We start from the raw sequence: 72,089 nt of genomic DNA, 5'->3' as shown, positions 1-72,089 counted from the left end.
CAGGCCTCTATTTAGTATATTGCTCTAAATACTTGAACAGCACAGCAAAGTGAAGGGAGATCTCCTGAAAAATAAAATCTGAAACTGGGACTGAAAAGCAAACAGCACCATTCAGAGATCTAAAACTAAATTTAAAAACCAACTCCTCATCACATTGTCAAAATATTGGAAACTAGTAATGAAGAGAGTCTAACTGAAGTTTAAATTCAAATTTCAGTACCAGCAACCTGATGATAAGGAGAGTTTTATTTCTGGTAGTAAAGGCTATTATTATATTTTTAAGACTTGTTTTATATGGAATTCCATGTTTGCAATGAAATGTTAAGAGAAAAATTAAAAAGCTACAATAAGCAGTCCATGAACAAGGGCTAAAATAGTCAATACAAGCAAACAGAAATGACCCAGATGACGGAATAGCCAGAGAAGAAACATTGCAATGACTATAATATGATGTCAAAGGATCTAAGGTGACAACATGCTTGAAGAGATAGGGACTATCAGCAGATAGAAACTATGGAAAAAATTTGAATAATAATGATAGAAAAAAAATTATTCAATAGGCTTGAAAGCAGAAAAGATTCAATAGAAGCAAAATTGAGTGAACTTGAACAAAGATCATTAAAAATTATACAATAAAACACCAAGAAAAAGATAAATGCTCAGTATGGCCTTATAACAAATAGCCTAACATAGATGTCATTGGAGCCCTAGAAAGTGAAGATAAAAAGAATAGAACATATTAAATAATTGAAGGGAATATGGAGGAGAGTTTCTAAAAATGGTTGAAGACATCAAGCTAAAAAAAAAAAAAATTAAGGAACCCAGTGAAATTCAGGTAGAAACAAAAAATAAAACACTAGGAATGTTATAGTCAAACGGCTGAAAGCAAAGATATAAAGCACTAAATGTTGACAGGGAGGATAAAAACCTTACACAGAGGAAGAAATGATGGCTAACTTCTCCTCAAGGATGTTTTTAAATGCTGGAGGGAAAGGGCAGTTTAGATTTGATATTCATGGAAAATACCCTTTAAAAATGAAGGAAAACCCTCTAATAAAAGATTAATATCCAAAATATGCAAAGAATTCTTAGAAGTCAAAAATAAGCAGATAATACACTTAAGAAGTGGGCAAATGATTTGAACAGATATCTCTCCAAAGAAGGTATACACATGACAAGTGAGCATATGAAAACATGTTCAGTGTCACATTTCCTTAAGGAATTGCAAATTAAGACAACAGTGAGATGCCAATACACATGTACCTATTGGAATGACTAAAATCCAAAATATTGACAATACCAAATACTGGTGATGTTATGGAGCAATACGAACTCTCAATCTTTGCTGGTACAGATGCAAAATAGTACACCCACTTTATAGGAGAGTTTGGCTGTTTCTTGAAAACCTAAACATACTCTTAACATATGATTCTTCAATTGTACTCCTTAGTTCTTACTCAAATGAGTTGAAAACTTAGGTCCATACAAAAGCCTACACACTTTTGTTCATGGAAGCTTTATTGATAATTGCCAAAACTTGGAAGCAACCAAGATATCCTTCAGTACTTGAAAGGATAAATAAACAGTTGTACATCCATACAATGAGATATTGTTTGGTGATAAAAAGCCATGAGCTATTAAGTCACAAAAAGATACGGAGGAACGTTAAATGCCTAAGTGAAAGAAGACAATCTGGAAAGACTACATGTTATATAATTTCAACTGTATGACCTTCTAGAAAAGGAAAATCATGGAGAAAGTATAATAATATCAGTGGTTTCCACGAGTGGAAAGAGGGAGGTGAGAATAAATAGTTTGGCACAGGGGATTTTTAGAACACTGACAAATATTGTCCATGATACTGTAATAGTGGACCCATGTCATTATACCTTTGTCAAAACCTATAGTATGTACAACACAAAGAATGAACTCTAACGCAAACCATGGACTTTAAATAACAGTGTATTGGCACTGGCTCATCAGTTGTAACAAATGTATAACACTAAAGCAATATGTTACTAATGTGGGAATTGTGTGTATTGTGGGCATTCTGGGGATAGTTTATGGTCATTATTTCTGCAACACTAAAACTGCTTTATTAATTTTAAAAATTTAAAAAAGGGAAATTAAAACATTTTCATACAAAAAAAAAAGGTATAAGTTAGTCTCCAGTAGATCAGCCCAAAAAGATATGCTAAAAGAATTCTTGAAGTTGATTGGGAATGATACTGCATGAAAGTTGAGATCTGCAAGAAGAAATGAAGTGCACTAGAAAAGTAAATATATTTGTGTATGTGAGTGTACATGAGTGTGCGTGTGTATGAAGCAGATGAAATAAGAGCATGAAAAAGATATGCAAATAGTGAACATAAAAACATGAAATATTAATATCAGATAAAATAAATTTCAAAACAGTATTATCAGAGATAAATATGGATATATCATAGTGATATATTAGGAAATATTATCCAGTTTGTCAAGAAAACAATCATATTATATCATTGCTGCTATTTATAGATGTTCAAAACCTGTGAATTAAAAAATTGGCAAAAAAAAAAAGTAGGGAAATCCAGAATCGTGGATATTCTTACCTTGGTATATTTAAAACAGGTAGACACAAACTTAGAATGCAGAACACTTGAACGACCCTATCTACCAATGTGGTCTTGTGATATGAAGAGAGTGCTGCCCCCAAATGTAGAATATTCTAGTTATATCTGGAAATATTTCCCAAAATAGTCAATAGACAGGACCACGAAAAAAGGCTCAATCAATATCAAATAACTAAAAACATAAAACATGTTTTGTAGTGATGATGTTATTAAATTAGAAGTTACCAATTAAGGTATTGGTAAGTTTCATAAATTCCTAAAAATTTAAAAACATGTTTGTAACAAACCACTGAAAAAAATGAGAGAATTCAGAAAATATTTTCAACTGAATGAAAAGGGAAACATAACATTTATTTCTGGGTTAAGGTAAGCTTTAATTAATGGAAGTTTATAGTATTAATAACAATTTTTAATATAAATACCTTATATTAGAAAAGAATTACCTAGACTTCCAAAATAAGAAGGTAGGGACAGAAAAGCACATTAAACTAAAGGGAGGTTGTCATAAAAATAGGGGTGAAAATCAGTGACATAAAGAAAACAATTTTTTATTTTTATTTATTTATTTTTTAATGTTTATTTATTTATTTTGAGAGAAAGAAAGAGCATGAGCAGGGGAGGAATAGAGAGAGAATCCTGAGCAGGCTCCATGCTGTTGGTACAGAGCCAGATTCCAGGAATCATGATATCATGACCCGAGCCAAAATCAAGAGTCAGACAACCAACTGAACCACCCAGGCTCCCCTAGAGGAACATTTTTTTAAAATTAGTTTAAACATTGATATTGACAAAATTAACAAAATGAATAAACTCATGGTAAGACTGTTAATGATGGCAAGATTAAAAAAATACAGATATCACAATCAAAAAACCCCATAGACATTAAAAGGAAGATAAAGGGATATTATCAGTGCTAGGCTTATTATTGATATAGCCACAACATACAGTGAATCTCAAACACATTTTTTTTTTTTTGGGTGAAAGAAATCAGACACACACAAATACTTGCTATGTAATTTCATCTATACAGATTCTAAGAATAAACAGAGCTAATTCATGGTGATAGTAATCAGAAAGTAGTCACTTTTGAGTTAGGTATTTACCAGAAATTGGCACAACAGAATTTTTTGCAATGACAGGAATGTGTTTATCACATTTTGGGTGGAAGATACATATGTTTGTTCAAGTATTAAAATTCATTGGCTGGAGTGCTAAGATTTTTATTTTATGTAAATTACATCTAGAGAAAAGAAAGGATGGTTTTAGTCAATTTCACGTCACCTTCTACCACTATATCCCATGCCTTATTAGTGTCATATTTATTAATATTCTTATGCTTTATATTTAATTACTATTTCTGAATATGAGTTTTTTGTGTTTGTGTACATGTGTGTGTTCAGTAGAATTGATGTTGAGGCAATGGAAGTAAAAATACTTCTAGTATAAGAGACTTAAAGCTGTGATCGATTCTTGCTATGGCCAGAATGTATTCTCCCAAATTCTGATGTTGAAATCCTAAATCTTCATAAGTCACGGTATTAGGAGGTAGTAGCCAACTCTGTTTACTTTGCTCAGTTTGCTTTGATATAGTATTTGTTAGACACTTGATATAAATTTTCTAGATACAGATTGGTATATATTAGAAAAGGAATGTCTGTAAGATATCTAGGTATTGGAATTCATGCCTGGTTGAGATTTTTTTTTTCCCCTTTAAAGTTGCCCTCAGTGCTATAATAATATTAGTTGATTCTATTAAATAAATTAGTTTTAATTAATTATATATGCACATAAACAGCTAAGTCTCCAGTTGGTCATGGCTTTTTATTACATAAGTATGGAGAAAAAGGAGAAGAAATATACCTAGCCCTATTTTTAACAGTCCTGTTTTCCTATATGAATGACAATGATCCTGCTGAACTGAATAACTATTGTTCTCATTCTCTTCACAGCTGGCAGATGATATAGTAGAGACAGTTCTAATTACCTGATGGTCTATGAATAAACAAGGGGAAGATCAGTAGTTTGGTGATTTAATCACTGAAGAAAATTAGTGTGGGACCCATTAATTTCCTTTTATATACAAGCTACCATAAAAAGGCTCTTTAAACTGATTTCAGCATTATTACTACTATTTAGAAATTTTAAATAATATTATCTCATAGCATTTTCCTCCAATAACAAAACTGTTGAATACTTTCTCTGCTGGAAACGTTATTGAGAAGCTGTTTAAATTACTGAGGCATTTAAAAACTCAACTTAATTGAGGTATAAGGCACTACTTTTAAGTACATATTTTGATGAGTTTTGATGAATTTATACATCGGTGTCAGTCAAGATATAGAACATTTCTGTTACCCCCGTGCCCATTCCTAGCTAATCCTAGCCTCCCCGGCCCAGGCAACCACTGATGTACTTTCTGTTCTTATAGGTTCTGTCTCTATGGATATTTTCACATTTTTTCATCCTGTCTTCTCTCACCTAGTAAGACCCTCTTTCAGTGATAAAGAAATTAGCGTAAATTATATCCGAGATTCAAATAAACTACCTATTTTTTCTTTTTATTAGAAATTACCGAACACTTGCTTCTTGTGTTCTCTAGAAGCTTCGTGTGGTCCTGTTATATAACATTGTGATTTAATTAATAAATATTCAGCTAGAGATTGGTTTTACCAAATAGTACACACAAAGTCATTTGACAGTTATATATTCACTGTGTGCCATGTTTTAGGCTCCCTGCCAGATGCTGGTGTACAGAGTTAGGAAAGGTACAATATCTACTAAGGGACATAAAACATAGCTGGCAGTTATAATTTCAGGTGATGAGTGAGTATGGGGACTTGTGAACATGGATGAAGGAGTGTGTAGTACAGTCTTGGGGCTCATAGATGAATTTTGAAGGAAGTGACATCTCACCTGAGGCCTGATGAAAGTATAAGAATTTTCAGGTGACACATACACACATACACACACACAAATTTCTTATTTTGGTATAGTAAATCGGTGTGGTAACATTTTTGCCTCTATGCACCAACACTTGTACTTTTCAAATTTGTATAAGGTCCATAATTTTCTTCAGAAAACAAACTGACTCCACTTTTAGATGTGAGGGTGAGGGTAAGTAATTTGGAGATAATAAAAACAAAGTGAACGAAACCAAAATAATCCTCATAAAATATTAAATATCTTAAAGTCTGTATGTACTATTTTATCAATTTCCTTATATTTAGACTGTTTTTCCATATATTAGCACGGTGTCTTCATATCTTACATTTGGGATGACTATAGCTCTTTTTATGGTTTCTGCCTCCACGATTCTTTTAGCTTTAAGAAGAATTGTAATTCATACACTAGAGTTTTTCAGTCGTTTTTGTTTTGTTAAAGGAGCCTTTCCAAAGTTGTGTAATATTTTATGGGGTTATCACACATACGTGCGCGCGCACACACACACACACACACACACACACACACACACACACTCTTTAGGATTTAGGAGTTGGAAGGAAATTCCCTGAATGAAAACACAAAACTTGACCCAAAAAACCCACATTTAATTTTGTATGAGAATTGCAGTTTTTGATACAATGATTATTTTTCCCACGAGTGGCTTACTATGATGGATGAACATTAGCAGGACGTGGATGGAATCTAGCTTTCAATTAACTTACCCAAATTGAAAGTTGTTTCCAGAATTAGAATTGGTAATGGTTATTGGAATATGGTTATTCCTAACGACTTTGAGGGTTTTTTTCTTTTTTAATTAGATTTAAAGAGTCACAAACTAGAAGGGGCACTGGTATAGAAGAGGAAGATCAGATCCTAGTCCAGAACTTGACACTGTGCTGCTCGTGTTTTGTGATTTTTTTTTTCTTGTTAAATTAGGACCTTGGAGTAGAAAATTTCTAAGTCTCCTTCCAATTTTGTAAAAGTTTGAAGGCAAGATACATTTTGTGCTGCTGTATCTTAATTTGTTTCTTTCATGCAGATTCAACAGAGTCAAATGAACTCTTACGGTTGTGATGCTGCAAAGCTGGAAGGGTATGGTGGTGCTCAGGTCCCTTTCCTGAATTAAATTTAAGCATGCATTTTCATATTCCATTTTGCAAAGGCATTGAAATCTCACACTGTGGCAATTCCGCTGCTTTTGATCTTGCTTATGTAGCTGTTTCTTATAATCATAATTGACAAAGTGAAAAATAAATGGAAATGGCTTCCAGCAACATGGATGGCTGACCCGATCAAAAATTCCTTGCTTAAAATATATAGAAATGCTGGGTAAAATAGAATCACCATTTAAAGTTGAGCTCAAGAGACAAAAAAATAAAAATTAAAATTAAAAAAAAAGGAAACCATAGATGATGCTGGATTGAAGGGTGAACTCAAACTGGGAATGGAAAACTCATGATATGACTAGGAAATGACCTGGATCCTGGAATAAAATTGGGATTACCCTACCGGCAAGCAACTGTGTTTTAAATAAGGAAATCTGCATGCAGTCTTATCCCTTCAGAGCTGAAACTGAAACCCCTATATAGTGAGGAATTTCCCTTTATAAGAAAATGACTAAGGAAACCTCACTCAGTACACTGAAGGAGTTACAAAGTGGATAGTCTTCCACAGACTTTGAGAGGAGAGATTTGGGGACTAGGTATGGGAGGTTAGGATCCAATAAGATTAAATTAAACTCTTACTTAAAGCCACATGATGATGTGGGATCCAAAAGTCCAAATTTATTTCATCCAAGATGTGTAGTAATCTATGACTGTAAGTTAATGTTAAAGTAAAACCAGTTTCAATATTAGCTCTGGTCCCAGTAGAAGGAAACAAACCGTTCTGTAGAATCATGTCCACAAAACAGTTCGCATAGGACCCAGAGAGGGAAACAAACCCAAACTAAACCTTGTTAGAAGAGCACACATTTAAAACTTTGCAGTCAGAAGACTTAAAAAGTCACACTAAGGAGGAGTCAATAGAAATTACAGATAGAATAATTAATACCCCCAAAATGTATATAATGAAATAATTTATAAGAAATGATAAAATAAGTGTGTATGAAAAAGGAATGAATAGAGGAATAGAATTATAGTTGACATTATAGCAGAAACAAAGATATTATACTAAAATTAATAGAAATTATAGGAACGAAAAGGACAAAAGCATTTAATAAGAACTACCTAAGTCATCTAGAAAAATATCAATGTCTACATCTATATTTATATCTATATATATATACACCCATATTTTCAGGTCTATAGCTGTGTATCACTGATATTCAATGAGTGGACAGTTGGACATGTGAAAGCATAAAATTAAACAGCCAAAACGAAAAGACAGTTTAAAGTTAAAGTTTAATATGAATCAACATAAACTAGAAAAATAGAAGGAAAATGTGAAAGAGCTGCTACAGACCAAATTATTTGCAATAGGAATGTAGAAGATAAAATTAGAGAGAAAAGGTAGAGGTAATATTCACAGATATAAGAAATGCAAATTTTTCAGAATTGGAAAGAAAACAGAAATATTTAGTTTTAAGAAGCATAATAAATGTTTAAGATTAGTAAAAATGATTTCATCCCTACAAGTACCAGAGTGAATACTGAAAAGATAGAAATTTCAAAATCAACTAGAAAGTAAAGGAATATATCTACATAGGGATGAAACACTTAACAGCAAGACTTCTCATCAGAAAAATATATAGGATAGGAGACAGAAATAATATATGTCAAATGCTGAGGGAGAAGTAATTGACTTAGAATATATTGCTAACTGGTCAGAATGAGGATAAAGATAGCTTAATGCATAGAAGAAAATGACCACTTAGGGATCTATACTGAAGAGGTAGTTTTAAATATATATATTAAAAAGAAAACTTACCACATGAGGAAGAAAAAGGAGTGGCTGATGCACGGGTAATAAATATGTTGATAATTCTAAATGATAAATGTGGGATTTCAAAACATTATAATTAAAATATTATATTGCAAAAATATGAAAAAAGGATATAATCCAAGGTAAAAACTTTAAGCTTCTTGTAATTTTATGAAGGATACAAGAGTAACAGTTGTAAATAGGGAGGAATTTTTAAGAAATGTGATCTGATTCTCGGATAACTAAAACCAAAAAGCCATATTAATATTCCAGAGAAGGCATACTTAAGTTTTGGCTAAATTTTGCTTAAGAAAAAAGAAAATGATATGCCATTTCCAATCTATTAGTTGAGGAAAAAATAAAATTAAACAAAAAATATATGTGGAGCAAGAAACAAAATCTTTAAAAATCCAATGGAATATCTGAAAAGAGGAAAAAAAAAAAAAAACAAGAGGCACTAGAAAACCAAAAACAACAAATGGACATAATTCAAACATGTTAGCAACCAGTGTATTTATACAGAATAAAGTCACATATTAAGAAATATTTTAAGATTAGATTTGAGATAGAGACAAACGGAAAATGTCACAGACAAGCTGAAAGCAAAAGCAAGCAATAGATATTCTGAGATAATAGTAATAACAACAACTATAACATCAATAACAATCAAATAAGCTATCATAGTAATTTTAATAGCAGACAAGCTTATGGTAATTGGATATCAGGATCATTACTTGATTCTAAGGTAAATAATATATGAGACAAATAATCCTTGATCTTTGTGCACTTAATAAGGGAGGCTGAAAATGTTTCAAATAAAACTTTACCAAATATAAGGAATAATAAACAAAAATTCAGAAATCCTTTGGGAAATTATAACACAATAATGCAGAAGTTGATAAACAGTTTGCAAATATCAGTGTGGGTATAAAAATATTTGAATAACAAGAGAATAACTTGGATGCTGCCTGCAGCATGTATTTTAAGGACATGTTCTTTTCAAGCACATCCTTGAAACTCCTTTTCTAGGATTATTTCCCAAAATTGATCATTCATTAGATTATAATGAACATCTTAAAAATCCCCCCAACATGATCTTAATTTTCAGAAACCTAGTATAACACTTCCATGTTTGGTGATAATCATAATTATACTTACAATACCTGGAAATTAAAATCACTTATTTAGATTAGCATTTAGACGCTTATTTAGACTACTAGATTTATCAGTATCTGTAAATATGTGTAACAAATTAGTAAGTGATGTATAAAATAATGTCATTTATGAATCTTTAAAACTATATTAAATGACATACATTATCTGTGTAATAAATGGACAGGAAACATACATGCCAGTTTTAAAGTAGTGCTTATCTCTGTGTAGGTTCATACTGGGTAGTTTCTGAGTGTCTATAGCATTATATTTAAGGCAAAAAAAGAAAAAGCTTAAATAGATATGTCAAGATGCTAATATTGGCTAAGTCTACATAATAATATATGGGTATGTGTTACATGTTTCTGATTTTGGAATGTTTTATAGTATAAATTTCATGAAGTGAATTTAAAAGAATCCTCAAATAAGGTAAAAACATATTGTAATAATTATCATCTCCATTTTATGGCTAAGGGGACATGATAGTGCAGATAGTTAAATAATTTCATGTAAATTTACATAGCAAACAAGTAACATCACTAAGAAACACAACTAGTATTCACATACAAAATGATGGATTTTCAATTTTGCGATATTTTCACTATACCTAATAGCTATTTAACCTGTTACCAATCTTTAACCACTGAAGAATATTTAATATTGATGATATCAAATCAATATCATCAGATGATATTAAAGCAATATCATCTAATAATAAGGATAGCTTTTAAATAACTCTACATTTTGGGAACTGTTGTGTGCACTTTATTGCTTTTTCTCCTTTAGTTTCCTCATTCAGTCTTCACAACAGTCCTGTAAAATAGGCATTATGGTTATCATTTCCACTTTATAAATGAAGAAGCTTATTAGCTGATCTGTTACACATTGAGATTAAATTCTCTTAGGGATTGGGGTTCCTGGGTGGTTCAGTTGGTTGAGCGTTGGACTCTTGATTTCAGCTCAGGTCATGATCTTGTGGTTCGTGAGACCCCATGTGGGACTCTGCTGACATTGTGGAGCCTGCTTGGGATTTCTCTCTCCCTCTTTCTCTCTGCCCCTCCTCCACTCACTGGCACATTCTCTCTCTCTAAATAAATAAACTTAAAAAAATTCTTATCTGTTTTTCACTGTGCCATGGGACCATTGCTTTGTTAACCTGTCATCATTTATTAGTAAAGAGATAAAACTTAACTTATTTAACCAACTATAACTGTGAACTTTATAGTACATTTTTTTGGAATTTTAAAGAAATAGACTCTAGATAGAAACAGTTTCTAGATCCATCCATCTTATTGCAAATGGCAAGATTTCATTCTTTTTTATGGCTGGGTAATATTCTGGTGTGTGTGTGTGTGTGTGTGTGTGTGTGTGTGTGTACCACATCTTCTTTATTCATCACTTGATGGGCATTTGGGCTTTTCAATAATTTGGTTATTGTTGATAATTCTGCTATAAACATTAGGGTAAGTGTATCCCTTAGAATCAGTATTTTTGGTATACTTTAGGTAAATAATCATGCAGTTGCTGGGTGGTAGTGTGGTTCTATTTTAACATTTTGAGGAATCTACATACTGTTTTCCAGAGTAGCTACACCAGTTTGCATTCCCATGAACAGTCTACAAGAGTTCCCTTTTCTCTGCATTCTGGCCAACATCTGTTGTTTCCTGTGTTGTTAATTTTAGCCATTCTGACAGGTGTGGGATGATACCTCATTGTAGTTTTAATTTGTATTTCCCTGATGATGAGTGATGTTGAGCGTCTTTTCATTTGTCTGTTAGCCATCTGTATGTCTTCTGCCAATTTAACTGGGAAAGGTTATTTTGGAAGCATTGTATGCACATTTAGAAGGTAATGTGAAAAAAAAATTCCATATTATTTACTTTCATGACCATCTTAGAATTATTTTTCTTGTTTGGTCTATAAATTCTGTAAGTTGAATGATATAAATATTTCTAAGAACAAAAAGTCCAAATTAAAACTGAATGGGAATTGTGGAAAGTAATGAGATAATCTTTTTGAATGTGTGCATTTCCATATAATGCAGATAATAGGTAGAGAGATAGATCAATATCTGTCAATACATGTAGAAGAGAAATCTCTCCCTCAGGGTAGAAGTTATTAAATGTTCTACAAAGAATGGAGTTAGAAAATCTACATTTTGCAACTATTATGTTAATTAATTTAGCCAAAATAAACAATAAACAATGGTGCTAGAAGTAGTTTGTGAAAGTTTGATGAGGCACAGTCTTTTACAGGGTTATAAAGTTTCCTCCCACAAAATACTTATTGACAACAAATGGAAAAATAATGTATTTAATTATAGTGGATAAGCCAAGTTATCTTATGTTAGTTATACATCATTGAAATTGATTAAAAAATAATTTTTTGAAAAATGATTCAGGAGGCACCTGGGTGGCTCAGTCAGTTGAGTGTCCGACTTTGGCTCAGGTCATGATCTCGCGGTTTGTGGGTTCGAGCCCCGCGTCGGGCTCTGTGCTGACAGCTCAGAACCTGGAGCCTGCTTCGGATTTTGTGTCTCCCCCTATCTCTGCCTCTCCTCCACTTATGCTCTGTCTATCTCTCTGTCAAAAATAAATAAGACATTGAAAAAATTTAAAAAAAAATGATTCAGTAAAATAAAGGATCAGGAGGAGATTTTTTTAGGGGGGGTAATGGGAATATTTCTGTTATTTTGAAGGTAAAGGTGGTTATATGGGTGTATGTCTTTGCCATAATTCATCTAAGTGTATTTAAAATGAGCGCATTTTATTGTATGAAAATTACAATTCAATAACATTGATTGTAAACATTCCACCTAAGCTTAGATTCCTTAATTAGATTCCTTAATCTCTGTCTCTATCTCTATCTTGATTTCCATTCCTGTATCTACTTCTTACTGTATATGCAGTTGCAAAAATGCAGCTATACCATTTCTCTTTTGATTTTTTTCATGAGGCAATATTTCAAAAACACTTGAAGATATTTCAAAAACATACCTCAAAAATATTTCAGAGAGTCACTTGGGTTAAGCATCTAACTCTTGATTTCAGCTGAGGTCATGATCCCCCAGTTCATGAGATTGAACCCTGTGTAGGGCTCTGTGCTGACAGCATGGACCTGCTTGGGATTCTCTCTCTCACTCTGTCTCTGCCCCTCACCCACTTGTTCTCTCTCTCTCTCTCTCTCTCTCTCTCTCTCTCTCTCAAAATAAATAAACATTAAAAAAATAGTTCCAAACACTTGTCTTGGGACACCTGGGTGGCTCAGTCATTTGAGGGTTTGACTGTTGAATTTGGCTCATGTCATGATCCCAGGATTGTGAGATTGAGCCCCCAATCGGGCCCCATGCTGTGCATGGTTCCAGTTTAGGATTTTCTCTTCCTCCCTCTCTCTCTGCCCCTCCCCCCTCTGCTAGCATCCATGTGAATGTGCACGTTCTCAAAAAAATAAAAAATAAAAAAATAATGCTTGTCTTGACAACTATATATTATGCTGAAATTGATAAAGATTGCAATTTATTTACTATATCCTTCGTTATTTGTTATTCATATTGTTTCCAAATTGTGGTTGTTATAAATAATAGCAATTGATATTTTAATAGACTTCTTTTTCATATATTGCTGGTAATCTCCTTTAATACATTTATTAATTAGTGAGCATTTATTATTAATAAAGTGAGCATTCAGTTTAGTGAGAATACATAGTACACTCAAAAGGTACTGTGACTATATATAAGTATATATATATATGCATATATGCACACACACATATATATATGTATCTGATAGGATACTAGGTACCATATATATATAATATATATATATATATATACATATTATATATATACACACATGACTGATAAGATATGTCATATATATATATGACTCACGTATATATATACATATATCTATATATCTATATCTATATCTATATCTATATCTATATCTATATCTATATCTATATCTATATATGACAGGATACTAGGTATTTGTGACCCGAATGGATAGACCCATTTTTTTAAAGCATTCATTAGTTAAGGACAAAAAGCTTAAAATATAATAATAATTTTAATTTCCATTCTGCTAATACTTATGAGGTTGAATATGCTTTTGTATTTTCCTTGCAGTTTATATTTATTTAACTGCAAATTTATTTATTCATTGGTTTGTATTGTACATTTTATAATTAAGATGTTTACTTGTATTTTTTAAGGAACTCCTCACATATTAAATAATCTGATATTTTTGACATACTCTGTAAATCTTGTAGTAATTCATATATTTCTTTTATCTATGTTTTTCTTTTTAATAGAGAATGTTTTACATTTGACTTTTTATTTCATATGCCATTTCTTCTGATACTGAGTGTATACATTGTTTTTTTCCAGTTAACCACTTTTCTCCAAATTGTTTATTTATAAGCCATTCATACTAATTTAATTCTGACCCAACAGTAATGGACCTGAAAGACATTATGCTAAGTGAAAGAAGTAAGTCACAGAAGGACAAATACTGTATGATTTCCCCTTCTAAGATATCTAAAATAGTGAATCTTACAGAAGCAGATAATAGATTGGTGGTTTCTAGAGGATGGGGTGGAAGTGGAGAAAGGGACTTGTTCAGTGGCTATAATGTTATGCAAGATGAATAGGTTTTTGAGATATGTACAACATAATGCCTTTAGATAACAATATGGGATTGTACACATAAACTGTCATTCATAGGGTAGAACTCATGTTAAGTGTTTTTGCCAAAACAAAACAAAAAAGCCAAAGGGCACAAGGAAAGTTTGGAAGTGATGGATATGTTTATTTACCTTGATCATAGTGATGGTATCACGGATGTATATATATGTTCAAACTCATCAAATTGTACACATTAACTATGTGCAATATTTTTTTGTATCAATTTTTTTGTATCAATGATACCTCCATAAAGTTGTAGAATATATCTTAGTACCTGACAGGGGTGTGTGTGTGTGTGTGTGTGTGTGTGTGTGTATGTTTCATTGGCCTACATGAACATAATATTGAAGAGAGGCTGTTTACCTCCCGTCTCTATCTCATTTTGAGAGTATTTGGTTTACTGCAGGTATTAGAGATGAGAAAAAAGGTGTATTTTCCAACCTGGCAAATTCTGGATTGTGTATGCCCTCAAAATAATGCTTACCAAACTATTGTTGAGCCCATCTCTTACTTTTAGTTTTTATTTTTTGTACCTAAAGAGCAAAGCCCAAGCTGTCAACATTCTATTTTCCCCACATTTCTTCTTGTACAATTCCAAAAATTCATTAGGTACATTTTCAATCTTCTAAGTCACTTCACGTGAGAGTTTTACCAAATATTTCATCACTACAAAACACATGTCTCCAATTTCTAATCCTCTTAAAACAGTTGCTCTGACATTTGCCTAGCCCTTTCTGTCTCCTCAGGGCCTGCTACTTGTAGCAGAGACAATGCCAGATAATTTAGATTTTTATAGTGGCTGTACCCCTTTTTTTGTGCTAATTTCTGAATTAATAGACTCTCACTACAAACCACAACAGCTAAGTATTATGACTTAGCTCATGAGTTTGCAAATATGCTGAGTGGTAGGCTGAGATGAGCCAGCACACTAGCCAAACCATGTACTTCATGGACTTTATCTCATGGTGAAAGCACAGATATTGCAAAACTGCTTTTCCAGCCTTTGGTCAAATTACTACCAGTAATACTCCCATTGACGAAAGCATATCACACAGGTCTAAGAGACATGGAAACATATTCCATCTCTGTAATGGGAGGAGCTGCAAAATCACATGACAAAAGGCATGAATATATAAACTAATGCAATATAAGACAACTTGCAACCTTCCTGCTTCACTGATACAGGTTTAGCGAAGGTATATAGGCCTTTGGCATTTTTGTCTTTATGGATCCAGATTCTCTGGAAAGGGCCGAGAATGTACTAGGAAATAAATAAATACAGTGATTTCAGAGTTTGTGCTTTCTAAAAGATTGTCAGTAATGATTAACAAGTACTTAGGCAGCATTCATTGGTTGTTGAGTGCATGTACTAAGACACAGATGCCTTGGTTCAAATCTCATTTTTCTCTACTTACTAAGTTGACCACTTTTTAGCACTTACTAAAATTTTCCTATACTTTCTTTGTCTTCATTTTTTCTTAAAATGTAATTATGATAGTCTTTAGATCATAGGCTATTCATTAGGCTTGGATGAGTTAATATATGTAAAATTCTTTAAATGGGTCTTGCATATAATGGTGCTTTGCATATAGGAAGTCATACTAAGTTTAGCAAAGGCCACTCTGAGAAGATGATATTTTGGTTGAGAGCTGAATGATAAAATCAGCTAGAAGATGTGTGCAAGACAATTCTAGGCAGAAGATGTAACAGTATGAAGGCCCAAAGATAAGAGATCTTGACATCCTTGAGGAACAGAAAGCAAGTCAGTGTATTATTAATTCATTCACTTGAGGACATCAAGGATTTCTTCAATGTATATGAAGATCAATGTTTCATTAGCAGACTCACCATTTCAACTTAAAAAAAAATTGTGCTTTTAAACTAATTCCTACAAGACATGTTTATTTTGGTATCTTCACTTTCTTCAAAACATGGAATTTGGAAACTTGGAATCATCATATTTTCCAAAATGTGTCACTTTTTTCCTCTTTAATCAAAATGAAGATATCATTCTCCAGATCCCCTATCAAAAATTATTGGAGGCTCTTTTGATTTCTAGCACTCTTATCTAATTTATCCTTTTAATGTTTTTTATTTTTATTTTTGAGACAGAGAGAGAGACAGAGCGTGAGCTGGAGAGGGGCAGAGAGAGAGGGAGACACAGAATCCAAAGCAGGTTCCGGGCTTTGAGCTGTCAGCACAGAGCCTGATGTGGGGCTTGAACCCATGAACCATGAGATCATGACCTGGGCTGAAGTCGGATGCTCAACCAACTGAGCCATCCAGGTGCCCCCATTTAGAGGTCAGGTTTTATAGATTTCTCTTATGAGGTATCTAAAACACTATTTTCTTTCCCCTGATATCTCCAGATATCAAAATTATCTAGCTTCTGTTTACTTCATTCATGATCTGCCCGTCTCCTCATTCATTTTAGTCAGTGTCTAAGCAGGTGTTAGGATACTATTTAAACCATCTTGTCTTTCTATAGCATTGCCACCTCCTCAGAGTGCTACCCCTATTTTTGCTTATGTAGTATTTCTACTAATACTAAGAGAAGAGTGTTACAGTGACAATTCCTCAGCTTGGTAGCAGGGTCTTTAGTGTTTCCATTAATAATTCCTTAAGCAAGTTACTTAACATTTCTAAGACTGAATATTTTCATCTTTCAAATGACCGAGGATGTGATTTTTTTATTCATCCATTCATTTTTCAAACTATTTAGCCATTCAAACATACATATATTCAATCAATATTTACTGTTCACTAAGTTCCAGTGACCCAACTATAAGCGAGGAATACACAAATGAAAAAATGAATACAAAAAAAATACGCCTGTGAGAAGTACAAGTCTCACCTTTCATATTTTTGTTTCTATTTAAATGCAAATCAAACAGAAGACAAATGAATGCATATATAGTAGTTCAAGAGAATTTTATTAATAAATGAAACCTAAACAGAATTGTGGAAAATAGGGCTTTCTTAGGTATTCATTTTGAGCTTTATTCTTTATCCATCTAAAAATAGTATTTTTCTGAAATGACAATTTAAAATGGCTATTTATTGGATAAAAAAAATAAAATGCACTAATTATGTTTTTTCCCAAATTTATTTCCATGGAATAGTTTTGTAGAAAACATTAAAGAAAGTGTCATTTGGGAGTGTTTAATTTTTAGGTTTGGCAATGACTAAGAAAAGGTTTGTTTTAAACAATTAAGTCATTTTGGTCCTTGCCAATGCACACTTTAATTAAATTGATATCAATGAAGGTAATACAACATAAAAATAACATTGCCATGGATTTAATGTTCACTACCTTCTATACTATTTAGTTTGGGATAATTAAACCTGGCATATTTATTAAAGAAAAAAACACATTATTTTAAGATTACTCTTTAATGAATTTATTTGGTAGTAAAACCTTTAGCATTAAATATTTAAAACAGTTTATGAATATATTTTATTCCCTCAAATATACTAATGAATTTTTAATACTAAACAAATGTTCTATTTTATTTCTTTTTTCAATGTGTGTTGTGTGTGTTTTAGTCCATCCTGCCAAGACTCTGTGCTAATGTTTAAAATTGATTTCAATTGAGTCTATTTATAACTCAAAAAACCTTAAGGTGGACACATGTTTTTTTTCCAGAGAAGTGAAATAGTAAATCCCAGCTTCACAGACTTAAGACTAAGTGAAAGGAGGATTTAAAAGAGGATCTAATATATTTTAGGCCAAAGTCTGGGAAAGTCATGTCCTTAAACGCTCTTCCTTCTTCAGTGGAAAGCTTTCTTGCTTTTAAGGATTAAGATACTCATGTGAAATCTTCATTTCCCTTTACTAGACTCAAATTCATGCTCTAAAACAGAGTTAACTTAAAGTAAAAGTCTATAAAGTATTTGGCTAAAATCTAAATGATATTTCACAATAAGATCATGAAATAATCTGTTTCTAGGCAACTTGTTTGAACTACCAATGGGGTTCTTCCATAACAGCATGCTTTGGGGGACAGATGCAGATACCATGGCCTGCTTTTTAGTAAGTTGGCTTTCTGTGATTTAATTGACCATTTCTGTTTTTCATCTTTTGGCCTCAATACTTTAGGCCATGCAAATTTAATACAGGATTTGTGCTTTTATTATTTATGTTTATATTTTGTGATTGCTTCTAAAATTGCATATTCATTTTCCCTCCATAACATTTTCCTCTTCTCAGTTAGGAATTGTGTTCTATTCTGTTAAGTATAGGTTCTGAAGACAAGAACCTTTCTAAGGATACTAATCCCTGATAAGTGGTAAATCACAGTCTAAATTTCTTTTTTTTTTTTTTTTGCATGTTATCTTTTGACATGTAAATTTTATTTTATCTCTACCAGTTTGTCAAATGAAAGAAAAATAAGCCATTTGTATTAACTTGTTTGGGGAAATCAGTTGTTTTTCTTTAAAAGGAATATGTGCATTATATATTTTTTCTCATTTTCATACTAATTACCTTGCAAGTTACAAGACATTTTTTTATATATGGTTTATTCAGTGGTGATTCTTGTACAGAAGGTCATCTGTGAAAATCTCTAACTCAGCTGTATCTAAGTTTGCAGTTGGAAGAATATAAAGAACACAGAACATAAAGAATATAAAGAGTACTTACTGCTAATAACAGCAACAACAAAACAAGTGTTTTCTTAGGTGGACATTTTTGCATCTCTCTGATTCTGTTAATTTATTATCTGCTTAATTTTGAAGAGGCACAGTGATTAATTATGCTCTTTCTTGAGGTTCATAGTAATCATGACTGATTTGTTAAATGCTTGCAACTATACTGTTATATTTGTTTATACCATATATTTACTTTCTTCATTTCCTCTCCTTCTCTTGTTCTCTCTTGAATCCTCTCCTGTCATGCTGTCATTCTCATACTCTACCAGTACTGATCTCGTCAAGGTAATGATCTCCAGGTTGATAAATCTAATGGTCAATTCTCAGCATTAACCTTATTTGACCTATAAGCTATACTGACGTGCTGATTGCTCCTTCCTCTTATAAGGAACTTGTCACTGGACTTCCAAAACAAAACCATTTTGGTTTTTTACTATCTTGGGTTGCCATACCTTTTAATCTTCTTGTAGGTTTGTGCTTTTCTTCTTGATTTATTAATGATGGGATACTTGAGAGTTGTGGATGTCTTTAATATTCTGTTTTTGCTACTTATTTCTTTGTAGTCTCTGATGGTGACCTCATACAATCCATGGCTTAAAATACTATTTGTAATCTGAAAAGTCCAAGTTTATCTCCAGATCTCTTACTCTATATTATAGCTGCACATATACAACTGCCAACTCATCTTCGTTTGCATTTCAGACATCTCAAACTTAATGTGTACTGATCTTTTCCCAGTACTTGTTTCTCCCTCATTTTTCCTGTTTACTATTAATGGCAACTCCTTTTTTTCCAGTTTTAAATATCAAACCACAGAGGTCACGCCCTTCACTTTTGACTTCTTCCTATATTCCAAACATGTTTCTTCAGGAAATACCGATGGATCATTAGATATATCTAGAATCCAACTACTCCTCATGTCACAGCAGTCCAAGGCATTATTATACCCTATCTGAATTTCCCCAGTAGTATACAATTTTTGTTCACAAAAAGTAAATTCTCAACACAGTAATCTCCAAGATCTTGTTTATCAGGATGATGTCACTTCCCTGATCTAAATTTTCTAAAGGCACTGTAATTCCCTGAGAATATGTCGGTGTTTTTATAAAAGCCAACAAGACCTTACATGATCTGAAGCATGTTAATTCTCTTGCCTCAACTTCTACATTCTTTTTCAATCTCATCCAGCTTCGCAGGCCTTAGAGCAAAGGAGGTCCAATCTCAAGGCCAGCAATGGTAGTTCCTATGTCTGGAGTGCCCTTCTCCAGATATATACAACTCTCATTCCCTTAATTAATGCAGATTATGAGGAAGGTATTTCTCTTAGTCTTTTTAGGTTGCTAATACAAAGTATCATAGACTAGGTGGCTTATAAATTACAAAATATATATATTATTCATAATGTTAGATGCTAGAAGTCCAAAATCAGGATCTCAGCATGCACAGATACCGGTGAGAGCCCTCTTCTAGGTTACAGATGGTCTAGATTACTGTGTCCTCACGTGGCAGAAAGGGTGAGCGAGCTCTCTGAGGTCTCCTTAACAGGGTGCTAATCCCATTCATGAGGGCTCCACCCTCATGATTTAATCATACCCCCCACATCCCACCAACCAATACCATCACACTGTGGGGTTAGGATTTCAACATATGCATTTGTGGGGCACACAAACAGGAAATGAACATAGGCAGGCCTGTTAGGAAGCCATTGAAATAATTGAGGCTAAAAGTAAAGAAGGTTGACTTAAGAAAGGACAACAGAATTGAAAAGACTAGGTTGATTTTTAGATAATGTACAAAACACTGTACATTTCTTATTTTAGTCTACAGGGTGCATAGTAGACAAAAAGTTGAACTATTCCCCATGAAAACCTTGGCCATGTTATTATCTGCCTATAATGTATAAACCTATGTCTCTTACAGGGACTGGCTTATAGTTTTGTCTCAGTAAACATTTGATGAATTAATGACCATATCGATTTCAGTACACTCGGAGTTTTCATAAAATAAAACAGGTCTGGTTAAGTCCTAAATCATGTAGATACTCTCTTGTATCACCACTACCCTAAACCAAATCTCAAAGGCAGTACATACTTAACAGTCCTTGTGATGAATAATGACAATTCTTTACTAATTTTCTCCTTAGATTTAATCTGACAAGCATTCTGGACCCACAGTGTTGAAGAGCATCCTAATATACTTAAACGCTAAAAATTATCACACCACTTTGAAGGCTTTGTGGAAAAGAGTGTAAATGTGAGCCTGACCATTACTTACCCTAATGATTCCAGAATTGATTGCTCACTCTGTACACAGACATTTCCTTCATTTTTCTCCACAGGGACTTTTGCGTGGGGGCATTTCCCTGCTCTGTGATACAGGCAGGAATGCCAGGCTGAGCTCGTGGCCGCTGCTTTAACGCTTTGGTGGAAGAGATCAGCTGGCCTGAGATTTGGGCATTGTAAGTACATTTCATGTTCCTTCCTTTCCTTGGTTTTAATTAGCATTGGAGATTTAAGGCCACTACATTTTTCATCCAAGTTTTTCTTTCAAGTCACTGATCAATAGCTGTTAATGAAGCCAGAAAAAAGAACGAAGCATTCTTAAATGTCCACTACCACTCTCAAAAGCAAACAAATAAGCCAGTTGTGGTGCTGAAGAAATCATTCAGCTAGCTAAAACATGCGGTTGCTACAAGGAAGGATAATTGATTTAGTGGGGAGGGTGCTAACTTCCTAAATAGTACATTCAATGCATCACACTTAAAAGATTGCTTTAATGATTATTAATATTTGCATTATAATTTTCAATTTAACTTTCATGAACTGGCATACGTTTTGATAATGTAGTTCCAAGCTATAGGTCATCTTAAGAGCCATTAATTCAACCTTTTCTAAATAGAGTTCTTTAGAAGACCATTACATTGTGAATCTCCAAAGGAAAAGAGCTTTGTGTGATGCATATCCTCGGTATCCATGCAAAGACTAGGGAAGGTCATTTGCACTTATGTGCCAGACATTTCAAAAATAAAGCAAAAACGTGGGGGTCTCAGTGCACAGTGCAGGACACTGACCACTAGGTGGCAGAAGCGCTCCTTCAGCTCCTTCGCCTCTCCTGGTGTGGGCTGTAATTAGGTCAGTGTAAGTTAAAGTAGGGCTGAGAGATGAATAAAGTAGATTTTCTCCTCTGGAACACACTGCAGTTTAATTTTACTTCTTTCTACATTGTGCGATGAAGGTGGATTTAACTTTTAAAGGCAAAGAGACAAACCTCTGCCAGGATAAATGAAAAGACTCAGGGCAACTGACAAAAAAATGTAAAAGAAAGGAAATGCTTTCTGGCTGTTGCCTAATTTTGATATTCGGGTCATCATCAGAAATGTTTTTCAGAGGTAAAGTGCTGTACGTGTCCTATAAGGAAGGGGTTGACTGATGAAACCTAACGGGATATGTATGCTTGTTGGGTGTTGATGTTCAAAATTTGTCCCTCCTGGTAGCATTAAATAAAACAAAGTGACTTCATCCTTGAAGCTGGTTTTCTAATTTTGTCAACAGCCAGAAGCATTTCAATCTAAGGGGCAAAGTCCTTACCCCAACAGAGATTTCCCCTGCCTGCTTGAATAAGTCACTAAGGGAGGATGTTGTCCTGAGGATTAAAGTTGAAACTGGATGTCCTTTTGAATGATCTGTGTAGGACAGGAACACCTCAAAAATGGAAAGGCTGTGTTTGTTAAGCAGCTATGGTAGGTAACAGGCCACAGTTGAGTAGGTTCATTATCAAAGAGCATCAAGGGTCACTGTGGTCACTTAGGTGAGAAATGGTGGGGAAAAGAGAAGAACAACCCCAGGAAAATTTCTCCTTTCCTGCATTGCTGCTCATGGCCTTGAATGTGCAAGAGTTAGAATTTTTTTAAGAAAATAAAGGCAAACAAGATATAATATCAGACATAAGCAGTAATGTATCCTGATTCTAAGTTTTGTAGTGGTTAAGAACATTCAGCTAGTTTAGGTTGTGTTTTGTTTCTTTTTTTTTTTTTAATTTTTTAACGTTAATTTATTTTTGAGACAGAGAGAGACGGAGCATGAGCGGGGGAGGGGCAGAGACAGAGGGAGACACAGAATCAGAAGCAGGCTCCAGGCTCTGAGCCATCAGCCCACAGCCTGATGCAGGGCTCGAACTCACAGGCCGTGAGATCGTGACCTGAGCTGAAGTTGGACACTCAACCGACTGAGCCACCCAGGCGCCCCTGTTTTGTTTCTTTGAATTGCTGGTCATCTCACAGTCCATGCCAAACTCAAAGAGAAAGGAAGGGTGATTGACAACATGTGTGCTGCTACAGTGATAATTAAGGAAATAAGCTAAGTACATAGGCAGGTGACTCAAATATACTAAGATTCTTCAAATAATTCTTGGATGTTATGGAAAATGTTTAGGATTGGACTTGAGAGTACTTTCTTCTGACACCTCTTCAACATAGCCCAGTTGCTAATATCTTTGTGTTTGTTACCCAAAGATTTGCTCAAACATATTGAAACTGGAAATCCACTGGTTAGCAATACCTCCTGTTTGTGCAGGCTGTTTTCCATCTGTAGCCACAGATGATAGGACTACAGACTTTGTGTGCAATTCAGTGTTCTTATGTTTGCCTACGGAATCATAGACAATCACATTAAAGCTATGTGCAAACATGGTACATGACTGAATTCTCCATTCTTGAAATGTCGTTCTGTGTATGTCTCAATATTGTGAGAGAGAAATAGGAATGGAAGAGAACAAAGAGGAAGAAGGCAAAGAATAAAAATCATTAAAAAGAGACTCTTGCAATCTTGTTTGAAGGGCACATTCACTGTATTATAGCTTCTCATTTCAGTTATACTGAGTTTCATTTGCTGACAGACACTGGTCAGATACAAATACTTTATTTGATGGGATTGAAACAGAAAAGACAGCCAATGAATAGCAATTTATAAAGACAGTGGACTGGTCCCTGATGTGTATCTCAGAGATCAGATAGCTATTTTATCCTGGTTTGGAATTTAGAGACAAGTGTTTGAAAACAATTGTGTTAGTTAATGAAAATTTATTGAAAGGATGCAACATTGCTAAAAAATTGAACATATACATATATATACATGCATCTACACACACAGGTTGGATTTTAATTGAAACTTTTTATTAGAAATTATCATTTCTTCACTTAAAATTTGCAAAACCAACTTTTGGTATTTGTTTGTTTTAGAATATAATTCCAAAATGGATTTTGGGAAGTAAATGTTTGTTCCTTTGTGAACTTTATGAGAATAATCTAACTATTCAGTCCTTTTAAAGTGTAAGCCATAACCTCACCAAGTCTATAAATCAAGAGTCTTTGGAAACAGCATGAACAGTCATTGGACATCATATAGACAGGATCATATATTTCCTTAAGGATATTTCAAGTAGCCCTGTCCTTTAGATGCTCAGCAGGAGTCATAATACAATGAGACAAGTGATCTAGAAGGAGGAAAGACTCACACCTGGACTTTGGCCTTCACCCCATTATTATTCTCTCATGTACATCCTCATGAATCTTTCTGCATACCCTTCATTGTTATATCACTGCATTTAATTATTTTCATGTCTGTCCATCGATGAAAAAGCAAATGAATAATCTATTTTAAATCCTCACACCTAGAGATGCTTACTATGTAGCATATATTTGATAAATATATGTTGAAATAATGAATAAATAGCTAGTTATGACATGTAAGTACTATTAGAGTTCTACAGGTAGTGTTCCAACTAAATCCCAAGTTTCTAATTTCTTTATTCCAATGATTTTTTTTAATGTTGTATTTTTGTTTTTGCATTTGTAACAAAACATTGCCCAAATTTTTCTTTTTCTTTTTTTTTCTCTCTCACTGTGTGTGTGTGTGTGTGTGTGTGTGTGTATTTTCAGTGTATGTATTCCTCATCCCTCTCTGGGGAAGTATAATCTAGCTATTCAAGGATGGGTACTGCTAGGTCACTATGTGTCTCTTTAAAATGAAGAGACATTAAGCCTCTCATACAATAAATATTTGTAAATTAGTAAATTTTGTCCATAGTGTAAAATGTTCTCAAACCCAAACTTTTTTTCTTTAACTAATGTTAATCCCCAAAAACTTTTACAAAGAGTCAATTCTGACACTAATTATATAAAGGTAATCATTAATTGGTATTCATTCTGGAGAAGTATATTATTTAGTTTAAGAAATACTGTATTTCTAATAATTTCTTATATTTAGGCAAAACTTTTGAAGAAAATAACTTATGATCCCAATATAATCTTCACTGTAACAATATAATTAAGTGTGCATATTTTAGTGTATCCATAACCATGCATATATTTTAGCAAAATTTTAATAACTTTTATATTAGAGTAATACACATATGCTTCCTTCCAATGAGGCATTTAAATGTCCCTTTTTATATAAATGTACTACTATATAATGTATGCAAAATAAAGTACATAAATAATAAATATACAGTTTGACGTATTATCATACACTGACCACACCTGGGGAATCAAAATCCGGGCAAAAAGCAAAATTGTGCCCTAAGCCTCATCCTGCTCCTTTCCTTATTCTTTATTCACCAACCTGATACCACAGTGGTAACCACTGTCCTTCCTTCTAACCTCATAGATTAACCGTGTGTAGTTTTTAATTTTATACAATTAGAATAATACAGTATGTACTTTTGAGGGTCTTTTTTCTTTAACTCAATATTTTATTTGTGTGATTTATCTAGGTAGTGTGTGCAGTTGTAGTTGTAATTTATTTATTCTTACTGTGCTGTTAGGTTCCATTGGATAAATATAATACAAATTATTTATCCATTTTATGTCAATATTTATTTTTCAGCTTGGGAATATTAAAGATAGTGTGAGCATTCTTATACTTGTCCTTTGTGAAGCTTATACATGCCTTTTGCAGAAAATTCTGTGTATGGAAATGCCAAATAAAATATGTACATTTCCATTTTTTGACTTACTAAAAAGACTTTAAAATAGGTGCATAAACTCACAATCTCATCGATGGTATATAAATATTAAAAGTGATCTGTGTCTTTATCAACACTTGGTAGTGTCTGTCTTTTCCGTTTTCACCTATCTGGCTTTGTATTTCTTTCCATAGAAATAGTGATCAAGCCAGGAGATGTTTACAAGTAGAGAATATAGTAGATGCAGTTAGTTGACTCAAGATAGATTATTTGTTTTATTTCAATTAGTTGGCTGGTTTTTTTGTTTTTGTTTTTTTGTTTTTTTGTCTTGTTTTGTTTTGGTTCTCTTACTTAATCTTCTTTACAATATTACCGTGGGGCGCCTGGGTGGCTCAGTCAGTTGGTTGAGCGTCTGACTTCGGCTCAGGTCATGAGCTCACAGTTGATGAGTTCAAGTCTCGCATCCGGTTCTGCTTGACAGTTCTGTGTCTCCCTCTCTCTCTGCCCCTCCCCCACTCATGCTCAGTCTCTCTCTGCCTCAAAATATATAAACATTTAAGACAAATTAAAAAAAAAATCATTGTGGCTACAAAAGAAAGAGTATAATTATGGATATTCTTTATTTTGGAAATCAGGCAGAGCTGAAATGAAAAAAGGGCACTGTTTGACCTTCTGACCTTCAATATGTGAACATCAAATTAAAGACCAAATGAACAATTCCTTTGGTATTAAAATAATCACAATGAAAAGAAAAACAAGTTGTAACATGGAGTCCAAAAAATGTTGATTATGCCTCTACCACTTTGGTTAAATTAGGCCCCAAGAGTGAAGTCAATATGAGGAATGCTAAAACATTTCCCAATCATGAGACTAAAATTTTTTCCTGAGAGATTCTGGGAAAACCATAATTCAACCTGAAAATTACATAGCTGGCAGACTACATCTAAATACAAGTATGTCTCATTTATGCTAAATTAATTAAAACAATTTTTTCTTATATAAAATATGTATTAAGATTTGTGTAATCAATTATTAAAAGACAATGTGACTTCTATATTTGAAACTATTCCCTTTACTTTCTAGTGTTACTAATAAATTTTATTTGCTTTTTAATAGATTATAGAGCTGAAAAATGTGACATTTATAAAAACCATTTGGCAGGAAAAAATAATTCTTTTCAGTCATTTATTGGCAAAAGATGTTACAATAGTCATTCATTATCTAAATTACAAGATATTTACTCACATTAGCACAAATATTTGATTAATAAAAAATTTTGAATATTAGAGCAATAATTTTAATATATATGTTGAGAGAGCTTTTGGCAAATTTTTATGGAAATAATTCAAACCTCTTTCTTGTAATTGATTCATTGTATATTATGGAAATGTAGTCAAAGTCCAATATTTAAGTAATTAAATTTCAAATGTCCCATGTTCCATAAGTTAATTAATATTTAGTCAGAATATATTACATTTGAGTTATGTGCAAAGTGCTGTATCCATGTGAGGGGTACTCTGTGCTGAGGATATAATATTAATTTTATAAAGGATATGTAGTATACCAAAAACATTTGGTTTTCATTTATTGAATGTCAATTTCTATTGCTGTGATAAAAACTGTGAATCATTTCATCATTTTGCCTAAATCATTTAAAATATTTGGGTATGTCAATACTTTTTATACTTAGTTATTTCACAGAGTTTGAAAGTTGAAAATTATAAGGAAGGTTCATGGAAATAGTGAATACTTAGAGACTGTGCTGCAAAGCTGTGAGGAGAGATACTCTTTTTGGTAAGGATCTTGGGAAAGTTGTAGTAACAGGAGATATTTATATTCGCCCTTGAAGATTCAATCAAGGAACAAATGTCAAATGCACAAAATGAGATGTAGTGATCCTGGTTGGTCCTTCCAGTTCTTTCTTAACCCATAGTTTAAAATCCCTGTCAGTCTCCATACCTTTCAAAAATGGATTTATAATATAAGATGATTTTAAAGAAAAATGACTGATACATGTCATATCTTCAAAATAAATGAAAATTTCACTTGTCTCCTATTTCTGTTCCTGTGTTTTCTCTGATAACATATCCATTCAATATCAGGAGACTGAACTTATTGCTCACTAAATTAGCACTTTGATGGAAATTATGTGTAATTAAGAGTACATAAACTTTTTTTTTAATGGGGAGAAAAATTATTTCTTGTCCTACAGATTCTTATACAATGATTAAGCACAGTGTGTGTGTGTGTGTGTGTGTGTGTGTGTGTGTGTGTGTGTGTAAAAGGAAGGTGAAATAGCAGGGGGTAAAGAGACTAAACAAACCACTGTGTTCTAAAGGAAAAATGTCTAAGGTTTGGAAATTATCAACCATGTTACTCAAAAAGCAAAAGTGTATTGCATGCATTTATTATTTATTTCCTTTCATTTTAGTATTCTTTATGATTTTATAAATACGATTTGAAATTACAGTTTGAAATTACTGCCTGAAGGAACACATTATTGACCATTGAAATTTCAGGAATTTGGTTCTCCTATTTCAATGAAGTGTGGTCACTCTAACAAATGTCTCCAATGTAGGTTTCAGTGTTCTCTAGAGATTAGAAAAAGCTTTGGCAGACAAACATCAAATGAAATCTGATATCCAGGCAGTTAGAATCTTGTCTGACCTTCATTCCCACATGCCCATGATAATTATTAAACAATTAGGCCATTGTTTTACAACAAAGCATTTTCTTAAAAACACAAGTTTATTGCATCTCTTGTTGATCTAACTTTAAACGATTTATCAATGACATTTTGATTTTCATGCTTGTGAGCAATTTTTGGTAATATTCTTCTCTCTCTTTCTCTCTCTCTTTTGCCTTCTCTCTTCCTCTAATGATAAATTGCTACAGAATGTCTGTCATTATAGAAGAAACAGAATCACCATATCAAAATTCTCAAAGTTCTATATAGACTAAAAACACAAGCTCAGGAGGTCAGTTCAGTGAATTCAGTCAGTGTTTCAACTGTCTCATATGAATTGCTATCAACTCTGAAGCGAGTACTTGCACTGGATTTTATGTTTTAGAATATCAACAGCTAGAAACAATGCAATGACATGACATAGTATCATAGAAAAACAATTACATTAGAAAAATATGGAAATAATGTAATTTCAGATTACAACCAATATCGATAGAGTACGAAATAAGTATAAAATTTGCTTTACTACTCACTTTGGAGTGGTCTACTTCCAGGTAAAGTTTTACCATTCCTGGTACGGTTTACTCTGCTACATAGATTGGAGAACTTTAAATAAAAAGTTTGGGGACCACTAACCTAGATAAACACTTTTATTTGATATTAAAATACTGAGGATTAGAGAAATGCAAGTCCAAGAGACAATTTTTTATATGTTTTTTTATGCACATGTCCTTGCACTAGTGTTTCAGTTTAATCTGTCAACTTTTTTTCCTGCTTTTGATTTTATAAAGAGCTTGATACACCAAGAGCTTAAACCTGTAAACAGTGACGTCAGACAATGCCCAATGAAATGGCCCATGCAGATCACACTACAATGAAATTCATATTTGACAAGCCCCACTTTTGCACATAGAGTATGGGGACCCTGCTAAATCTGTCTTTCCTGGTGTCTTTACAGTTTCACATTAGTTCATCCTTGGCTCTTAGCAATTCATCAATAATTTCGAATTGAACTTACACTTTGGTTTATATGTCATTCATTAGCATTTGTTCTAAGTAAGTGAATGCCTATTTTTCCCCTTCTGGTGCCTCTCTAGCCCACTTCCCCATTTCAAGTTGGTTCCCCTAAGCACTAAGTTTTCTGAAGGATTAAATAGAAGGTGTTTCTTTGCAGCCTGTCCAGTTTTGTTCTTGTTGTTAGTTTATAAGCAAATGTCTTTCCAGCATTCCGTGTTTCTGAGCAAAAAACAGATGTTGAATTATTATTTATTATTATTATTTTTCCTTCTTAATTTTTTGTGCTCTAATTTCTACCTTTTTTAATTGACTAATTATGTAATTTTCCTAACTGTCATTTCCTCCTTTATATTCTGTTTTTTGCTATCTTTCTATGGGAATTTTCTAACTTTATCTTCCACAGTTCCTATTAGCTTTTCATTTTTACCTCTAAATTTAATTTAAAATAGGTGTGTTTTATTTGTTCCCTGAATGTTTACTTATTATACTTTTATGATTTTCTGGAAATGCTAGTCTTCTTTTAATTTTTTTTTCTTACATAGCTTCTGCTTTCTCCAAGATATTTTTAATCTACTTGTTTTAAGCCCTTTCTTCTATTAGATGGCTTCCTCAACTTTCTTGTCATCCTTGTCTGACTACTCATGTTTAAGTTGTGGAAAATTGAGACACATTTTTCCAAGAGACCTTTGGTAAGAGCAATGGGATTCTGCAGATTGGGATGCACACATGTTCTCCCTGCACCCAGCTCCTTTGTGCAGTTCTTCTGTCAGGGCAGTTCAGGCTGTGAGGACCTGCCCTCACAGAGGAACTGATTCGATTTGGTGGGAGCTTGGGAAAGATCACGTCTGGGAGCACTGATGGAAACCGTAGTGATTTCAGTGGAGGACAGTCAGGGAATGTGGACATTGCAGGTCACCTAATGATAAGGTACTTGTTGGGGCAAGAAATCAAACAGAAAATCGTCCAGAAATTTCATAGGGGTCAGAGAATAAGACAGCAATAGTGGACAATAATGGTTAGTTTAATGTATTAACTTGACTAGATGATAGTAACCAGTTATTCAGTCAAACACACTAATCTACTAGGTATTAATGTGAAGGTATTTTGTAGGTACCATTAACACGTAAAATCAGTTGACTTGAAGTAATAGAGACTACTGTTGATAGTGTGGATGGGCCTCATCCAATCAGCTGTACACCTTAAGAGTGAAAACTAAGATATCCCAGAGAAGAAGAAATTCTACCCCAATACTGCAGTATTTATTTCAATCTATGTTTTCATCTTGCCAGCCTGTCCTACAGCTTTTGGCCTTGCTATACTTTCTGAAAGTTCTCAAAAAATATAAGCAGATTTAATCCAATAGTGCATAAAAGAATTATATATAATTAAATATATTATATATTAAAGTGAGATTTATCCCACGTATGTTCAATATTGGAAAGTCAATTGAAGTGATTTATTATACCAATAGAATTAAAAATTAAAAATATAATATGATTATAGCAATAGATGCAGAAAAAGCATTTGACAAAAAATTCAACAGCCATTCCTAATAAAAGCTCTCCGTAAACTTGGAATCGAGGGGAACACTCTAAATTGATAGAGATTATCTACAAAATTCCTGCAGTTAACATCATATTTAATAGTGAAAACCTCAAAACTTTTCCACTAAGATCAGGTACAAGGAAAGGATGTACCCCTTTACCACTCCTTTTAACATTGTTCTGGGAGTCCTTACTAATGCAGTAAGGCAAGACAAGTAAGTAAAAGTCACACAGTTTTGAAAGAACACATAAGATTGCTTTGTTTGCAGATGACAAAATTATTTACATAGAAAATCTGAAAAATCAGAGAAAAACCCCAAAACTCCTAAAACTAATGAGTAATAGCAAGATTGCAGAAAACAAGGTTAGAATACAAACCAGTTATTTTCCTATATGAACAACAAAAATGAAGAGGAATTTGAAACTAAAAGCACATTACCATTTATATTGGCACTCAAAAAAATGAAATACTTAGGGATTAATCTTTCAAAATATATACAAATTTATATGAAGAAAATTACAAATGAACCAAATCAAATTAAAAATAAATGGAGAGATATTCAGTGTTCATGGATAAGGAAGATATATTATTGTCAATGTCAATTCTTGTTCTATAAATTTAATTCAATACCAATAAAAATTCCAGTAAGTTAATATTTTGGATAAGGAAAAAACTAATTCTAAAATTTATATCAGGCAAGATACCCACAATAGGCAACATAATATTGAAGAGAACCAGCTTGGAGGACTGATAATACCCAATCTCAAGACTTACTATAGCTATAATAATCAAGAGTGTATGGTATTTGCACAATCAAAGAAAAAAATGGACTTTGCAACAGAATAGAGAGCCCAGAAATAGACCTCTATAAATATAGTCATTTGATCTTTGATAGATGAGCAAAGGTACTTTGTCAACAAATGGTGCTAAAACAACTGGACATTCACATGCAAAAATACATACATATGTATATATATATATACATATACGTATATATGTATATATATATACACATATATATATATATACATATATACGTATATGTATATATATATATATGTAAACCTTCCACTGTTCACAAAAATTAACTCCAAGTAGATCAAAGACCTAAATGTCAAACACAAAATTTTAAAAACTCTTAGAAGAGGGGCGCCTAGATGGCTCATTTGGTTAAGTACTAGACTTTGGCTCAGGTCTCACGGTTCAGATCTCACGGTTCATGGGTTTGAGTCCCTCATCGGGCTCTGTGGTGACAGCTCAGAGCCTGGAGCCTGCTTCAGATTCTGTCTCCCTCTCTCTGCCCCTTCTCGGCTCATGCTCTCTCTCTTTCAAAAATAAATAAATATTAAAAAAATTAAAAACTATTAGAAGATATCATAGGAGAAAAATCTAGATGATCTTTGGTATGATGTTGCCTTTTTAGATACAATACCAAAAACCTGGCCCATGAAAGAAATAAAAAACAAAACTTCATTAAAATTAAAAACTTCTGCCACTTAAAAGATATTATCAAGAGAATAAGAAAACAAGCCACTGACCTAGAGAAAAAATTTGTAAAAGATACACGTGAAAAAGAACTGTTATCCAAAATATACAAAGAATGCTTAAAACTTAATAAAAGAACAAATCACCCAAATAAAAATGGACTAAAGACCTTAACAGATAACTCACCAAAGAAGATATTAAGATTTAAATGAGCATTTGAGGTGCGCCTGGGTGACACAGTTGGTTAAGCATCTAACTTCGGCACAGGTCATGATCCAGCAGTTCATGAGTTTGAGCCCTATGTGGGGCTATGTGCTGACAGCTTGGAGCCTGAAGCCTGTTTCAGATTCTATGTCTCCCTCTCTCTCTGCCCTTTCCCTGCTCGTACTCTGTCTCTGTCTCTCAGAAATAAATAAACATTAATTTTTTTTTTTAAATAAATGAGCATTTGAGAAGATGTGCCACATATTTCATCAGATAAAATTAAAACAATGTGATACCACTGCACTACTACGGATTTCACTGCATTATGGTCACCAATCTGGAACACATGTATTTATTCTACCACCTATCCCCGGCTTGGTGGCAAAAATGCCCTCTTCCCTCTTTCTCCCTGGAAGTAATTTTCCTGTATATTTCCCCAGCTTCTGCTTGAAGTTCCTGCTTCTTATAAGCCCTCTTGTGGAGCTGACTAGGATCTCCCTGAGGGCGTCAAAGAGCTGGTAGGCAGGTTCCCTGCCATCTCCACCTGACTCATTCCAACATTGAAACCAAGTCTGTAGCTTTCCCGTTTAGGAGCTTGTCCACATATCTAGCACCCTATTACGGTTCTACCCAGGGATTGTTTTCCAAATCACCAAATTCTGAGAACTCATGGGACTATGCATTCACAAGTCCCCTGGGACCACATAAAACAGAGACAATTCTATTTGGGTGCACAAATATTTCCAGTGACTATTTTCTTACGCTTACTGTAGAGTAACATACAACTTACCAAGACTGAATTGTCATCTCTACATAGAATTGTGTACCTTTTTTATATTTGTGTGCTTTGTGAATGACTTTTAATGTCAATTCAGGGAATATCATGTTTAATGGAAAAATAGGTAAGCAATAATTATCCTTTTGGAAAAGAATCCAAGGATATATGCAAGTCCATCATTTGCTTAGAAATATTTATCTTATCAATATCCAGGTATTAGTATGTTTAAAGAAGGTGAATGAGGAAGAAGAGGAGAAGAAAGAAAAAAGAGAACAGGAAAAATAAAATGTCAGCAACCTTTTCCAGACAATATGATAGGACATTTTTATCTTACCATTTGCACATGTCAAGAGTAGATGCTAAAATCATGTCAAGTTATGCGTGGGCTTCTATCTTAAAAAACAAAACAAAACAAAACACACACACCTGATAAAATGTGGCACCTCATAGTGAGGATTATACAGAATGTCAGTTTTTTCAAAGTATTGATAAATAACTTTTGGACAGACTTTTTTTTTTGTAAAAAGTATAGATTTAAGTGTGTGTGTGTGTGTGTGTGTGTGTGTGTGTGTGTATACACACTTTATTGTCAAATTGGTTTCCATACAACACCCAGTGCTCATCCTAACAGGTGCCCTCTTCAATACCCATCACCCACCCTCCCCTCCCTCCCACCACCCATCAGCCCTCATATTGTTCTTTGTATTTAAGAGTCTCTTATGGTTTGCCTCCTTCCCTCTGTGTATTTTTTTTCCTCCATACCCCTCCCCCCTAGTCTTCTGTTAAATTTCTCAGGATCCACATATGAGTAAAAACATATGGTATCTGTCTTTTTCTGCCTGACTTATTTCACTTAGCATAATACTCTCCAGTTCCATCCACGTTGCTACAAATGGCCAGATTTCATTCTTTCGCGTTGCCAAGTAGTATTCTATTGTATAAATAAACCACATCTTCTTTATCCATTCATCAGTTGATGGACATTTAGGCTCTTTCCATAATTTGGCTGTTGTTGAAAGTGCTGCTATAAACATTGGGGTACAAGTACCCCTACGCATCAGCACTCCTGTATCCCTTGGGTAAATTCCTAGAAGTGCTATTGCTGGGTCATAGGGTAGATCTATTTTTAATTTTTTGAGGAACCTCCACACTATTTTCCAGAGTGGCTGCACCAGTTTGCATTCCCACCAACGGTGCAAGAGAGTTCCCATTTCTTCACATCCTCTCCAGCATCTAGTCTCCTGATTTGTTCATTTTAGCCACTCTGACCAGTGTGAGGTGGTATCTCAGTGTGGTTTTGATTTGTATTTCCCTGATGAGGAGTGGCATTGAGCATCTTTTCATGTGCCTGTTGGCCACCTGGATGTCTTCTTTAGAGAAGTGCCTATTCATGTCTTCTGCCCACTTCTTCACTGGATTATTTGTTTTTCGGGTGTGGAGTTTGGTGAGTTCTTTATAGGTTTTGGATACTAGCCCTTTATCTGATATGTCATTTGTAAATATCTTTTCCCATTCCATTGGTTGCCTTTTAGTTTTGTTGGTTGTTTCCTTTGCAGTGCAGAAGCTTTTTATCTTAATGAGGTCCCAATAATTCATTTTTGCTTTTAAGTCCCTTGCCTTTGGAGATGTGTCAAGTAAGAAATTGCTGTGGCTGAGGTCAGAGAGTTTTTTTCCTGCTTTCTCCTCTAGGGTTTTGATGGTTTCTGTGTCACATTCAGGTCCTGTATCCATTTTGAGTTTACTTTTGTGAATGGTATGAGAAAGTGGTCTAGTTTCATTCTTCTGCATGTTGCTGTCCAGTTCTCCCAGCACCATTTGTTAAAGAGACTTTTTTCCACTGGATATTCTTTCCTGCTTTGTCAGAGATGAGTTGGCCATACTTTTGTGGGTCTAGTTCTGGGGTTTCTATTCTATTCCATTGGTCGATGTGTCTGTTTTTGTGCCAATACCATGCTGTCTTGATGATGACAGCTTTGTAGTCGAGGCTAAAGTCTGGGATTGTGATGCCTCCTGCTTTGGTTTTCTTCTTCAAAATTACTGTGGCTATTCGGGGCCTTTTGTGGTTCCATATGAATTTTAGGATTGCATATTCTAGCTTCGAGAAGAATGTTGGTGCAATTTTGATTGGGATTGCACTGAATGTGTAGATTGCTTTTGGTAGTATTGACATTTTAACAGTATTTATTCTTCCAATCCATGAGCAAGGAATGTTTTTCCATTTCTTTGTATCTTCTTCAATTTCCTTCATAAGCTTTCTATAGTTTTCAGCATTATAAATGTCTATGCACCGAATTCGAAAGCACCTAAATATATAAAACAATTAATCACAAATTTAAGTGTATTTTTTAATACATGCAATTCTATGGTAGAGATAAAAAGCATCACTAATTAAAAAAAAGTAAGCATAATTGATAGCTATCTCCATTACCATTAAATTTACAATAGAAAACACTTTTTCCTGATTAGTACAGGAGTTTAACACAAGTAACATTTCTTTAATTTAGCAAGACAAATTAATTTTTTATAATGCTTATAATTTTTAACAATAAACTTATTTTAGTTTTATTTTCTGTTAAATGTATTTATCAGAACTAAGACATGACTTTTAAGGTACAAGACTTATGAACTCAGGATCTATGCGATTTACACTAGAAAGTTCTTGAAATAGAATCTGTTCTCTTTGAACAGCCTGGTAGGCATATTACAATATTTTAATCAGAAAAGAACAAAATGATGTATGGATGATTTACCTTGGATTTGAACTCTTTCTTACTATGGCCAGATAACTTTCTAATGTTGATGAATTGTATGTTAAGCTTTGGTGAACAATTTCAATTTTGGTATACTGGGAAGGAGCATGTATTACTACATTAATGTGACCATGAGTAAATAGCTTACTGATTATTACTTCTCAGTTTCTCTAATGTGAAAATTAACATGCTACTGTAGAGTACAAGCTAACTTGATCAAAATTTTTAATTATTACTAAGAAATATACATTGAATATTAAATACCTGCTCTACAAAAAGATTCCTCTTACAAATATATTTTAATTGCTGGATACCTCCTGAAAAGTCTTTTTCTTTCAAATAATCTTAGTCTCTTAAAAATAAAAGATTGTTATTATTTATATTATTTGGATAAAGACACTTTGGGTGTTTAGATATCAGAGTGGAGTAAAACACACAGTTATCTTGTAAGGTAATTTCATGAGATTATTCATCTCATGAGATCATGAGATTTCATGAGATTATTGAATATATAACATGGTTACCGTAAATTATAGCAGACATATAGAGCAAATAAATCAAGAATTTATTTTTATAAGATCATTATTTATTTCCACATAAGAAGTGATTTAAAGAGACCATGAACTATAAGAAAATGTGTATATTTTTCTTAAGGGAAAGAAAGTTAGCCATTCATGGGACAGAACCAACACTGATACTTGGTACATAGGTGACAAGCTCTTTACTACCTTCTTTTTTTCCATCTTGCTCTCTATGGATTCTTCTATATACAGCTGTGATCTATGCAGCTGGAGAGCAGAAGGTGAGCCTTATTGTGTGAATAAAGATGTTTCTTTTGGTTACAAGTACAGGGAAGAGTGAGATGTCAGTTCCCTCTGAGATGAGGAATAATGCCAGTTGAATAATTTCATGGAATCCTTTTGTGTCCAAAAAGGTTTCATATCATGCTTTTCTGTCACTTGAGGGAAACTAAGAGTCAGATTAACTTTGTCAAATTCTCTTTTTGAATAGTTATGTTAACTGTACATTTTAAACTCCAGATTGGACCATGATCTACATAGATAACTCTAGACTTTTTAAGGCAAGAAAAATTCCTTCACTTATTTCAAAAGATCCCATTATAACCCCTATAAAAACAGTTCAAGCCCTGAAGCATGAAATTTGATTGCCAACTCATCTACTTTCATTGCTCCCTACACAGTAGCATGATAATGTATCCTCGAATTTTAGTGAGAGATTTATTTCCACTACAGATTAAAAACCAGCCATTCTCTTCAGAAACACATTTGCCACTATCCTTTTAGATTAGAGAGAACTTTGTTAATAGCATTTAATGTTGCTGCATCTGGGTACAAGTTTGTTTATGCATTTGGAAACCAGGAATACCATAATGATACTTTCTGGCATTTATAAAACTCCACAGAACGCAGAGCTATTTGTAGAACTACATAGTATCCAAAAGACACATATGAATATGATATTTGTGCAACAAAAATGGATCTTTTTGATTATGTCCACATCAATAAGTCTATTCCAGCCCTAGTCAGGGAAATCTAATCCTAGAGATACAAATTCAAATATATGTGGTTTAAACTAGGACTAGCTTGCTTACCTTCTTCAATAGGAAACAAACAAACAAACAAACAAACCCAGCATTTTTTCTTCAAGCGTAAAACTAGATGCCACTCTTAATGGTACACCCACCCAGAATAATCAGCCACCTTGAATTTGTAACAAAAGATATTTGTATTTATCCACAGAAAGAGGACGTTTTTAGGGTGTCATAGATTCTCCATTACTGACAATTAGAAAATAATTTGACAAAGAGTTAACAGACAAATATGTATCTTTAACACTAAACTTTGAATTATTAGAATGACTTTGTATTGATTTGGTCACACACCAAAGGGTATATAAAAATAAGTTATATTAAATTAACTATATCAAATTGATAGTTTTTCCTCAGAGAAGAAACAGAATTAAACCAAGGAAATTTTCAACTTGATTCCCTGACTATACACCATCAATTGGATACAGAACTACAAAGAAAGTTTGGCCATTGTTTAGTGAGTTTGCTGTTGTTCATACTACATGTGTAATAGTTGCATTTTTTTTGTATTTATTGTCATTTTTTTTTGTAAGATCAAAGAAGTGGGTAAATATGTTGATGCTCTTGAGAAACTGGTTTTGCTGTGGGAGAAAGGAAACACAAAGATTGAACTGGTAGAAGGAAAACAACACAGTGCTGTCACACTAGAATTAGGACTACCTGCTCAATTCTGTCCTTAAAATTCTATACCTATTCATGGTAAACTCTCAGAAAACCAGTAATAGAAGAGAATGTCCTTAACTTATAAAATGGCATCTGGGAAACACAGCAAACTCATTTATAATTATTAAAGATTGAATGTTTCCCAAGAATATCAGGAACAAGGCAAGAATTTTTACTAGAGTTTCCAGTTATTGGAGTAAAACAACAAAACAAACAAACAAAACTCTGAAGATTAAAGAGGAAGATTTATAGGCAATGAGATTTTGAAGGTAGAAAATTTTGAATTTATAAAAAGATATCAGAATTTAAAAAATGACTTTAGCAAAGTTGGAAAATTTGAAGTTATGATATAAAAACTAATTATATATCTAAACTCTAAACATGAATAATTAGAAAATAAAATTAAGTAAAAACAATTTCATTTATAGTAGCATCAAAAGTATCAAAATAATTAGAAATAAATTTGGTAAAATGTATGAAAGACCTGTACTCTGAAAATTACAAAAACAAAATCAAAGCTAAAGCAAAGCTAAATAAATGCAGAATTACACTATATTCATGTATTGGAAGGTTCACTATTATTATACTATTCTCATATTTATAGATTTAGTGCTAATTGCAAAATCTCAGTGGATTTTTTTTTTTTGTAGAAATTGACAAGTTAATTATAAATATATTTGAAAATACTAATCACCTACATGTCAAAGTAAATTGAGAAAAGAACTAAGTTGATGGACTTATCAGATTTATTATGAAATAATAGTAATAAATATAATAAAGTATAATAAAGTATAAATATAATAAAGTTCAATGAAATAGAACAAAACTGACACATATAGGCCAGTTGATTTTTGACAAGATGCCCAAGTATTCATTGGGGGAAAGCATGGCCTTTCCATAAATAATGATGATATGGTATTTGGTCACAGTGCCATGTAGTTACCAAAGGACAGATGTGAGAAAAAGTAACCGGGAATTATGAAATACAGTATCTATGATAAAGACAAAAACTAAACATTTATGAATCTGATTGTATAAACAGTCAACGAAAGAATGCTGGTAAAAAAAGTGAAAGAACCTTGAATCAAAGATTTTTAAAAGGTGAGATGTGGAACTCTTCATACTTCTTTGGTATTTAGAAAGGAATATTGTAGACAGTAGTTAAGTACAGATTAAGAGAATTCGAAGTAAATGTGGACTTTAAATGTAAATAGAATAATCATGTTAATCAATTGCTAGGTTCTTATATAAAAAATCAACTTATAGCGTACATTAAATCTTATGGCTTCTTCAACAGTTATTTAAAATATGGATTCCACTGGCAACTCAGAGCCTAGTGCTAAATTCTTGAGTACCTACTGACATATTTTGTGTCTAAAACAATATGTCTATTGTTTTTTTTAGTTTTGAAAAGTATTTTTATAGTAAGTATAAGGTGTTCATTAGCTCCAAGAGAGAAAGGCATCTTTCTTTTTTTCTAAATTAGATTCACAGCATAGTTGGAGACTAAATATGTTGATATTATATGCAATATCTTAGAATGGGGAAAATGAGGCATACATTACATGAAAATGTAATTTTAAAAGAAATTATTTCTCCATCACTATTTTAAAGTGGCCACTGAATAGTAGTTATTATGAAGACAAGAAAAAAAAAACACTTAAAAGACTCTACTTCTGGGAATATTAAGTAGATATCTTTCCCTTCTCCTTCTGCTATGTACTGCTGAAATGCCTGATAATTACGTATAAAACAAACATAAGAACAATCTGAAAGGTAAAAAGAAGAAAAAAACCAAGTAGGATTTCAGGATCTGAAGAATAACCTGGGGATGAGTTCCCTGGATTTTCTTTCCTTTTTTTTTTTTTTTCCTTTTTTTTTTTTTTTCCATGTATCCCACAGCAGTTACTGGAGAAGTCCGTGACCTAGAAATGGTAGCAATTGCAGAGAAGAAGAAGGGGAAGGAGAAGAAGAAGAAAGAAAAAAAAAAGAAAAGAAAAGGGAAAAGCCTATTCTCTTTAGCCAAAGGACCAAGAAAGAGGCAGCCTGGGAAACACAAATCTTCAAAAAAATGACTTCTACTCCAGTAAATTTGAAATGAAGATGGCAATCCCCTCACCAAGGAAACTGAGTAGAGAGCTTCAACTTCCACCCTCACTAGGCTATAGCCAGTTCCAGAGTATTGTCAGAGAAGGAAGAGTTGAGATCAAGAACGCTGATCGCCTCTGGATGGTTATAAGGATTCTCCTATAGTGTCAAGGTAGAGGCTATATGGGGAGCCTGGGCTTCCACCTCAGCCTAAAAGGTGGGGAGACACTCCTCACTCTCCTCCCTGAGTAGGCATCAGAGGAGGTCCAGCGGAGAGTTAAGGATGGCAGCAGTGAGGCCACCCTTCTCCTATGGGGTATTAATGGAGACCGCGTGAGGAACAGTAAAAACTCAAACAGCCAAGTTGGTCGGTAGCAGTGAAGGCCCAGTGAAGAACCTGTATCCTGATCCCCAGTCTAGGAGTAATAATGAGGCCACTATCAACAAAGTCCAAAGGGAGAACCTGGACTCAGTCCCCCACTTGGCAGTAACTAAGTGCAGCACCCTCCCCCAGTGGGAACAGTGTCAGAGAAAAGCCACTAAGGCACAAGATTTAAATAACAATCACTTACAACAGATGACTTAAAATGTGTGTTTCACTCAAAGATCACTCCTTATTCTAAGAACCAGAAATATCTCAAATTAATGAGAAAAGACAACAGATTCTGACATTGAGATAAACAGATATTAGAAGTCTCTCAGAAGGATTTCAACAGCAGCTATCATAAGAATGCTTCAGTTAAAATTCTAAACATCTTTTAAATAAATTGAAAACAGTCTCAGCAAAGAAACAGACAATAGAAGAATAAAATGGGGATTTTAGAACTGGAAAAATTAAATAACTTAAATTTTTAAAAAGTCAGTGAATGGTCTCAAAAGCAGAATGGACAGGGGAAAAGAATGAGTGAACTTGATAGTATAACAATAGAAAGCACACTATCTGAATGACATAGTAAATAAAATATGAGTACATACAGTAGGTTTCCTTTACTTCTTGAGTTTTTAAAATTTTATTTGGCAGTTGAAGCAAAAATCAAAATATCTCATGTGGTTCTAAATATATAGAGAACATACTCATTTGGAGGAAATGTATGGGGAATTTAAAATAATTATTTTATAAATGGGAATGGGTAAAGCCTGTAAAGAGAGAGAACATTTTATACATCACGTGAACTGGTAAAATGTCTATAGTAGAAGGCTGTGATAAATCAAGCATATGTAATGTAATTCAAAAGCAATGGTAAAGGTAAAATATGGTGGATTAACCCATAGAAAAGGTTAGAAAATAGACTAGTAAAATGAAAAAGAGAATAATGAGAACACATATGAATATAGATCATATGCTGAACCATAAAGCAAAATTTTTCAAAAACAACAAATTTCTTCAACAAATTTAAAGAATTTGAATCATGCAGACTTGTTCTTTTACCACAATGGAATTAAACTATAAATCAAAAACTGAAAGATTTTCAGAAAATCTCCAAATATCTGAAAAAGACACTTATAGACAATGCATAGGCAAAGAGGAAATCTCAAGGGAAATTTAAAAAAAAATACATTGAACTGGGGTGATTGGGTGGCTCAGTGGGTTGAGCGGCCGACTTCAGGTCACGTGTTTCTAACATGCAGAAAAAGGAGGGAAAGAAATGGGACAGGGGTGGATGGTAGCAGTCACTATGATCAAAGAAATGTTTTTATTACTCATTAATAAACAACTGTAGGCAATGATGGCAAGCCAGTTATAGTAAATGCTTCACATTTGTATGCCAGTTCAGAGAATCAGAAAGTAAGACAGATGAGATAACGTGAGATCACATCTCTCCTGAGTGAAAAAGAATCAATGCAATACATGAGAATAAGTATGTCATTAAAAAAAAAGGCACAAACTCTGGAATCAGAGCCCACAGTTTGATCTCTGCTCCACCATATTTTTTCTCTGTATTCTCTGAAAACAGAATTAAAACTGCCTACTGTGAAACTTGATTTTGATAAATAACAATAATGCACGCACGATGCTGCAAAAATAAGTTATCCAGTTTAGTTGTTTTTGTTTTGTCAAATAAAAAATAATGTTATTTATATATTACCTTTGAAAATATTAAAACACATAAAACATAATTACAAACTATTAATATGATACTTTATTTTTAATGTCTATAGGGATGAAATGTCTTCCTTGCAACCATCCAGTATAACCACAATTAAACATTTTGTGCATTTTGTTTCATGTATGTTGTTACACATTTTGTAGAAATGAATGTCAAATTCAAGGGTTTTCAGGCTTCTGTTTTAAAATATACACTGAGTGGTAGTCCTGAATATCAGTTTTTAAGGGGCACCTGGGTGGCTCAGTCAGTTAAATGTCTGACTCTTGATTTTGGCTCAGTTCATGATCTCATGGTCGTGAGATTCAGCCCTGCATCAGTCTCTGCTTGGCATGGAGCCTGCTTGATATTCTCTCCTTCTCTTCCTCTGCCCCTGTCCTCCACTCATGCTCTTTCTCTGTCAAAAAATAAAATATATGTATGTCTATATATATATATGGTTCACTGAAAATGAAATGTTAAAGTGTGAATATTTTAACTAATCAATTAATCATATATATGTATAATTACATTAAAATTTTTTTTTTAACATTTATTCATTTTTGAGAGACAGAGAGTGATGGAGTGTGAGTGGGGGAGGGACAGAGAAGAGGGAGACACAGAATCCGAAGCAGGCTCCAGGCTCTGAGCTGTCAGCACAAGAGCCCGATGCGGGGCTCAAACTCACCGCAAAATCATGACCTGAGCTGAAGTCGGACGCTCAACCTCTCAACCGACTGAGCCACCCAGGCACCCCAGGAGAATATATTCTTAACATTAAAAAAATTGTCTCAAACCAAAAATAAGCTACGGATCATACTGAGTAATAAACTCTAGAAGCATTCCTATTAAGTTCAATAGAAGAATGGCATTTATCTTTTATCATTAGAAGTTGGTATCAATTCAATAAAATAGAAAACCAAGATATAAATATTAGAAGTAAATCAATATATGCTCAAGTTCATGTGGTATTTGTATAGTGCAAAAATGATATCAGTTGGTAAACTGTCAAGAATTTTATCAAGTTTGTGATTACAGAAAATAATTTAATAATTTACAATATGATGGCAATAACAACTTACAAAAATATAATGAAAAGTAACTCTTTACAGGAATTATTGTTGTTTAAATGGGTCTAATACATAATACCATATTTTCTCCATTTGAGCTGCTAATGAACAAGACACAAAACAAGAACTTTAAGTCAGCAGAGGATGTAACATAATCTTTATTACTGGTAAGCTGATGCTAAATAATGTGCTGAATCTGCAGGAAATTGGCCTTCTTGTTAATAGTGAATCCAAGAATTAAAGAGACTTAAAACCTATAATAGTGCTGGATCTCTGCAGGCTTTCCGATGTGGTGGCCTGTCCTGTAGAAGATAGTGTCAGGATCTCAGCAGAATGTGCTTTCTCTATGGGAAGTTCATTCTCAAGAAGCAGTGGAGAGAGAAGCCTGAGATAATTGAACCAAGTTTCTCCTTTAAAACTCATCCGTTAGATTAAGTTACTCCTTTTCAAGTAAGCTTAAAGGATAAAAAAATGGAAAGAATTGGAATAACGATGGACTTCATCCACCTGGAAGGGAACATTAGAATGTGGTAGAGAAACACGTTAACCAACAGTAAACAAGCATAGGATTGATTACAAGCAATGTATTTGTATAGGATAGATAGGAAGACATCTACTAGATTTAGGAGAAAAAATAAATAATTGGATTAAATGTTGAGAATAAATCTAGTGTTTCTCTAGGAAAAACATATATTATAAAGCTATTGCATCTTCACAAAGGTAAGAGGATATTGCATTCAGCTAGCTGTGTTGCTTGTCTGGTTTATTTGGCATTTAGTCTGTCATCTCAGAAGAGTGACTATTCTTCTGCTTATATGTACTGACTGCAGAGCAGTGTGATTTGGCTCTAGTTCAGCACCTAACATATGAGATTGAATCGTGAGGCATTTTGGTAAACTGTTCTCCAATATTGAGTTATTTCACCCGCCCAATTAGGTGATTGCATAAAATAGTCCCTTTTAATAGAAGTATCGTTTTAAAAATATGTGCACATACTTTTCTTTGTCCTTACTGCAGTGCCGTAAAATAAAAGAAATGTACTGGGCTTAACTCTGTATTTAAATGGAATGACAGAGAGTCTTGCTTGGGTACAGGAAAACAATTAGGGTTATACCAATCAATGAATATATTAGTGTATTTTGAAAATTATAGTTCTTGATGGAAAGTTCAAGATAACTCATGCCTGCTACTTAGAATACGTAACAATATTGAGAAATAAATGCATCTGATTGAACTGGAGTCCTACTTCATTGACTGAGTGTGGAAGAGAAAGAAATCAATGCTAAGATCCTTACCACAGTCGTGAGAGTTGTTGAGTATTCTGCCTCCAACTTGGGAAATATATCTAATTAAGGGAGGTTTGCCTTAACGATTTGCCTTAGGATCACAATTAGTAGAGACCTCTAGGGATTGCGGCTTCTACTTAGGGTTCTCCAATTTGACTACACTGTTAACCGAGATAGGAAATTAATGAAAGCTTCATGAAAGAGATATATTGTCTGCTTGAGTGAATCAGTTCCTCTTAGGACTACATTTCCCTTCTTAAATATTTTAAGTGTCACTCTACAGCTTATAAGGAAAAGTTTCCAAATACATTTATTTTTGTATGAAATATGACCTTTTCAGTTTAGGTGATGACATATGGCAGTTGCCTTTAATAGTCAATGTGAAAATAAATGATTGCCTAGGGATTCATTCTTTATTCAAAAAATTTTGACATCTAACTATGCAAACTGATTTTTCATATAGGGACAATAGGGTGCTCAGTAAACTTACACTTGTCCAATAGTAATGTATATTATATGGTAGTATTTTATTGTTTGATAGAAGAAAACAAGCATTGTATAGGCAGCTTATAAAATTCCCACTTCCTGGCATTCACACCCTTTGTTATCTACTCTCCATAAGCATAGGCTGAACCTACTCATATGCTTTTAAAAACAGAATAAAGTGAGAGGAAATCAATTCTAAGATAAGACTACTATAGACTATTATTCCCATCTTGCCTGTACTCTCTAGATCTTGTCAACTTGCTCACTACAGTGAAGCAAACTGCTATATTATAAACTGCCCTATGATCCTACTTAGCCAACATGTCAAGGGACTAAGGTTTTATCCAGCAATGACCAATGAGGAATTTAATTACTCTTACAGTCTACAAGGAACTGAGTCTTGCCAACAACCACATGAGTGAGATTTGAAATCACGTTCTTCTCTGGTTGAGTCTTGAGACTCAAGTCCCCAAAACTTGGTTGCAGTCTTGGAGAAGAATCTGAGAAAGAAGAACAATAAAATTTAAACCTGAATTTCTGACCCATAGATGCTGTGAGAAATAAAGGTTGTTATTTTAAGCCATTAGGTTTTAGGGTAATTTGTTAGGCTGCAATAGTTAACTAATACAAATGTATATGCCTATAATGTTTAAAACAGAGACATTGTCACAAAGAATAACCAACAATGAAGGGAAGATAGTATTACTAGTATTTCCAAAAATTTCTCAGAATCACTTGAGTTCAAGCAGCTATACTAAATGTTCTTCTTACAGTGTATAGAACTATCATAAACTAGTGTATATAATTATATGAATATAGAAGTTTAGTAAAGTTTGAATAGCTGGCTTGCCCTATAATAATATTATGAGTTTGAAAATAATAAAAACATTGAATAACCAGATTCTTTTTGAATTAAAGAGACTCCTTAATTACACAAAATGGAAATTTTGGTTTTCAATAAAGAACAATTTGTAACTATTTTAAAAATAAATTAAATATGATTCTTCATATCAAAGGGATAAGCCTGTTGTCTGTAGTTTATGCTGGAAATATTTGGCTCACATGACCTTTTATTTAAATGGGATTTACTTTTTAGAAAAGTTTTAGGTTCACAGTAAAATTCAGCAGAAAGTACAGAGATTCTCTGTATCTCCAGCTGCTCACTCATGTAGCCTCCCCCATCAACATCCCCCTAGATATACCAGAGTTGTATATTTGTTACAATTGATGAACCTACATTGGTGCATTGTTATCACCCAAAGTCCATAGTTCACATTAGGCGTCACTCTAATTTAATATAGAAGTGTTGTTTATTCTGTGGGTTTGGACAAATGAATTATGACATATCTATCCACCATTGTAGTATCATAAAGTAGTTTCACTTCCTTAAAAATCTTCTGTGCCACATCTATTCATCTGTTCCTCTTTCAGAAACCCCTGATCTTTTTACTGTCTCCATTGTTTTGCTTTTTCCAGTATGTCATATAATTGAAATTGTACACTATGTAGTCTTTTTAGACAAGCATCTTTTACTCAATAATATTCATTTAAGTTTCCTACTTGTCTTTTCATGACTTGATAACTAAATTCTTTTGAGTGCTGAATAATATCCCATTGTTTGGTTATTCCACATTTTATTTGTCTCTTCACCTACTGAAGGACATTTTGGTTGCATCCAAGTTTTGGCAATTATGAGTAAAGTTGCTGTGGCATCTGTGCACAGGTTTTGTGTGGACATGTTTTTAATTTTTTCGATAAATAATGGGGAGTGCCATTGGCGGATGGTATGGTGCAATGTTTAATTTTATGTGCCAACTTGACTGGGCTAAGGAATACCTAGGTCACAGGTAAAATACTCTTTTTGGATGTGTCTGTGAAGGTGTATTTAGAAGAGATCAGTATATGAATCGGTAGATTGAATAAAGAAGAAAGCCCTCACCAGTGTGGGTGGGCATCATCCATTCTCTTGAGGAAAAACTTGTTCTCTTGTTCTCCTGAATAGAACAAACAGAAGGAAGATGAGTCTTCTCTCTCTGTTTAAGCTGAGGTGGCCATTTCTCCTCCACTCAGACATTAGTGTTCCTGGTTCTTGGGCTTTAAGACTCTGCCTGGAAATTATACCATTGCTTTGATTCTCAAATCTTCACCAGCAGTTCTGCTCACAGGGACAAATCATGGGACTTCTCAGCTTCAATAACCAGAGAAGCCAATTCCTGTAATAAATTCCCTCTTCCTTCCTCCATCCATCCCTCCTGAACCTCCCTTCTTCCCACCTTCCTTCCTCCCTATCTTCTGTTTATCTATCTATATCTTATTGGTTCTTTTTCTTTGGAGAACCCTGGCTAAGCAGTTTTAGTACCAAGAGTGGTTCTAGAGAAAACAGAATTTTAAGGAAGAGTTTTCTGAATTGTTCTGAGGTCCTGGGATTGGCTCTGTAATCTGGTTAGATATAAAGATGTGAATGATTCTAGTTCCAGTAATAAAGAGAACACTGATAGTCCATGATGTGAACTGTTAAATATATGCAAAATATCTACATTTTATCCTCCTAATCAATCATTTGTAAGAAAAAAAGAGCTAAGTGACCATGTATATGATAGTTTCAAACATTTTTTGAAGACTAAGAAACATAATTATGTTGCTTGGTTGCTTCTAATGTCACTGGACAAAGTGGAAAAAGAAAAAAAATGTGCTCCAGGATTCTACTTCCCAGCATAAGCACTGCATAAATGAACAAAAAGCTTCTAGATGTGCCCTAAACAAGAGCCTTGTCTCCTCTTGCTACAGGGCTGAAATGTCTGAAAATCAAACTCAGTAGTTCATTTTGCAATGGACTAAATTACAACAGAAGTTGAGCTCCCAGCCTCAGAAGGTGTCTGCCGTTAAAGTGAGGATATTTCTTGGGGAGGTATGAGATCCTATGAGTTGGGATGGGGACTTTTGGAAGATTCATATGAAGCAGGGGACTTTGAGATTCTTAATTCCGATTAGGATTTTTTTGGTTGTTTTTGTTGTTTTTTTTTGGCCAATGGAAGAGGTCTTCCCACCCCAGTAGACCTGGCCTCTTCATCCCCAGTGGTATGGACCTTTCCACATCAGCTGAGGGAGTTTACCTTGTATTGCATGAGGTAGTGATAATGGCGTCTCCAGAGGCAATTCCATGTGACACAATGCTGATATTTCTCAGGACCCACCCCTGCCTCTCTATGCTTCTAGATCTGTAACTAGACATAGGTCCCTGCAGACCCCTAATGGTGAAGAACAAAGCATGACACAAGCTGAGGTTTGCCACACTCCAAAAGAACTACTTGAATTTTCTAATTTATACAAACATAAATCTGAGGAATATGTATGGAAATGGATACTAAGGGTGTGGGATATTGATGAAAGGAACATAAAGTTGGATTAGACTGAATTTATTGATATGGGCCCAGTAAACAGAAATTCTTCTTTAGTGTTGCAGCTTATGGAGATAGAAAGGGCTCTAACAGTCTGGTTGGTTGCAATGTGAACTGAAAGGTGAGAGAATCGGAAATGGCAGATCTCCCTTGGTTTAACATGGAGGAAGAGATTTAGAGGCTTAGAGAGACGGGAATATTAAAGTGGATTTGTCATTTAAGAACTATTCATACTCCCACACTGGGAGGATCCAGAAGATACACCTTTCACTAATACTTGAAAAATAAATATGTGAGGAAGCCTCAGCATCCATGAAGATCTCCATGATCATTTGTTCTGTAGGCCAGATCTTACAATTGGAGCTGCAGCCACTCGAGTGGAAAACCTAAATGATTGCTATTATTTTTAATTTGTTAAGGTGTTTTAGGGCCTAGAGTGTGATCTCTCTTAGTGGATGCTCCATGTGATCTTGAGAAGAATGTGTATTCTGCTGTTGTTGGATGAAGTAGTCTATATATTATAGTCTAAGTCAATTATATCCGGTTGATTGATGGTGGTGTTGAGTTCAACCATGTCCTTACTGATTGATTTTCTGCCAGCCGGATCTGTCTATATCTGACAGAGGGTTTAGAAGTCTTCAACTATGATAGTGGATTCATCTTTTTCTCCTTGCATTTCTATTAGTTTTTGCTTCATGTTATTTGACACTCTATTGTTCCTGAAGAATTGACCCCCTTAATAATAATGTAATGCCCTTCTTGCTTTGAAGTTGGCTTTGTTTGAAACTATTATAGCCATTCCTGCTTTTTTTGTGTTAGCATGGTATATTTTCATTCATTTACTTTTAACCTGTGTCTTTATATTTAAAGTGGACTTCTTGTAGACAATATGTAGTTGGGCCTTATTTCTTAATCCATGCTGACAATGTCTGTCTTTTAATCAGTGCATTTAGACCATTGAAATTCAAAGTGATTATTGATACACTGAATTAATGCCTACAATATTCATTACTGTTTTCTCTGCCTTTGTTCTTGTGTCTGTTTTTATCTTCCGCTCCTTTTCTCCCTTTGGTGATTTTAAGTGAATATTTTGTGAGTCCATTTTTTTTCTCCTTTTTGAACATATACAGTGTACATTTTTCTTTTTAATTTTTTTTGGTGGTTGTCCTAGAGTTCATAGTATATATGCTTTTACAAATAATCTATGTCCACTATCAAATAATACTATATTGCTTCACAGGTAGTATGAGTATCTTATAATTACAAAATAACCTTAATTTTCCCTCTTATCTCTTTACTCCTTGTATCATTTCTGTCATTCATTTTTCTTATACATAAGTATAAATAGTTATATACACACACAACCACATAAGTATACCTAATTTAATACATTGTTGTTACTATTATTTTGAATAAACTATTATCTGTTAGGTCAATTAAAAATAAGAAAATAGAAATGTTTATTTTATTTTTTTTATATCCTCTTAGATATTCTTCCTTTTTGTTTGTTTTGTTTTATTTAAAAAGTAGTGAGAACAACAAAGCCAGACTCAATCCATTATTAGGGATACATTTTATTGAATAAATTGGGGGAAGCCAGATTTTGGAGAACTTTGCTTTGAAGGGTAATAGGTTTTTATTTTATCCTGAGGTCAATTCAGCCATTGAAGATTTTAGTAAAGAGATAATATATTGAAAATAATGTTTGCTTTTCCTGTCTTTATGTAGACCCATGTTTCTAACTTTTTTACTTTTCTTCTCTCTAAAGAACTTCTTTTAGCATTTCTTATAAGGCAAGTCACTGGCAACAAATTCCCTCAATTTTTGTTTTTCTGAGAAAGTCTATTTCTTCTTTACTTTCGAAGAATATTTTATCAGGGTGCATAATTCTAGGTTAGTGGACTTTTTCCCCAATACTTTAAATATTTCACTCAACTTTGTTTTTGATGACTTAGACAGGTTTGAGTAATAGTGGTCATGTATTTTAGAGGATGTCCTTCACTTAGTATTTGTCTGTTATTGGATAAGGCAGATGTGTTCTGGGGAGAAAGACCACAAAGGTAAAGTGTCATTTCATAGCATCATGTCATATTAATCATGAGGAGTCTATTAACTTCCTCCCCTCCAAATGACTCTTTCTGTCTTCCTTTCCATACTATATTCTTTGGAAGGAACTCACTGTTGCATAGCACACAGTTAAAAGGAGAATTATGTTCCATGTCCTTAAGGGCAGAGAATTTACATAAATTATTTGGAATTTATTTTCACATGAGATTTTTTTTTTTCTGCATTTGTTAACTCAGTTGTTTATCTCAGTAAGGGCTTAGGTTTTAAATGAACATCACTTTGATTCAATTGCTTAGTGTATTCCAACCTTGCCCACTAGGAGCTCATGTGTCTTGTGGACATATTCTATTCATTAGGGGTTTTCTTAAGTTTATTTTCTTAATATTTCTTAAGTTTGTTTTTTGAGTACATACTTTATTGGCACTACAGGAAGCTCCAAGCTCCTCTCTTTTTCCTGCCCTAAGTCTAAAATCAACCATTTCTCCAAGGGACTCTATTACCTTTTATTGAAGAAAAGTTTTAGAAACCAACCTGTGGATGTGAGGTATGCCCTTTGCTGCTACTGAAGTGTCCTTCTAAGTCCTCTTAACTGACAGGTAAGGGAATCAGTAGGTGTGGATTAACTCATGCATGTGCACATAAATATTTCTGTATGTAACCATCTGTATCTATGTTAATATAGTATAGCTAAACATGAGTTCACAATGATGTCTCCAACTCTAACCCATTACTAATGGATTTTTCTAGTATTTTCCACTTATTGTGTGTTACTTCCTGCTCCAAGACTGAGATACTTGACCCCACTATCAGTGGTCCATTTCTTTATTTGGCCAGTTCCCATACACATATATAATGATCTAAGAATTGTAAACATTGAGCCCTTGGGCGGACTTCATCAGTTTGAATACAGTACTTATGTCCAGTTCCTCTGCCTTTAATCTTGTAGAGTTCACTCATTTCCAAAGTCACTAAGGTCAGCACCTTTTACACCTACACTGTTCAACAGGGTACTTTTTGTTTTCAACAAGGTACTTTTATATATTTATAATACACTTAATATTTTCTTGCCACATTCTCTCCTAAAATTTCCTGATCTTGAAATTATTTTCCTTAAATTTGCACATATTAAGATTAACTCTTCATGCTACAAAGTTCTGTGGATTTGGGCAATCCATAGTGTCATACATCTACCATTGCAATATCATACAGAAAGTTTCACTGCCCTAAAACTTCCTCTGTGCATCACCTATTTAACCCCCTCCTTTCCTTCTACAGACACGGCCAGAACTCCCCTGTTTACTTTCTCTGTAGTTTTGCTTTTCCGTATATAGTCAAGTCTTAACATTAATGGTAGTTAATGTCTTTATAAATCACTGGAGACAGTAGACTTATGAGTACTGGACCACTGTGCCTAGGGGACAAGGAGAGTTAGATTCTTGCAAGCCCCTTGTCACAACACTTTGGTCTCCCAGTCTATACATAACCTTGTGTTCTGTGCATTTCAGTTTATAGTCTTTATTTAATACCAAACAGCACATCAGTGCTATATTGGAGGGCCATTTTAAATAGTAAAATTGTGAACAAAAAGCACAAAAATATATTTTAAAAATAAAGTGGCACCAAATGGATGTGGTCAGGATACTTATTAGAGCTAAACAGGAAAGCAGAATGTGGCCCCATCCAACATCAGCTGGGAACATGCATGTCGAGTGACTAAGTTTTTTACTGAATATGCACATATGTTTGAATAACTGCAGAATTACCACAACTGTTGATTTTGGAGTTACAAGTAAATTTTAGCAAGTTGGTGAATTCATAAATAGGGAATCTTTGAATAATGACGAAAAACTGTAATTGAAATCATATAGTATATTACTTTTTCAGACTGACTTCTTTCTTGTAGAAATATTCATTTAAGATTATTTGTTATTTATGTATTTAAATTCAAGTTAGTTAACATACAGTGTAGTATCAGTTTCAGGAATAGAAGCCACTGATTCATCACTTACATATAACACCCAGTGCTTATCCCAACAAGTGCCCTTCTTAACACCCTTCACCCATTTAACTTATCTCCCCCCCAGCAATCCCCTCCAGCAACCATCAGTTTGTTCTCTGTACTTAAGAGTCTCTTGTGGTTTTCCTTCCTCTCTGTTTTTATTTTAGTTTTTCTTCCTCTCCCCTATGTTCATCTGTTTTGCTTCTTCAATTCCACGTATGAGTGAAATCACGTGATATTTGTCTTTCTCTGACTGATTTGCTGAGCATAATAGACTTTTGTTCCATCTACATTGTTGCAAATAGCAATGATTTATTCTTTTTGATTGCCCAGTAATATTCCATTGTGTGTGTGTGTGTATATGTGTGTATGAGTGTGTTTATGTATGTATGTATATATGTATGTATGTATACAACATCTTCTTTATCCATTCATCAGTTGATGGACATTTGGGCTCTTTCTATAATTTGGCTATTGTTGATAGTGCTGCTATAAACTTTGGGGTTCATATGCCCCTTCAAATCAGCATTTCTGTATCCTTTGGATAAATACCTAGTAGTGCAATTGCTGAGTCATAGGGTAGTTGTATTTTTAATTTTTGGGGGAACCCCCATACTGTTTTCCAGAATGGCTGCACCAGTTTGCATTTAAGATTCTTTAATTCATTCGTGTTTTTTTTAATGGGTTGAGGGATCTTTTTTTTTTTTTTAATCACTGAATAATATTCATTGTATGGGTATACCATAGTTTGTCCATTTAGCTATTAAAGACATCTTTGTTGTTTCCAGGTATGGCAGTTGTATATAAAGCTACTATGACTATTCATACACAGGTTTTGTGTGCACATACATTTTCATATAAGTTGGGTAAATTTGTAGGAGCATGATTGCCGAATCATGTGGTAAGACTGTTTAACTTTGTAAGTGTGATGGTTAAAATGTATGTGTAAACATGGCTAGACTACTATGCCTCGTTGTTTGGTCAAACACTAATAAAGGTATTGTGAAACTATTTTGTAGATGTGATTGATGTCTACAATCTGTTAACTTTAAGCAAAGAGGATGAGCCTTGATAATGTAGGTGGACCTCATCCAATCAGTTGAAGTTCTTCTGATCAAAAACTAGTTCCTTGGAGAAGGAATTTTGCCTTAAGACTAACATAAAAATCCCTCTTGACTTTTCAATCCACTGGCCTGCTTACAGATTTCAGACTTATCAGACCCCACAACAGCCTGAACCACTTGCTTAAAGCAAATCTCATAATTTGTACACACACACACACACACACACACACACAATTTTAAAACTTTACTCATCTTTTTTATTTCTTCTTGTTGCCTTTGTTATTATGCACAATAATCTCATTTGCCTTTATCACCTTTTATTGAAGCACAATTTGAATGCTACATATTTCTAATTTTAAATGTTTATCATTCAATTGTTTTCAAAACTATGGCATTTATTGTGGTATTCTAGGGCCTGTTATCTTTCTTTTGTTCCATATCACAATGGTCCCTATCTGTAATTTTCCCTGTGTTTATATATATTTGATTAACTGGGGTAAGATTCTGTATTGAATTCACTGGACAGACAATATCTTAAATTAGGAGACTCCTTAGAAAATAGAGCAAGGAGGATGAACAAACCAGAATCCACCCAAAACAAGGTCACTGCATTTTGAAGTAACTATTATTTGTGGCATCTGATGAGTTGTTATAAATCTGACATTTGTTTAGTTGGGAGAAGAAAGAAGATGTTCAAAAGATGTAGCTGTCTAAATGTTGGCAGGGCTGTGGTTAGGAAAAATAATATTTCTTTCTGGATATAGCAAAGTGCAGATTTCATCCCATAGTACAAGAAAACTGTGTTACAAAAAGAGCTAATGTACACTCATTTAAATTGCTGAAGAAGTTAGTTCCCCACAATAGGGGTTCCTATATAGCCAAATGTTCTATTGCCAAAGGGCCTTTTGAAACTGATTCCTCATTTTGATGGATATTTGCTTAGATGGCTTTTCCTACTATGAGATTATATGTAAAAGGCAAAAGGAAAATTAAGCAAAACTTGATTTTGTAATTTATATAGGCTTACTATTTGAAAAGAGAGGCGTTTAAAAATTTATTTTTCTTTATTTAAAAACCCACATTTCCAAAATGCTAGAGTTTGAGCCTAATGATACAGTTGATGAATGCAAATTGGATTCTGAGGTAATTATGCTTTCCAGTCCAATAATCATAAACAGCTTTAACAACTTTCCTTTTCCTCTAGATCAAAGTAAACTATATTTAAGTCAGCTATTTAGAAGTAAAAGGCATGCATAAAGAATATATGTAGAGGAAAATAATGTCTTAAAAATTGAAATTTTATTTATTAGGCAGAGGCAGATCATTTCGCATGAGGAAAACGTGTGGCTGTCAGAATATTTATAAAAGTATTAACTGTGCTTTTCCTTGTTTTTCAGTCATGCTTTTCTAATATATGAATTTTAAATTGCTACCTAAATTTCTACTCTAACCTAGTGTATTATCCTTCTCTTTTAGTTATAATATTGTCACCAATCCATTTTCTAAGATAAGAAGTATAATGTTTATTTTAATGACTGGTTTAAAGTAAATAAAAATTATATATATTAATGAACAATTATTAGCAAAGTATAGTGAAATTTTGTGTGCTGTACTTCCTTCCAATTTAAAAAGCATTCACAAAGGTATCTCATTTGAGATTATCCTGTGAGATATTACTTCTAGGTGCCTCAGAATAATTTTCCTTTCAAGTCAGTACCACAAGAGGCATTTTGGCTGTTCTTACATGCAAAAGAAGTTTCCTCCTTGCTGTAATTTCTACGTGTATATGGTTTCAAAAAATGCTTCGGCAATGCTCTCATTGCCCTGTGTCTGCAGGCAATGAAAACTACCCACGCAATTTTCCACTAAAGACTACAAAATTTAGATAAGATTGAAGTGGAATCTGGACTATTCAGTTTGTGGGTAATTAAAGCTACATCTGAACATATGTGTGGTGTTTTCATTTAGCTTTAAGTGTATATATATTTATGTCCATTTTTATTTCTTTTTTATTTCTTGAATAGTGAATTAAATATACAGTGCTATTTGATATAAATGCAAATAAAAATGTAGTTTAATTTGATTAGATGTAGTTTCATATGTTTTCAAGTCAAGCTATTCAGCGTGTTTTAATAGCTATTGAAGTTATTTTGACACAAAACATACAGATGAGGAAATTTTAGGTTTCCATTATGCATTTATCACATGGACACTTTTCCAAATCCCACTGCTGAATAAGAGAAAATGCTAGCATCTGAAGCATAGTGGGCACTTAACAAACATATTCCTTTATGAATAAGCCAGAATGAAGATAATAAACCCCTTAATTAGCAAATTTAATGTCATTAATTCCGTATACTAATATTCTGTACATTTTTCATAGGATCGTCCCTCAAGTCCTGAATTACAGCTTACGTGCTATCAGTGGGAAATTAACAAATGTAAATGACAAGTGTTAGGGTCCTTGGGAGTTTAGGTGGACCATAAATTATAAAAGGGCTATGTGGTCAAGGTCTCAAAAGGGAGGGCAGCTGTAGGCAGACACCTAACAATCCTGAAGGGTAGAAGCTGATATGGTTGAAAGAGATAGAAAACCTACAAGATGGTTACTAATACTAGTAAAAACTTGGCATCATTGGGTGGGAGGTGGGGGACACTGTAGAGTCCTATGTATCTCTAGAGCTCCAGATTATTTCATTCATTACATAAATGCTTAAATTTAACAATATTTATCAAACTGCATTAAAGTTCAACATACTAAGTTTCTGAATGTAGAAACATGTCTGGCAATTTATAAAAATGTATCTTTTAAAATCCTTTAAAATATTTACAAGTGATGAGTATAGCTCCTTTTGCCTTTGAAGTTTTCACATGAAAGATACCTCATTTTTTATAATGCTAAGCATGACAGATATGTATGTTTTATCACCTGTAAAGTGTTCTTTATCCTTTCTTTTTCCCCCAGTGTTCAAGAATAATGATGTCTGTCCTAAATACATATTAGTGATGCAAGCAGTTAAAGACAAAGTAGGCAGTTTGCATTTATTATTCTCCTCCAGTTCTGGATACAAAATTATTTTGGCTTTGGGGAGTTTCACTAATGTTCATGATTTCATAGTCATTAAATAAGCCAGAAGATATTATTTTTTAATCGTTTAAAATTTTTTTGAAGTCTGAGTACTTGAGATATCTGTCTCCTAAACGAATTTACTCTTTTCTTCTATACCACTGCATATAGTAACTTTGTACACATACTTCTACTTTTCATATTATTTTATATTAGTACACTGATAAATGTTTCTTTTTGGACACCTTTCTTAAGTACAGTTTACACACCATAAAATTCACCAGTGTTAATCATAAATATCATAATTTTATACAATGATGATAATTTGCCAAAAACCAATTTAGGACATATCCATTACCCCCAAATTCCTTCATGTCTGTTGCAATCAATCACTGTTCACAGTCCGTTCCCAGTTATAATGTTGAGTGTGTGTGTGTGTGTGTGTGTGAATGCTACATTTTTTTTTCTTTTTCAGAAATTTTACATGAGTGAAATTATATAGCATGTAGTCTTTTGTATCTAGCTTCTTTTCTAACATTATATTTTTTGAGATGCATTGATGTTTTTGTGTGTTCAGAAGTATTGTGAGTACACATATGTATTTTATTTTGCTCATTGTCTAGTTGAAACAAATTTATTTTGATGTAATTCTGAACTATTATGAATAATGTTGCTTTGAGCATTCACATTCAGGTCTTTCTGTGGACATATGTTTTTATGTCCAGGACATATGTTTTTATAGGACCAGGAGTTGTCTGGTCCTATATAAGTGCATGCTTTGCTTTAAACACACACACACACACACACACACACTACCACACTATCCATTTTATATCCCCAATAGCAATGTTTTAGAGGTTCAGTTTTTCCATGTGCTCCATTCCACTTGGTAAAATCAGTCCTCTTTATCTTAGCCATTTTAGTGGTGTGTATTGATATCACATTGTGATTTTAATTTGAATTTTCCTAATAACTAGTGCTTCTGAGCATCTTTTTAATGTTCTTATGGGAACAATAATTGAAGCATCTCTTTTGATTATGTGTAGGTTTAAATCATCTGCCTATTTATTTATTGTTTTTTTGTCTTATCATTGAGTTGTAAGAATTTTAATGTATTTTTGATACAAGTACTTTATGAAATTTATATTATGAAAACATATTCTCTGAGTCTGTGGCTTGCATCTTCATTTTATTAATCGTGTCTTTCTAACTTCAAACATTGTTAATTTTTGATGGTTATTATTTTAACATGTAGTTATCCAATTTTTTAACGCTTTCATTATTTTTTATTATTTGAACAATTTATCAATATTTCCATTTATAGTTCCAGATTTTGTTCCTATTTAAGAAAGTTCTGCATAACCCCAAAACAGAAAATAATTCTCGTGTTTTGTTCTAGAAGCTTTATATTTTTAGTTAATACATTTTATGGCTATGATCCATTATGAGGTAATTATTTTATGTAGTGTGTGAAGAGCTAAGACTTTTTCTTTTCTTTCTTTCTTTCTTTCTTTCTTTCTTTCTTTCTTTCTTTCATTCATTTTTTTGCCATTTGTGGAACCTATTGTTCAACACTGCTTATTAAAAATGTTTCCCTATTATATTGCCTTTGCACTTTTGTGGATAATCAATTGACCATATGTCTTCGGGTCAATATCTGACTCTTTTAATGTGTTCCTTTCACCTATCTTATCGTGTATAAGAATACATGTCTATTCTTATACTAATATCACACAGTCTTGAGCATTACAGAGCCCCAAAGCTTTATAATACATTTTGAAATCATGTAATATAAGTTTTCCAACTTTGTGCTACTTTTCCAAATTTGTTTTGGCTACTGTAGATTTTTTAGATTTCCATATAAATAGGAAATCAGCGTGTCACTTTCTCAATAACATCTAGGATTTTGTGGCCCCTGGGTGGCTCATTCAATTAAGTGACAGGCTCTTGATTTCCGTTCAGGTCATGATCTGATGATTCCTGAGTTCAAGCCCTGAGTCAGACTCTGTGTTGACAGTGCAGAGCCTGTTTAGAATTATCTCTCTCTCTCTCTCCTCCTCCTCCCCTGTTCATGCTCTATCTCTCTCTCTCAAAATAAATAAATAAACTTAATAGAAATAATAATAAAAAAATCCAGGATTTTGATAGGGAATATTTTTAACCTGTATATAAATTTGGGGAAAATTGCTTTTTTAACAAGACTGAGTATTCCAGTACATGAAAAAGATATGATTGACCACTTAGATTTTCTTTACTTTCTCTTAGCAAAGTTTTATTAATTTCTTATAATTTTTAAATAGATTTTTTTGTAAAATTTCATTTTTGAGTTAACAGTACATGAAAATATAATTGAATCCACATATTAATAGTGACTTCACTAAGTTCACCTTTAATTTAAGGAGCTCTTTTGTAAAGTGCTTAGGATTTTCTATATACAATATTATACCAACTGTGAACGAAGACATTGTTCCCTCTTCTTTTTCAGTTGTATGACTTTTAATTATTTTCTTTGTTTATTTTATTGGCTAGAACCTCCTTTCAAATGTTGAAAAGTCGCATAAGAGTAGATTTCCTTGTCTTGTTCCTAGTTTTAGCTTTCTAGTGGTTGCCATAATGTTTGCAAATATATCTTTAAATTATCATAACCTATTTCTTGTTATTGACTTACATTGGTTAAAATACAACAGCTTTTTCTCAGAATAGCTCCATTTCCTTGCCTGCTCTTTCTGCTGACATGTGTGTGTGTATGGATGTGCAAACGTACATTTCTGTGTGTGTGTGTGTGTGCATGCGTGCATGCATGTGCACTTTTTGGCTTAAACAGTTATATGGATTTTAGAAGTCAAGAGAAAAATAAAATAATATATATCAATATTTGAGCATTTCCCTTATATTTACCCTTCCTAGTGCTCTTTATTTCTTCCTGTCTAGCTGATTACAACCTAGTGTCATTTTCCCTCAGTCTAAACAGCTTTCTTTTCTAATTTCTGTAGAACAGGTCTTCTATAATCCTCTCAGTTTATTACCTTTGAAATCAAGAAATATCTGTATTGTATCTTCATTTATGAAAAGTAATTTTGCTGAATATAGAAGTGTTAGTTGACAGTTGGTATTATTCTGTGTGTGTGTGTATGAGAGAGAGAGAGAGAGTATCATTTCACCTTGTCATTTCACTACTTTCTGTTATTTGTTTTATTGATTGATTGATTGATTGGGGGGTGAGATAGTGAGCATACAAGTGAGGGAAAGGTGGAGGGGGAGAGAATCCCAAGCAGTCTCCACGCTGTCAGCACAGAGCCAGATGTGAGGTTCAAACCCAACTGTGAGATCATGACCTGAGCCAAAATCCACAGCTGGACTCTCAACCAACTGAGCCACTCAGGTGCCCCTATTCTCTGTTGTTTCTGGTGAGACATTAGCCATTAACAGATTGTTGCTTTCTGTATGTAGGGGTCCATTTTTCTCTAGCTTCTTGCTGCTTTTAAGTTTTTCAATTTGGCCTTAGCCTTCAGCAGTTTAATTTGGGGTGTCTACATCTAATTCTCTTTGTTTCAATTCTCCATGGGTTTTATATTGAGCTTGTTGGATTTATAAATGAAAGTTTTATACAGTTATAGACATTTTCAGCTATTAGGTTTCTTTCTGGGACAATTACCCACCTATTAGTTGCATGATATTATTTCACATTTCGGGCGTCTTCATTCACTTTTCATCCAATATTTTTTTCTCTCTGATTTTATATTAAATAATTAATGTTAATATATCTTCCAATTCAGGGATTCTTTTTTCTGCCACCTCCAAAATGCTATTTAGGGAAGTTTTGTTTTAATTATTATTACTCATTTTGACTCTAGGATATTATTTCATCATTCTTAGTGTATTTCCATTAGTATTAAAATATTTTTCATTTAATTATTTAAAATATTTAAAACAGTCAATTTAAAGAACTTACTTGAGCTCAGTCCTATTTATGTGCCCACATTGGATCTGTTTCTAATGATTTGTTTTTCTTCTTGAGTATGAGTGACATCATATTTTTTTGTTTGTTTTTGCTTTTCTAATATTTTTTTGTTGAAAATTATGTTGTAGGTTATGCTTTGTAAAGACTCTGCCTTCTCTTTAAGTTTTTTTTTTTAAGTTTATTGATTTTTGTTTGCAAGAACTCCAACAGCAGAATATCTCTCTCACTCTGTGTAGTCACTGATGTTCCTGTTCAGTTTTTTTCAAGTCTGATTCCCTAAAGTCTCCTCTTTTCTGTGCACCATAGTCAGCCACCATAAGTCCATAAGATCTGATGATGGAGCTGAATCTGAATTTGAGGAACCCGCTCGAATTTGAGCAAATTTTGTGGTTCCACTTGAATTATATTTCAACAGGGCTCTCCAGCCCTTCTCATATGGCAAGAATGACACAGATTTGCGTTAATTCCTGCCTGATGAAGTAACAGCTCTTCTAGAGTAAACACTTCTAGATTTGTTGTTTACTTTCCCCCCCACCCCAGTGCTCTGAATAGTCACTTGTGGACAGTTTAGTCTAGTCTTATATTTGATTTCTGTAGAAGAAAATTGGTCAGCTATCTTTATGCTACTATTAGAAGAAGTAGGTTACTAATTAAAGTTTTTAATCAATGCACTGAAAATATTTTGAACAGAGTAGCAGCATATTTTTATTTATAGATCTTCTAGGCTAAAAAATGTATGATGTTCACAAATACTAAATAATACAGAATTAATCAATGTTTTGTTTTGATACCAAAAAAAATATAGAATTTAAGTGTATCCTCCAAAAAGCATTTCAAAATTACTTCATTCAAGACTATGAAATCTTTGTTTCAGGAGTGCTGTCCTGAAACTATCTGAATGTTATTCTTTTGAACTTGGTTTTGTAATATTGTAGTATGTTTAGATTTCTTCAATTTTCTAAAATATTGTAGCAAAAATATCATTATTTTCACATAAGAAAATGTGTTTTAATCCATAATTTATCTACAGAGATTCCTTGATTTGTTGGTCTTGTGGGGTATGGGATATAGAGATAATATATATATATATATATATATATATTTTTTTTTTTTTTTTTTTTTTTTTCTACCGTGTGTTTATAGCCAGGAACATACAAAGGAAATGTAAATCAGTCTATTTCCTAAGTTTTCTGAAGAAGTTTCCATAATTATTCTTAATATTTCACTGCTTGGTAACTTGAGAATTTCCCTTCAATCTTAAATAAATCTCTTAAATTTTAGGTTTACTTCCTTTTGCCATAGTATCAATCTATATGTTAGGTGGTTTCTATCTTTGAATTCAAATTAATGCATTACAAGTCAATTTTGCTTTATTCCAATAAGGAGTTATTGCTCTAAAATATTTTTTGGAAACAAAATGCTCACTATATACTTTTCAATCTATCTGTATGTGTGTGTGTGTGTGTGTGTGTGTGTGTGTTTTAAGGTACGAGGTGCAAGGGATATTTGAAACTGTTTCAAAAAGAGGGGCATAGAACTAGTATTAAAATTAAAACTACCCTTGATTCTCCCATGAAAGCATCTTTCCAGTGAAATAATAACTTGTGTGTATTGAGCCAATATTGGTCTATGAGAAATAGTTTCTCAGATGCCATGTTTCCGCTGTGATTAGATCATATCCCCCAAGGAATTTGACTATATTTTTCTTCCACCAGCATAGAGAGAAGAATAGTTATAATCTTAGTAGAGATCTATGAGACATTAAGAACTTAATCTTAGAGAACTAAAAGCAATCTGGGACCCCAGGGTTATCTAAAGATACATTCTCAGAGAAAATATTACGCTTTTACTGTTAAAGAAGCTGTTATTCAGATAACTTTGTATTTTTATGTATTGACTTTATTTGGAGATTGACTTAAACATTTATTTATCGTTCATCTTAAACTTAGAAATTAATTGAATATAAGACATCCACCCAAATCCATTTTAAAAAGGTGTATGTATTTCTTATTCTAACTTGCAATTCCCCAAATGCTGGATTGATCAATTTAATCAAAATGCTAGTAATGGATCAATTTTTAAGCCATCCTTTCAATTGATCTTTAAATCTAGATGTAAATCAGCTCACTAGATATCTTTTTCTCAGTGTCCTGTGGGAATCTCAAGCTTGTGATATAAAATGCCTCTTTCATGAACTATTAATGGCTAAGCTTGCAAACCAATGACCATTCTCAGATTCTCGCTTCCAGTTTATTTTCCCCATCCACTTCAGAATTCTCTATTTAAAGCACAAATCTGAGCAGCCCTAGCACAATCAGGCTGGTCACAATTCAATTCCTTGGACATTGTATGCTCCTTTGTGTCCCCATTCTTTTATGGTGCTACTTCTATCTCTATATCCCTTATTTGTCCTTTGTGTACCAGAAAACATCTGTTATTCAAGACCCAGTTCAAGTGTCACCTCATCTGAATACTGTATTATTCATGCTCTTTAAATTTGCAGGAAAGAGACATTCTTTCAACAAAGTTAGTTTATGGTAAGCTTATGTGGAATTGGGGACATTGTTAATTTATCTGTACAATTACTGTAAATCTTCCTCTTTCCACATAAAAAGTGTATGGTTAATTAATGGAGTTATTAGCTTTTTTATAACCATAAAACATTTTGATATTTTTATTAAGTATCAATTTCTGTAAATCCCACTCTAGATAAACCCAGGGTAGTTTATATGGCCAAAAAATATTAGAGAATAGTAACATTCTTATGGAATATATACTTCAGGATGTTTGAAGAATGATATGTCCATATTTCATTAATTTCCCCACATATTTGTGTCCTCATCCAGTAACTATTTCTTGAATTTCTCATTAAGATTAAAGAAAGCTGTTTTGGGGAGGGAAACATGGAAAATCTTACATACAAAGACTATCAAAACACAGTATTGGAGCCCTGACTTTATGGAGAGTAAGCACGTTCTAAAACCTGATTTAACTGGCTTGCCTGATGTATTGGTTGGGTTTGATCAGAGAAGTACACAAATGTGAGTAATGTGAAATACAGGGTTTACTTAGTGAAAGAATCGCATAATCATGGAAGCTATTGAATAATCCTAGGGAACACTTAACACTGCTGTGTCTGCTGGTGAGCATAAAGTTGCTGTAGGTCTGAACAGATGACAGGTTGGAAAAAGCTTGACCTGCTTTTACAGCAAATACAGATTTGAACTGAGAGGGACAAACTGAAACATGTGCATGCCTTTAACTGCCTCCAACCTGAGTAAGGCCAGACTCTTTGGCCCCTCATGGCTCAGTCGGTGAAGCCTCTGACTCTATTTCGGCCCAGGTCATGATCTCAGAGTTCACAAGTTCAAGTCCTGTGTTGGGCTTTGTGCTGACAGTGTGGAAGATGCTTGGGATTCAGTCTCTCCCTCTCTCTCTGTCCTTCCCCCGCTCATGCTCTCCCCCACCCTCTCAAAATAAATAACTAAACATTTAAAAAGAGCTTTAAAAAAATGCTGGTATCTATCACCATGGGGCTGTGTGTGTGCCTGACCCATAACTTGGAGCAGGTGATGTAGGAGAGTTGACGAGAGTTAGCATAGCTTCCAAGCCAGTAGGCAGTCAGTGTATGAACTGGCAATTTGTGCAAGTTCTAGCGGAGCGCAGATCGTCATAAGAACCTTCTGGATGAGTGGTTCACGCTTCTTGTCCATCTTCAGACTCGCAAAAAAATTTTGCTGTCCCAACCCTAACATGGAATCACAGAGGGAAGGGAATTCTGGGAAAAGTGGTTTGGGCATAGATAAGCTGTCACTATAAAATCAGGTCAACTGAAAAAATCGCGTCCTTTCTCTAGTAAAACATAATAAGCTTATTTTACATGACATATCTTATGGTTTTTAGTGTTTAAATTTTTCACCCAATATTTCAAAACATAAGTGTGAAAAAGTGGTGTTTTAAAAACAGATACTTAATTTCCGAGTTATGATTATTTTGTTAATCATTTTTTATCAGTGAGCTACGATAAAAAGCCTTTTCTCATATCAGGTTACATTGTTTTTCTTATATATCAATTTCTCTGCCTGTTAGAAGCATTATATGACCTAGACATATTGAACATTATGAAGCTTAACTTCATAAAAATAAGTACCTGTTCTGTTCAGAATCACATGATGGTTTCAAATATATGCAGAGTTTAATCAGTGTTTAGTGCCACTTTAACTGTGGCATTAAATTCCATACTTATGTTTTGTAATACAAATAAGCAAATGCATCATTTATATTTATATAGCCAAGTCAGGAGAATTATATGTGTTTTTAATAAAGGTGCTACATTATTTAAGCACGGAGGGGTACCTGGGTGGCTCAGTGGGTTGAGCATGAGACTCTTGATTTTTTCTCAGGTCATTATCTCACAGTTTTTGAGTTCGAGCCCCTCATCAGTCTCTATACTGACAGCACAGAGCGAGTCTGCGTAGGATTCTGTCTCCCTCTCTCTGCCCCTCCCCCTCATGCTCTCTAGGTTTCTCTCTCAAAAATAAATAAACATGAAAAAAAAAAAGAATGGAACAAACTGAGCATAATCTGATTATGACTTTCTTCTGCCAGTTGCTGATATAAAATGTAATTCTGTATGAAAAACAACCCAGCTGTGCCATCTTTTGTTCCCATTCCAAGAATCCTTTATTTTGTTATCATTTTAAGTGAATTACTAAGCTTAACTGTTTAAGATTGACTTTGTTTTAAAATCAAGTCATGAAAGGAAATTAAATATTTCTCAATATTATACATTCTACTAACAGCCATTTATAATCAGAGGGATCAGTTAATTGCCATATTTATTTCCACTTTGGTACAATAATTAAGATAATTTTCATTTATTGATATATTTTGTGGGAATGTGTAAGGCACTTATTTTCTCAAAAACTAAACTCAAAATTTTAATTTCTCCTGTAGCCCAAAGAAACAACAACAACAACAACAACAACAACAACAAAACAAACTTCACGTCTCTATGTTGAATAATGTATCTTTTTCTGGGGCACCTGGGTGGCTCAGTCAGTTAAGTGTCTGACTTCAGCTCAGGTCATGATCTTGCAGTTCGTGAGTTCAAGCCCCACATCGGGCTATGTACTGACAGCTCGGAGCCTGGAGCCTGCTTTGGATTCTGTCTGTCTGTCTGTCTGTCTGTCTGTCTCTCTCTCCCCCTAGCTCTGTCTCTCAAAAATAAACATTAAAAACAAACAAAAAAATTAAATATATATTTTCCTAAGTTTACTTGTTTGGTACAATAAGCTTAAACTGGACACAAAACAAAGACATTTAGATTTCCCTCTAATTAAAATGTATTAGGGGCACCTGGGTGGCTCAGTCAGTTAAGCATCCGACTTCGGCTTAAGTCATAATCTCATAGTTTGTGGGTTTGAGGCCCACATCAGGCTCTGTGCTAACAGCTCCCCAACTCATGTTCTCTCTGTCTCTCAAAAATAAATAAACATTAATTTAAAAAATAAGTAAAATGTAGTAAAATTCATATAATAATTGTATAGATGAAGATAAAAATCTTGATATCTTAATCGATTGTTCATGCGTATATATGTATATATATATGTACATATGTATATTTTGTATACATCAGATGTAATATACATGTTCTTTTTTTCCCTTCTTCTTCTACAAGGATGGAATAGTAGAGTGGCTTAATAGTTTGCGTTTTTCAAAGATGGGTAAATCAGTTTCCCCAATTGTATATTTTCTTCTTCTAATACAGTTTTGACACGTTCCTTATTTGTAGTGCAGAGTATGTTATATCCTCCCGGATCTGGATAGGTGTGTGAATATGGCAAAAATGATGTTTTGTGACTTCCAAAGCTGGGTCATCAAAGACAAAATGGTTTCTATTTGACTCTCTTGAGAAACCTTTTCTTGTAACAGAGTTACTGTGTTGGTGAAATTTCAAATAGCCTGTGAAAAGTTTCACATGGAGAGAAACTCCATGAGGCTCTCCTCCCCCTACACCCCTCCAACGCCATACACACAATGGCCTGGTTGAGTTTCTAGGCTGTAGCCTGTACCAGTTACCAGTTATGTGACTGAATCATTTGGCCCTCGGTCAAGCTGCCCCAGATGAATCCACATGGAAGGAGATGAACCAGCTTCACCAAGCCCTGCCCATATTCAGATTTTTCAACGAAACAAGTGACTGTTTTGTTTTATGTCATGAAATTGCACTTATAAAAGGCAACTGAGTTTCCACCGGGTTCATGTGGAACCCTTGCCTTTAGAGTCCTGGGTGCCATGGAAGAAAGCCAAGCCTACCATTGCTGTCAGGATGCTCAGGTCACATATAAAGGCCATTTGTAGGTGACTGATACACTATCAGCTTGTTCACATCCCACCTCCAGTGACAGCCACCATCAACTACCAGGCACATATGTAAATAAAGAAGTCCCTGGATGAGTCTTGCGCCAACCTGGCCAGCCATTGCTAATCTGTAACTCCTTCCCACTCACTCCTTACATTACAAGCAACAGAGAGAAATCACTGTGCTCGTTCTGACTTGCTGTTTCATAGAGTCTATGAGAATAATTAAATGGTTGTTTTCAGCCATTAACTTTTGAGGTAAATTTTTACACATAAATACATAGGTGGCCCACGGATGGTATCAGTAATGGGAGGTTTCCCTTACAGGATCTATAATATGTTGCAGTGGTATTGTTCTTGGTCAGTGGGAAAAAGCTGGAAGGGCCTCTAGGAGACCATTAATGACAGCCTTAAGGGTATCAAAGACAGTGTTAGTAAAAGTATCAAAAGATTGTGAGGAGACTGTAGGTGAGGGTTTTTAAAGAAAATGAGCAAAATGTTATTGGAAGCTGGAGGAAAGGAGAGGCAGCAAGTATAAAGCTGACAACTATAGTAATGTAGAAAGTGGGGGATATACTTACTAATGGACTTGATGATCTAGCTAAAGAGATTTCCAGGCAAAGTTTTGAGTGTACTGTCTCACTTTTTTTTGGCTGCCAAATATACAAGGAGAAAGGGAAAAATTTAGTATAAATATAAATGATCTTAGACTTGCAGAGTTTGCAAATGAAAGTTTCTCATTTCTAAACTCCTTTGGTGGAAAAATATTCATAAAGTAAGAAATAGCCACAGGTCATAGATTAACTCCCAGGCACTGTCAGGAAAATGTGTCATGGTAAAAATGAAACTAAGGGTACAACTTTAGAACCGTTTGTTAAAACCCAAAAAAAGCCTCAGAGACCCTTTAACACATACAAAGACCTTCAAAAGGATCTTAATGGCATGCTCTGTGGTCATCTCTGTTAAAAAATAGGGTTTCTAACAATCTTGAGAGGCTTTGTCTCATGGTAGATTCAAAGGGAGCCCCAGTGACAAGTGTTTGTGGACGTGGCTTTTGTCTAATGGAGTATATTATAAATTGATACCCAGAAAGCCTACATGTTATTTTAAGGAAATGATATATTGAGTTGATAGCAGAAAAGACAATATAAAATAAATGAAGGCTTTCAAACTTTAAGGAATACAGGCAGGCAGCCTGAGAAAACTACTCAGTTGCAAACGCAAGCCATTTCTTATGGTGGCGGGTGTAGAGGGGGAAGGGATGCCTGAAAGGGCAAAACCATGAACGCAGAGCATGGAGTTTAGAGCCACCAAGAACTCCCAGGCGGAGGGATTTGCCCCTAAACAGTGATATACCTAGCTGAATTCTGAAAACACTGTAGACAGTGTCTCCTGTTTTTGAATGGGAGTATCTGTATCAGCTTTTCCATGTCTGCCCCATCTTTGTATGCTGCCTGTGTGGAGGACAGATAATTTGTTTCCTTAGTTCACAGGTCATCAGTTTGAGAGAAATTATGTTCAAGGACTTCTACATGAGGGGTCTCATATATCACTGAAACAGATTTACGTGAGGATTATCTTGGGCTTTGATGAACTGATGCTACATTAGGATAAGGCTTAGAGGTTTGGGGGGCAGGTATTATTATATTTTGTGAGAAGGAAGTAGATTGTTTCAGATAGAAGGCAGACTGGTAAATTTTATTTTCCAAAGGTGGTTATAATAATATCTCCCATACCATACTCTCTTTTTATGATGTGATTTTGACACCTCTCTCACTGAGAGTTGGGGTCTATATTCTCTTCCTTTTTTTCTGGGCAGGCTTGTTAGTATGGCAGCAAGAAGGCTATGGTACATCCAAGTACAGATCATAAAAGGCAATATGGTTTTCATATGATTATCTGGGAGCATTTGCTTTCATAGCCCTGAGCAACCATGCAATCAGTACATGTTGTGAACCTTTTTTTTTTTTTTCCTAAATCAGTACCGATTTAATCTCAGACATTCCATAGCAACTTTGTGTGGTGATTTCAAAGAACAAGATAAACTAAGTCATTCAGCAGTCATTAAACAAAACAAAACAAAATAACTACAGATATAAGAAAATAAAAACCAGCTTTAGAAGATGGAAAAACCAGGAGTAGGACACCCCATCTGTATGTCCCCCATCTTCACACTGAAAACCATGTTCTCAGTTGCCCAAAAGCAGCTCAAATTTAAAGTTTGTTCTATGAGATTGTGCAAATAACTTGCTGTTAAGAAGTGGAGAAAACCAATGCACTACCATATTCTCGCTGCCTAAGTGAACTCAACCTCCAACTAACAAGCAACAGGTCTGAGAGACTCAGGTTAACCTAACTTACATAGAAACCCCACCAAGAAATCCCACCAAGAAAAGCTTTCACTTTTTAAGTCCTACAGTTTGATTTAAAAACAAAACACAAATTTCAAAACAACTCACAGCATCTTCTCTTTATATGTAAACTTAAACTTGTGTCAAGGCCACAAGGAAAGGTGGGTCTAGGTGTCCTGGCCAACAACCATATGTGAAGGCCTCGCCTTTTTCATCATTAATATAAATGTGAATTTAATTGATTTATAGTTTTTAATAATCATTACTATGTTAAAATTTATGTTTCATATTTTATATTCAATGCACTTACATTTTCTCATTTTAAAAAGAGAAAGCTTTCTTTTGCTGATTTGAAACTATTACATATATTTTAAAGTATGGTAGTTATTCATAATTTATTAGAACTGTGTTTGGATTCCCTTGCTATTTTTCATTCATTGCTTTCTGTATCTTCTCTGGAGTCAGACTTGCCATTATTTTAAGATTCTTTTAGCCACACTCATCTGTCCATCTCATAATATTATATCCTCTGGTTTTAGTCTACAGTGATAGGAATATAATTTCCATTTCTTTTCCCTTTTCAATCTTATTATTTTTAGATGATAATTTTTATTGAATTTCTTACCCTTATTTTTACATATTTAATTAAGGATTTTCCTCAATTTATTTATATCCTTTAATGCAATATCCTCTAATAAATATTTTTTATATGTTAAAATTCCTGAGTTCTTTAATTACATCATTATTTTAAATATCAGTTTCGTTTGTGATAAAAATTATATTAACATACAATTCTTAATCATTTACACTTTGAAAATATCATTCCATTGTGTAAATATCCATTAGTGTTGTTTATAAATCAAATATTGATTTGATGAGATTTTTTTAAAGAAAATCTTAGTTTCACAATTGTGTGTCTGTGCAGATTTTTAAAGATTTTTATACTATGAGACTTTTTAAAATGGAAATATTTTCTCTCCCTCTAATATTTGGATTGGTTCTCTTCAGTGCATCAAATATTTCCTTTTGCTCTGTATATATTTTAGCTCTTTCTAGGACTTTTAGGGAGTTACGTCTCTATTTCTATGCTATAGGTACCTGAAGTTTGTATCCTTTCAATGTTTTTTATTCTTTTCTGATGATTTATGGAAGGGTTTTTAAAACTTAATATTCCAATTCAATAAGATCCCGCTTTTGGCTGTATTATTCTGTTATAGAATCCTCCTACTGAATTGTTTACAATTCTAATACAAATATGTTTTATAAAACCTACTTGCCTTTGGTTTTGCTTTATAATTTTCTGATTTTCATATTACCAATCATTTTTATAGTAGTTTTGCTTTCCTTTTCAAATATTTGAGTTTTTAATATAGCCATTATAATCCTTATGATTATATTATTAGGATTATGAACAACTAGAGCAGAAAATATACAGAAATAGGGGCTAAAGCCTAAAAATGTGTTTGTCCTGGTGAATTTAATAGCTGAGTTGAATATAGTCAAGACAGACAAGCAGCTGAACTGAGGATTTCTATCCTTAGATTTTCTGCCACTCTTCCTAAAAGTGAAATGCTTATCAAGGAGATACTATGTGTCTACTTTTATGATATCACTCCCTTGTTTGTTATTACTCCAGCTCTTGAGAAATGGGGGAAGAGGGAGAGAACACAGGCTAAAGCATCAGAAACTCATTGTGTTTGGGTTTCATGCTCCCTTCCCAGCCAGACTCTGGCAGCACCCAGGTGCCTCTCTGCATGAGGGTCAGTTTATACTATGCAATATTAAGCAACAGTAAAATGTACTGTCTTTTTTACTGAAGTTTAATTGACATATTATATTTATTCCAGGTGTACAATATAATGATTCAATATTTGTACATATTGTAAAACGATCATCACATTCTCAGCCATCATCTCTGCATTTAGGTCAATTTAGACTAAGCAATAATCACCAGTAAAATACATGTTCTTTTCACCTTACTCAGACGATTATTTAAGTAGAAAATTGCATCTTTCAAAATAACATATTTAAGCATTTACCACTATATTCTTTATTGGATTAGTTTTCTTTTTAGATTTAAAGAGCAATATACAGGAAAAGGAGAAACTAAGAGAAAACTAAGTACTAGTAACTCATTTTTATTTA

The sequence above is a fragment of the Panthera leo genome, chromosome B2 (assembly GCF_018350215.1).
Source record: "Panthera leo isolate Ple1 chromosome B2, P.leo_Ple1_pat1.1, whole genome shotgun sequence".
NCBI lineage: Eukaryota > Metazoa > Chordata > Mammalia > Carnivora > Felidae > Panthera > Panthera leo.
The sequence above is the reverse complement of the archived record's forward strand: the minus strand, read 5'-3'. Positions refer to the sequence as shown.